The sequence below is a fragment of the Oncorhynchus clarkii genome, chromosome 32 (genome assembly GCF_045791955.1).
Source record: "Oncorhynchus clarkii lewisi isolate Uvic-CL-2024 chromosome 32, UVic_Ocla_1.0, whole genome shotgun sequence".
NCBI lineage: Eukaryota > Metazoa > Chordata > Actinopteri > Salmoniformes > Salmonidae > Oncorhynchus > Oncorhynchus clarkii.
Genome location: NC_092178.1, coordinates 39,035,117 through 39,106,867, shown reverse-complemented (window position 1 = coordinate 39,106,867; position 71,751 = coordinate 39,035,117). Strand labels below are relative to the sequence as shown.

Here is a 71,751-nt window from a genome sequence, read left to right as displayed (position 1 = left end):
GAACAAATCTAAAAGAGTGTAGTACTTAAAGTCCAACAACTATGAATGATAGGCTAACTGGCTAAATATGGCAAAAGGCCTACATGTCAAGCCCAAAGAAGTGGATATATGACTCGATGGATTTGATTTTATTAGGATCTCTTTCAGTCCTCATTTGGGCTAATCCTCCAAGAGGCCTTATACATTCAAATACAATTTATAATACAATCACATTTTCACATACAACACACTGTTACAAATGGAGGAAAGGTTAACAAAGCAAACATTTGCAATGTAATCCAAGATTTTGAGGAAAGACCGAACAGTACTCATTTGATTACTGGTACTAATCTGTGACGTACTCAGTACTTGCCGTTTCCTTTTCCAGTATCTACACCCTGCTCGCATCATTTCACATTCATGAGAGTGGCACGCCCCGGGACTCACTCCCCCTACCATCTGTTGGATAAAAGCAGGTTGAAGATGAGGACAGTACAGCTTGGACAAACTTGAAGGAAAGCAGACTTCTATCTCCCACGCAAAACTTCACAGTAGAGCAGAACAGAGTTTTTTTTTTCTAACAAAAACAACAAACAAAACATGATTTTGGCTGGATTTTTCGCACATTCTTGGTTACTTGCACTACTGACTCTTGATTGTGCCAAACTTGGAGGTATTGTATAATGTTTCTATACATTTAACATTTTGAAAGGGATTACACTCAAATGTATTATTTGTCTGCTATGAAACAGATTGTCTGAATGTATCATGTTTTTTCAAGCTCCCTCTCTTTTTATCCACACATTTTCTTCACACTTTTGCTCTGTCTCTTCTATTCACAGGTACCCAGAATTTTAGCTCTCTGCAGGAGCCTGACGTCCCTTTCCCTCCTGCACGCCCAACCCTACAGAATCTTGCTGCCATATGTCACTATGGACAGAGTCGCCCCCGGTATCCACCTAGCTTCTTTCCTCGCTCTGGTGTCAGTTTTTTCCGGCGCTGTGGAAAAGCCATCAATCGTTTGGAGTCTTGGTACAGTATGTGCTGCAGTGGAGAAGTCGCCCAGCAAAACGTCCAGATCCTGTGCTGTGCTCAGCAAGCTGTGAGTTGTGTGTGTGTGTGTGTGTGTGTATTTATTTATTTTATATGAAAATATTGCATATTGGAATTATTTATTTTAAGTTATTCTGTACTTTTCTCTATGTTTCTGTCCTTGCAGTGGCAGAATGCACTCTCCGTGTTCTGTGTCGAAGAGTTTGCCGTAATGACCAGGGCATACCCGTGCTGCAGGAAGAGCGGAGAGGCCAGGTGGAGCTGCTTTAACGATGAACTCCCAAACCCCTTTTACGAGCCCACTGCAGGCTACATGGCCCCCCAGATGCCTCATGAACCAGGGTTCACCTGGAAGCCAAACACATGTTAGAGGCCACATGACTACAATATTTTGTATCACCTGAGCTTTTGTCTAAAAAAACACCTCATGTTTAATCTAATGATTGATTACTATTTCTGGACCAACTTTATTTGGATGGTATATTAAAAGGTTGGGGTTAGAGATAATAAGTGTGTTGATTAGAGATAATAAGTGTGTTGATTAGAGATAGTAAGTGTGTTGATTAAAGTTGATCTGTACACCTTTTCTTGCCACTGAAAAATACAAATATTATGCAAAACTTTTTGCAACCCTCTTATTGTCATGATAATTAATTGCACATACCTACTACCACTGCCACGTGTCGCTGTTGTTCCAACAAACTGACTGAATTTGATGTATTTTTGGTATAGTTACCTGCGGGCTGGATTGTATGGGTACAAATTCCTGATAGTTCTTAAGGAATTTGTAGTTTACTTTCAGACATGTTATGTAGCACTATATTGTTTTATTTATCCGTTATTTTACCAGGTAAATTGACTGAGAACACGTTCTCATTTGCAGCAACGACCTGGGGAATAGTTACAGGGGAGAGGAGGGGGATTAATGAGCCAATTGTAAACTGGGGATTATTAGGTGACCGTGATGGTTTGAGGGCCAGATTGGGAATTTAGCCAGGACACCGGGGTTAACACCCCTACTCTTCTCTGTTTCTATTGGATCACTTCAATATGGTGTTCTTCCACGCGGCAGGATACATTCCGAGTAAGAATTTCAGATCAGTCCAGTGTACCGAGTAGTGCTGCAGCTGACCGACCACCTTAAATATCTGCAGCTGCACTACTTCCATCTTTTCCTTTTTTCGACTCCTTCCAGGGAGGATTCGCTTTGTAAGAGGGCTATGTTAGAGTGTATAAGCGCAGAAGTATACCCGCAGCTATTCAATAGCTTGGAGCAGCTAGCTAGCCTCTCCATCAGGGTCCTTTGCTGTCACCCCACTCGGTTTGGCTTGTGCCATCTCTTATGGGTTTCGTCCTTGTGACAGTGTACCAACGTGTGTGATACTCGGTTTGGTCTACCACTATTGCGGCACTGAGGGTTTGTCTTAGTTGTGTGTGACATGTCTGTCCACCGGAAGCCTCCCGGTTATAGCCTTTGGGTTCAGGGACCGCACCTACCCCGCAAGATCGGGAGGCTGTGCAACTTTCACTCGGCAGGCCAGCAGTTCTCCCCTAACATGCTGACCACACCATTCACGTTTCGTGCGTGAGCATTGCAAACAAAAGTACACGTGTTATTCAATCATTGCACCCACAATTCTCGCGCGCCTCTGCGTGGCCAGCCGCTAAAATAGAAATAAGTTCTATTTGTGACGCTCAACAAGTCCTTCCCATCTCCTCATTGGTTTTTAGGAGCATATACAGTTGAACTCGGAAGTTTATATACAACTTAGCCAAATACATTTAAACTCAGTTTTCACAATTCCTGACATTTAATCCTAGTAAAAATTCCCTGTCTTTTTTACTTTATCTTTATTTAACTCGGCAAGCCAGTTAAGAACAAACTCTTATTTTCAATGACGGCCTAGGAACAGTGTTTGTTCAGGGGCAGAATGGCAGATTTGTACCTTGTCAGCTCAGGGATTTGATCTTGCAACCTTTCGGTTACTTGTCCAACACTCTAACCACTAGGCTACCTGCCCCCCTATCTTAGGTCAGTTAGGATCACCACTTTATTTTAAGAATGTGAAATGTCAGAATAATAGCAGAGGGAATGATTTCTTTCAGCTTTTATTTCTTTCATCACATTCCCAGTGGGCCAGAAGTTTACATACTCAATAGGTATTTGGTAGCATTGCCTTTTAATTGTTTAACTTGTGTCAAATGTTTTGGGTAGCCTTCCACAAGCTTCCAACAATAAGTTGGATGAATGTTGGCCCATTCCTCCTGACAGAGCTGGTGTAACTGAGTCAGGTTTGTAGGCCTCCTTGCTCGCACACGCTTTTTAAGTTCTGCCCACAAATTTTCTACAGGATTGAGGTCAGGGCTTTGTGATGGCCACTCCAATACAGTCATGTTGTGGGGGTGCAGGATGAGGATAAGAGGGAGCTCTTGCCGTGGGCCCATACCCACTTGGGATTGCTGTATCACCGTGGTCCTGAACAATGCAGTGGACATGCTTTCGAGAGACGGCCTGCCGTGGGGTGGGGGGGGGGGGGTGACTAGAGTCTACACCCTCAGGTGGTGCTACAGCTTTTGGACAGGTTCGGAAAAGCACAGGTGGACCTGTTAGCATTTCAGGAGAACACTCATTGCCCCAGCAGGATATCCATGTTGGTCCCTATGGGTCTGGATGCCCTCGCTCACTGTTGGTGGCCAACGCCGCGTTATGCATTCCCATTATGTCCCCTGATCACAGCTACGCTAGTCAGGGTCATCTTGACTGGTCACCAGCTGCTCTTGATAACTCCATGCTGGTCGAGACGGTTCAGCCTTCTGTTGTCTCTCCTCTCGGGGACCAGCTGCCATTTCTATTCACCTCTTCAATCTCACGCTCTGCTCTGCCCTCCTCCAGATTACCTTGTCTGCCTTGAACGGTGCCATCCAATTGGGCAACCACACTGTGGGTAACCTGAACCAGAAGCCTGAGAGTGATGTACTCATGCAGGACTTTGAAGTGGTGGAGAGCATCTTTTTCCCCAAGTGTGTGTGTTGTTTATAGAGAGGAAGGTATAGAGGGAGTAGGAACGAGTATGGCTTTCTGTTAAGTTATGTCCATATTGCAAGTTTAGGTATTAAGGTTTATAAAGAATATCTTGGTATTTCGAAATACTGATGGTATGACTTTCAATATTGTTAAAAAGTGCTATGCCACTGCTTATAACTTAAAGTTAAGTATAACTATAAGAAATCTAAGATGTGTCAAATGAATTCTATCAAGCTCAGGGCTCCAGCTATGCATTTGGTTGGCTAACTTTCTAGCTAGGTGACTAGATGTCAAGATCAAGCTTCTTGGTTACAGCAGAGACAATCATCCCCTCCTAGATCATGATCCCTGTTGCCTAAATTGTTTTTTGCGCCCCCCCCCCCCCAAAAAACATTTGTATTTTATTTTAGTATTTTTTATAAATAGTCCCCCTTGTGTGCACATTCGGTATTAGTGTATACCCCGATATGGTACAGAAACGATGTGATGGTATGAAAATCTGGATACCGCCCAACATCATGTGACATTACGGAATAGATGAATTAATGTTGTTGATTAATTAGCGACTGTTGTAAAATCGATATTCTTTGAGTTCATTTGGGAAATAGAAACTCAAAGCTAAAACTTTCCCATAGTGCCCCAGGTTAATGACATAATAATTTCCTGATTCATTTAATCACGTAATTATAAACCGCTAATCATTCGACGAGCAGCAGTCGTCACATTAAATCAATTCAACATCACGGCACCCTTATTAATCACACTCCTCTATTTGTCCTCAGTGAGGGCAGTAACCTGACCCAAGATAACCACTACAGTGACTTCAGGTTCAAGACCTATGCCTCCATTGCCTTCCGCTACTTCAGGGAGATGTTTGGTATCCGACCAGACGATTACCTGGTACTACACTCTCTCAACCCACCTTGCTGTCCTGCTTCTGTTACTGGAATCTAAATGAGAGAGCAAAGGAGGGGAGATAATCCTGAAAGTAGGGCAGTTAAACAACCGATTATGTAGGAGATCAACAGGGATATCATAGATGGTAAAGTCAATACAGGAAGTGCAATAGTCTATTTAACTAACAAGTAATGAATCACTGTTTTGGTTGCAGTACTCGCTGTGTAACGAGTACTGCAACCAGTACTGCAGCACAGAGGCCGAGTTCTTACAGAAACGATTGCCTCGCTACTTCATGGTAGGAGTACGTGTGGGCACGTATGTGCATGCAAGAGTGTGTGTGTCCATGTGATGATCCATTGTGTACGTTATGTTTTGTCTTTTGAGTTAAAGTTGACCTAGTAGTTGCTATACAATTCAAGCTTTGTCCTGAATGTTTCTCATTTTATTTTGCGTTGTATTCTATGCTAATAGAATGGTACCAAAGTGGATTTTAATGATACACTTACACCCAAATCGTTTCCCTTACCCTACTCTTTAGAACCTGAGCAAGCGAACCTTGCTGCCAAAGTTCTATGGTCTCTACTGCGTCCGGGAGGGGGGGGCATCCGAATTTCAGTTTCAAAACTATAAGTAACACAAAATGTCCAAAATGTAAGAACTGTGGGATTCTGATAAAAGGTGACAAGAATCAATGTGACTACTACAGAGCCGAAATGCAGCAGGCCAAAAAACCCTGAAATGTACTGTTTTTTTATTTTATAATTTTATTTCGATGTTGGGGAATAAGAGATTCTAAAGTCAAGGATTGAAAAAAAGATCAGCAATTACTTTTCCAAAAGGATTAAAAATGTATCGAATGGTGGCGCTCTAAACGTGCAAATTCCCATAGGAACGCAGACCTTTTTAAAAATGTAATTCCTTAATTTTTTGTCTTACAGGAATTATATACATACACAAAAGTATGAGGCCACCCCTTCAAATTAGTGGATTTGGCTATTTTCACCACACCTGTTGCTGACAAGTGTATAAAATCAAGCACATAGCCATGCAATCTCCATAGACAAACATTGGCAGTAGAATGGCCTTACTGAAGTGCTCAGTAACTTTCAATGTGGTACCATCATAGCATGCCACCTTTCCAACAAGTCAGTTCGTTCAATTTCTGCCCTGCTAGAGCTGCCCCGGTCAACTGTGTTGTTATTGTGAAGTGGAAACCTCTAGGAGGAGGAATGGCTCAGCCGCGAAGTGGTAGGACTCACAAGCTCACAGAACGGGACCACCGAGTGAAAAAATAGTCTGTCCTCAGTTGCAACACTACCCAGTTCCAAACTGCCTCTGAAACCAACGTCAGCACAAGAACTGTTCATCGGGAGCTCCATGATTTCCATGGCCGAGCAGCAGCACACAAGCCTAAGATCACCAAGCGCAATGCCAAACGTAGGCTGGAGTGGTTTAAAGCTTGCCGCCATTGGACTCTAGAGATGAGGAAACGTGTTCGAGAGTGATGAATCACGCTTCACCATATGGCAGTCTGACGGGCGAATCTGGGTTTGGCGGATGCCAGGAGAACGCTACCTGCCCCAATGCATAGTGCCAACTGTAAAGTTTGGTGGAGGAGGAATAATGGTCTGGGGCTGTTTTTCATGGTTCGGGTTAGGTCCCTTAGTTCCAGTGAAATCTTAATGCTACAGCATACAATGACATTCTAGACAATTCTGTGCTTCCAATTTTGTGGCAACATTTTGGGGAAGGCCCTTTCCTTGTTTCAGCATGACAATGCCCCGGTGGACAAAGCGAGGTCCATACAGAAATGGTTTGTCGAGATCGGTGTAGAGGAACTTGACTGGCCTGCACAGAGCCATGACATCAACCCCATTGAACACCTTTGGGATGAATTGGGATGCCGAGTACGAGCCAGGCCTAATCGCCCAACATCAGTGCCCGACCTCACTAATGCTCTTGTGGATGAATGGAAGTCACCACAGCAATGTTCCACCATCTAGTGGAAAGCCTCCCCAGAAGAGTGGAGGCTGTTATAGCAGCAAAGGGGGGGACCAAATCCATATTAATCCCCATGATTTTGGAATGAGATGTTTGACGAGCAGGTGTCCACATACTTTTGGTCATGTAGTGTACGAGTCTCTACCTATTCATTGATAGGTATTGTTGGGAAGGGACCGCAAGTAAATATGTCACTGTTAGTCTACACCTGTTGTTTACGAAGCATGTGACAAATGTAATTTGATGTAAATACACTGTGTACAAAACATGAGTGTTGGAACACTCTTTCCATGACAGACTGACCAGGTTAATTCAGGTGAAAGCCATGATCCCTTATTGATGTAACCTGTTAAATCTACTACAATCAGTGTAGATGAAGGGAAGGAGACAGGTTAAAAACCTCTTCAGGATTGTACCCTTTTTTTCAATTTTTGCCTAAAATGACAAACCCAAATCTAACTGCCTGTAGCTCAGGACCTGAAGCAAGGATATGCATATTCATGATACAATTTGAAAGGAAACACATTGAAGTTTGTGGAAATGTGAAATTAATGTAGGAGAATAACACATTAGATCTGGTAAAAGATAAAACAAAGAAACATAAAAGGCCAATCTAAAATGTGCAGTTTTGTCACACAACACAATGCCACAGATGTCTCAAGTGGTGAGGGAGCATTCAACTACCATAAGCCGCCTCCAACTTTGTTTTAGAGAATTTAGCAGTACGTCCAACCGGCCTCACAACCGCAGACCACATGTAACCACACTAGCCCAGGACCTCCACATCTGGCTTAGACCAGCCACCCGGACAGCTGATGAAACCGAGGAGTATTTCTGTCTGTAATAAAGTCCTTTTGTGGGGAAAAACTATGACTGGGCCTGGCTCCCCAGTGGGTGGGCCCATGCCCAGTCATGTGAAATTCATAGATTAGGGCCTAATGAATTTATTTCAATTGTCTGCTTTCCTTATATGAACTGTAACTCAGTAAAATTGTTGAATGTTGCATTTATATTTTGGTTCAATAGGATTTGAGGTTGATTTCCAAAAAGACGAGGGCTGTAGCTTTCAAATGAGATGTCGCTTTCTATTTTCTGACAGAAATAGGGGGGAACCCACCCCCAACTCGCCAGACAGTGTACAGCATGGCTATCAAACTCATTCCACGGTGGGCAGAGTGTCTGCAAGTTTTTGTTTTTTTCTTTCAATTAAGACCTAGGTAACCAGGTGAGGGGAGTTCCTTACTAATTAGTGACCTTAATTCATCAATCAAGTACAAGGGTGGAGAGAACCCACAGACACTTGGCCCTCCGTAGAATGAGTTTGACACATACTGTACAGGGTCCAAAACAACCACTCAGAGTTTAACAGGATAACTTCTATAGGAAAACAGCCCTAATGTTGTTAACCAATATTGTCTTCATCCAGTCACATTTGATTATTTTCAAAGCTATATCTCACAATATTTGACATACAGCAGGTTTTTAAAGGACCAGACTTGTCGCTTCATGTTTTCATTTTGGCTATGGAAAAAAATATTGCGATACTGGTTTGTGGGATGAAAATGTTGCTGAGATGTGTCATATGTTTGTAATGATTATGTTAACATTTTTCTATCATGTATCATATTGCATCAACATTGTAGCGTGGAACTGACTTCAACTTGGTCACAAACTGTTATATATGCTATATCAAGCTACTGCATTTTTATCAACTTCACTGAGATACTCCATCTACACTTGACTGTTTATCCAGGGGCCATGTGTATCAAGCGTCTCAGAGTAGGAGTGCAGATCTAGAATCAGGTCCCCACCCCGTATTTCTTGTAATCTAAAAGGCTAAACTAATCCTAAATTGGTACTCGCCGTTTGTCTCCTGACTCCGTTATCCCTTCGTCCCGTGTCGTTGCTGCAGAGCTTTTTGAGATCATGCACTACAGCAAACTGTTGGGGATCCACATCTTGGAGCAGGCGGCCCGGGAGCAGGCTGGAGAAGGGGCAGTGGGGGCGGCCGACCAGAGGCCCCCACCATCACAGGGCCAGAAGTCCCTGTACTGCACCGCCATGGAGGCCATCCGAGGAGAAGCGCACAGCAAGGAGGCATTGGACACTGAGAACAAGTTTGTATTATGCATTTTATTTTGTTTCAGGAGTTTAACCCTTGGCCTATAACGGTCGATCTCAATCCACCGGTATCGCCCTTCCACATTGGTCTTCTCACGAAAATGTCTGTAGCGTCCAAAAGGTTTGGGCTACACACTAATATGACCCCTCTGTGGAAAGTTGAGACTATGACAAATACAATGGTGTTCTCCATTTTGAATGGAAGTATTTATGAAAGTGTGCACTCCCTGACATGTATTTAAAAGGAGTATGGTGGAAACTCCTTCCAGCCATGCTTGCACCAATACAATGCTTTTAAATGCATAATGGGGTGTGAACGAGTGCACACTTCTTGAGAAGGGTACAGAATTGGAGCGCAGGGAGGCTAACACCGCCGGCTCCGGACCCTCTCCGTTCCTACAGTGGCAGCTGCCTAGGAGTCCCACACTCCCAAAGCACACAGACCGAGACTGAGGGAGACAGCAGTGATCGATGTTAGGTGGGAGGGTTTAGGAAAGGGAGGGGAAGAGATGTATGTGGATGATGAGAAATGGTGTCTGGTTTGTTATTAAGCATATTGTGGTTGCAGTTGAGAGCACATACCAGTGGTTGACGCCTTGTACAAAACAAATTATTAATGTTCCCCCCTATACTCAGGCATGCAGTCAGGACGCCCTGACCTACTCCCCAAGATCCCCACACACAATGATGTCACCAGTAACTCTGGTGAAACAGCCCTCCAACTCATTGTTGGGAAGCTCGGGGCTCGCTACCACGGCTCCTCCCATCAGGTTTGTGTCTATGAACGAGTGTGTCTTTCGCCAAGCTGTCCTGTTATATCGAGTAATTTCCCATTGTTTCATCAATACATCACATCTGTGTCATGTTAATACAGTTGTATAATGCTTTCATTCTCCGGTCCTCTCACAGGTCAGTGGGAAAGGAGGAGCACAATGCAGCCAGCACAGAGCAGGACACTAGCACCCCCAAGAGGTGAGGAACGGAAATGCATTCTCAGACCTTTCCACTATAAGCTCTTGGTTTCACACAGACACACACAAACAACTTCTCTCTTGTCCTCAGGTGTTGAAGCACTGACATCATTGTCATCAGTCGACGAGTGTTTCTATGGAGATAACGTCATCTCACTTAGTGGCATAGTTCCTCAGACATGCAGCTGTTATGTAAGTATTCGATACCTCAACCTCTCAATACCTCAACCTATTAGTACCTAACAATAAAAGTATTTAACACCTTAACCCAGCGGTGTCAAACTAATTCCATGGAGGGCCTAGTGTCTGCTGGATTTCGTTTTTTCCTTTCAAGTAAGCCCTAGACAACTGGATTCTACTTAATATAATGTTTACATACCCTACATTACTCATCTCATATGTATATGTATATACTGTACTCTATATCATCTACTGCATCTTTATGTAATACATGTATCACTAGCCACTTTAAACTATTCCACTTTGTTTACATACCTTACATTACTCATCTAATATGTATTTATATACTGTACTTGATACCATCTTCTGCATCTTGACAATGTCGTTCTGTACCATCACTCATTCATATATCTTTATGTACATAGTCTTTATCCTTTTACACTTGTGTGTATAAGTAGTAGTTTTGGAATTGTTAGGTTAGACTACTCGTTGGTTATTACTGCATTGTCGGAACTAGAAGCACAAGCATTTCGCTACACTCGCATTAACATCTGCTAACCATGTGTATGTGACAAATAAAATTTGATTTGGATAGTGCTGGGCGGTATACCATATTTTACTATATACAGTGCCTTGCGAAAGTATTTGGCCCCCTTGAACTTTGCGACCTTTTGCCACATTTCAGGCTTCAAACATAAAGATATAAAACTGTATTTTTTTGTGAAGAATCAACAACAAGTGGGACACAATCATGAAGTGGAACGACATTTATTGGATATTTCAAACTTTTTTAACAAATCAAAAACTGAAAAATTGGGCGTGCAAAATTATTCAGCCCCCTTAAGTTAATACTTTGTAGCGCCACCTTTTGCTGCGAATACAGCTGTAAGTCGCTTGGGGTATGTCTCTATCAGTTTTGCACATCGAGAGACTGAAATGTTTTCCCATTCCTCCTTGCAAAACAGCTCGAGCTCAGTGAGGTTGGATGGAGAGCATTTGTGAACAGCAGTTTTCAGTTCTTTCCACAGATTCTCGATTGGATTCAGGTCTGGACTTTGACTTGGCCATTCTAACACCTGGTTATGTTTATTTTTGAACCATTCCATTGTAGATTTTGCTTTATGTTTTGGATCATTGTCTTGTTGGAACACAAATCTCCGTCCTAGTCTCAGGTCTTTTGCAGACTCCATCAGGTTTTCTTACAGAATGGTCCTGTATTTGGCTCCATCCATCTTCCCATCAATTTTAACCATCTTCCCTGTCCCTGCTGAAGAAAAGCAGGCCCAAACCATGATGCTGCCACCACCATGTTTGACAGTGGGGATGGTGTGTTCAGCTGTGTTGCTTTTACGCCAAACATAACGTTTTGCATTGTTGCCAAAAAGTTCAATTTTGGTTTTATCTGACCAGAGCACCTTCTTCCACATGTTTGGTGTGTCTCCCAGGTGGCTTGTGGCAAACTTTAAACAACACTTTTTATGGATATCTTTAAGAAATGTCTTTCTTCTTGCCACTCTTCCATAAAGGCCAGATTTGTGCAATATACAACTGATTGTTGTCCTATGGACAGAGTCTCCCACCTCAGCTGTAGATCTCTGCAGTTCATCCAGAGTGATCATGGGCCTCTTGGCTGCATCTCTGATCAGTCTTCTCCTTGTATGAGCTGAAAGTTTAGAGGGACGGCCAGGTCTTGGTAGATTTGCAGTGGTCTGATACTCCTTCCATTTCAATATTATCGCTTGCACAGTGCTCCTTGGGATGTTTAAAGCTTGGGAAATCTTTTTGTATCCAAATCCGGCTTTAAACTTCTTCACAACAGTATCTCGGACCTGCCTGGTGTGTTCCTTGTTCTTCATGATGCTCTCTGCGCTTTTAACGGACCTCTGAGACTATCACAGTGCAGGTGCATTTATACGGAGACTTGATTACACACAGGTGGATTGTATTTATCATCATTAGTCATTTAGGTCAACATTGGATCATTCAGAGATCCTCTGAATAATTTTGCACGCCCAATTTTTCAGTTTTTGATTTGTTAAAAAAGTTTGAAATATCCTGTCGTTCCACTTCATGATTGTGACTTGTTGTTGATTCTTCACAAAAAATACAGTTTTTTTAATCTTTATGTTTGAAGCCTGAAATGTGGCAAAAGGTTGCAAAGTTCAAGGGGGCCGAATACTTTCGCAAGGCACTGTACCGGTATTGATGCACGGACCGGTTAGGGTTTTCACTTTACCTTCTGTAACAGTATTTCAATGTTTGGTTTGTTAAATGTGATGCGCAACTCAGTTTTAATAGTTTACTCAGTTTGCTACTTGAGTAGTCTTTCTCCCCCTCCTCCTTCTGCATGCCGCTGACCACACCAAGCCTGCCCCATCACTCAAGGAGAGTGCGGATGCTCGACCACGGAGTCACAAGCACTTTATTGCGGTTCACTCTGCATAGTCAGATAGATGCAGAAACATGTTGGTGAGAAAGATGCTGCTTTCTACAAGTGTTCTATAACTACACTATTAGTTTGTCTTACTGTCTGCAAACTACTGTCTGATAGTTTGTCTTTTCTTAGCAAGTTCTAGCTAAAATTAATTGTTAGCCACCAATTCTAAATCACCAGTTAGGTAGCTTTCTAAAATGTACTAAGAGTCAGAGCAAACAAAGCTAGCAAATACAGTACCAGTGCTGGTGTAGGCCTAGATAAGGATGTCTGTGCAGCGGTATCTTCTAAATCGGAGAGGAATAGACAACGCATGAATATGCTAGCTTGCTACATGAGGTAAGAAAACATGTAATGTAACATCTAATTAGGGTCCCCTGAAAACACTGTCCAACACTGTCAATTCCTCCCTGGCATATTCATTTGTCAAACGATATATTCAAGATACTGCCCACAGTAGTGTTGGAATCATGGAAATATAATGCTTCATCTAATTCTGTAGTTGGGATATAGTGATATTCCATCTACAGAATTAGATTAATTATTCTATTTCCATTATGCCAACAGTTCACCAAATAACTTGGCCTAGATTTTTTGCCCATATCATGCAGCTCTGCATGGCACAGTGTGGAAATTATAAAAGTGTAGGAAATTGAAACATTTCTTTAAAATGCAGATTTTTTGTTTGAAGTTGGATTGAACCGTCTAAAACAATCAGAATGGAGAAAGACCCACTGAACTTATCATTTGTGTTGCCACCCTAAAGGTCATGAACTACTCAAACATATTCAGAACTTAAAGATGGCGCGGAAGAACGTGTCTGACGTTGGGACATTCTCCCAACCAATTGTGCAATTTTGGTATTGTTTTTGCATAACTTATTTTTTTACTTATTGTGTACATCATGTTGCTGCTACCGTCCCTTATGACCGAAAATAACTTCTGGACATCAGAAAAGCAATTACTCACCGTGTACTGGATGAAACTTTTTCCTTTAACGAGTCCTACGAGAAGGAGATCCTGCTTTCATTGGAATAGGCTCAGATCCACGCCTTTTGCATGAAGAAAAGACACCAGAAAAGAGGATGCAGATCGGGGATCCTTCTGAGAATCCGGAGGAGAGAGAGAAGACTCCCAATGCCTTCCATTCTCCTTGCTAATGTGCAATCGTCGGAAAATACAATTAATGACCAACTAAACTCAGCAAAAAAATAAACGTCCTCTCACTATCAACTGCGTTTTATTTTCAGCAAGCTTAACATGTGTAAATATGTTTCAAAGATTCAACAACTGAGACAAACTGAACAAGTTCCACAGACATGTGACTAACAGAAATGGAATAATGTGTCCCTGAAAAAAAAGGGGGGGTCAAAATCAAAAGTAACATTCAGTATCTGGTGTGGCCACCAGCTGCATTAAGTACTGCAGATGAGATGTTACCCCACTCTTCCACCAAGGCACCTGCAAGTTCCCAGACATTTCTGGGGGGGAATGGCCCTAGCCCTCAACCTCCGATCCAACAGGTTCCAGACGTGCTCAATGGGATTGAGATCTGGGCTCTTCGCTGACCATGGCAGAACACTGACATTCCTGTCTTGCAGGAGATCACACACAGAACGGCTGGTGGATTGTCATGTTGGAGGGTCAGGATGAGCCTGCAGGAAGGGTACCACATGAGGGAGGAGGATGTCTTCCCTGTAACACACAGCATTGAGATTTCCTGCAATGACAACCAGCTCAGTCCGATGATGCTGTGACACACCGCCCCATACCATGACGGACCCTCCACCTCCAAATCGATCCCGCTCCAGAGTACAGGCCTCGGTGTAACGCTCATTCCTTCGACGATAAACGCAAATCCGACCATCACCCCTAGCGAGACAAAACCGCGACTCGTCAGTGAAGAGCAATTTTTGCCAGTCCTGTCTGGTCCAGCGACGGTGAGATTGTGCCCATAGGCGAAGTTGTTGCCGGTGATGTCTGGTGAGCTGTTAGTCTGGTGAGCTGATGTCTGTAAGCTGTTAGTGTCTTAACGACCGTTCCACAGGTGCATGTTCATTAATTGTTTATGGTTCATTGAACAAGCATGGGAAACAGTGTTTAAACTCTTTACAATTAAAATCTGTGAAGATATTTGGATTTTTACTAATTACCTTTGAAAGACAAGGACATTTGCAAGGGCATTTCTTTTATTGCCGAGTTTATTAAGATTATCCTAACCGGTATTAAGATTATCCTACCGGACATTAAAAAAAACTTTAACATCTTATGTTTCACCGAGACGTGGCTAATAAAAACAGACAATATAGAGCTGGCGGGATTTTCCATGCACTGGCAGAACAGAGGCGCTACCTCTGGTAAGACGAGGGGTGGGGGTGTGTGTCTTTTTGTATTTTTGTCAATAACAGCTGGTCTAATATTAAAGAAGTCTCGAGGTATTGCTCGCCTGATGTAGAGTACCTTATGATAAGCTGTCGACCACACTATCTACCAAGAGAGTTCTCATCTGTATTATTTGTAGCCGTCTATTTACCACCACAAAGTGAAACAGGCACTAAGACCGCTCTCAACCAACTCTATAAGGCCATAAGCAAAGAAGAAAATGCTTACCCAGAAGTGTTGCTTATAGTGGCCGGGGGCTTTAATGCAGGCAAACTTAAATCAGATTTACCACATTTTTAACCGGAATGTCACATGTGCAACCAGGGTAAATTTTTTATTCTAGACCACCTTTACTCCACACACAGAGATGCATACAAAGCTCTCCCTCACCCTCAATTTGGCAAATCTGTCCATAATTCTATCCTCCTGATTCCTGCTTACAAGCAAAAACTAAAGCAGGAAGTACCAGTGACTCACTCAATACGGAAGTGGTCAGATGACGCGGATGCTACACTACAGAACTATTTTGCTAGCACAGCCTGGTATATGCTACGGGATTCATCCAATGGCATTGAGGAATACACCACCTCAGTCACCGGCTTCATCAATAATTGCATCGAAGACGTCGTCCCCACAGTGGCTGTACGTACATATCCCAACCAGAAGCCATGGATTACAGGCAACATCCACATCGTGCTAAAGGCTAGAGCTGCCACTTTCAAGGAGCGGGAGACTAATCCGGACGCTTCTAAGAAATCCCATTATGCCCTCAGGCAAACGATCAAACAAGCAAAGCGTCAATACAGGATTAAGATTGAATCCTACTACACTGGCTCTGATGCTTGTTAGATGTGGCAGGGCTTGCAAACAATTACGGATTACAAAGGGAAACCCAGGCGTGAGCTGCCCAGTGACGCAAGCCTATCAGACGAGCTAAATGCCTTTTATGCTTGCGTCGAGGCAAGCAACACTGAAGCTTGCACGAGAGCATCAGCTGTTCTGGATGACGCGAGCATAAAAGGCTGTGATAACGCTCTCAGTAGCCGATGTGAACAAATCCTTTAAACAGGTCAACATTCACAAAGCAGATGGGCCAGACGGATTACCAGAATGTGTATTTAAAGCATACGCGGACCAACTGTCAAGTGTCTTCACTGACATTTTCAACCTCTCCCTGATCGAGTCTGAAATGCCTGCATGTTTCAAGCAGACCACCATAATCCCTGTGCCCAAGGAAGCGAAGGTAACCCGCCTAGATGATTTTCGCCCTGTGGCACTCACGTCGGTAGCCATGAAGTGCTTTGAAAGGCTGGTCATGGCTCACATCAACAACATCCTCACGGACACCCTAGACCCACTCCAATTCGTATACCGCCCCAACAGTTCCACAGATGACGCAATCTCAATCGCACTCCACACTGCCCTTTCTCACCTGGACAAAAGGAACACCTGTGAGAATGCTGTTCATTGACTACAGCTCAGTGTTCAACACCATAGTGCCCACAAAGCTCATCACTAAGCTAAGGACTCTGGGACTAAACACCTCCCTCTGCAACTGGATCCTGGACTTCCTGACGGGCGCCCCCAGGTGGTAAGAGTAGGCAACAACAAGTCTGCCACGCTGATCCTCAACACTGGGGCCCCTCAGGGGTGTGTACTTAGTCCCCTCCTGTATTCCCTGTTCACCCACGAATGCGTGGCCAAACACAACTCCAAAACCATCATTAAGTTTGCTGATGACACATCAGTGGTAGGCCTGAACACCAACAACGATGAGACGGCCTATAGGGAGGTTGTCAGAGAACTGGCAGAGTGGTGCCAGGACAACAACCTCTCCCTCAATGTGAGCAAGACAAAGGAGCTGATCGTGGACTACAGGAAAAGGTGGGCCGAACAGGCCCCCATTAACATCGACGGGGCTGCAGTGGAGCGGGTCGAGAGTTTCAAGTTCCTTGGTGTCCACATCACCAATGAACTATCACGGTCCAAACATATCAAGACAGTTGTGAAGAGGGCACGACAAAACCTTTTTCCCCTCAGGAGACTGAAAAGATTTGGCATGGGTCCCCAGATCCTCAAAAGGTTCTACAGCTGCACCATGGAGAGCATCCTGACCGGTTGCATCACCGCCTGGTATGGCAACTGCTCGGCACCTGACCGTAAGGCACTACAAAAGGTAGTGCGAACGGCCCAGTACATCACTGGGGCCAAGCTTCCTGCTATCCAGGACCTATTTAATAGGAGGGGTCAGAGGAAAGCCCATAAAATTGTCAGAGGCGCCAGTCACCCAAGTTATAGATTGTTCTCCTCAACAGCCTATACCGCCAAGCCATTAGACTGCTGAACAATTCATAAAAATCGCCACCAGACAATTTACATTGACCCCCCCCCCCCCCCCCTCTTGTACACTGCTGCTAACCGCTGTTTGTTTCCTATGCATAGTCACTTCGCCCCCACCTACAAGTACAGATTACCTCAACTAGCCTGTACCCCTGCACACTGACTCGGTACCGTTGTTCCCTGTATATAGCCTCGTTATTGTTATGCTTATTGTGTTACTTTTTATTATTATTTTAGCCTACTTGGTAAATATTTTCTTCTTCTTGAACTGCATAGTTGGTTTAGGGCTTACAAGTAAGCATTTCACGGTAAAGTCTAAACTTGTTGTATTCGGCGCATGTGGCAAATAATCAAATACCGTAATTTTTTGTAAAAATATTTTAATATGATATTATGGCTATATCGTCCAGCCCTACAACCAGGTAAGGGGAGTTCCTTACTAATTAGTGACATTAATTCATCAATCAAGGACATGGGAAGAGCGAAAACCCACAAACCCTCAGCCCTCCGTGGAATGAGTTAATGTGCCATTTTATTTAACTAGGCAAGTCAGTTAAGAACAAACTCTTATTTACAATGACAGCCTAGGAACAGTTCAGGGGCAGAACGACAGATTTTTACCTTGTCAGCTCGGGGATTCGATCTAGCAATATTTTGGTTCCTGGCCCAACGCTCTAACCACTAGGCTACCTGCCGCACCTAACCTATCAACACCTAACAATGAAAGTATAGTACTCAACACCTCAACCTCTCGTTACAAAACCTATTAACTAGCCTACTAATATTGTTTCACTCGCTAAGTCTAGGGGCCTAGTTAATCGTCTGTAACCTGATTTTAAGATCTATACTGAACAAAAATAGAAACGCAACATGTCAAGTGTTGGTCCCATGTTCCATGAGCTGAAATAAAAAGACCACATAAATTTTCTGCACACATTTGTTTACATCCCTATTAGTGAGCATTTCTCCTTTGCCATGATAATCCAGCCACGGAAGAGGTGTGGCATATCAAGAAGCTGATTAAACAGCATGGTCGTTCCATAGGGGCGCCTTGTGCTGGGGACTCTAAAATGTGCAGTTCTCACAACGTCACAGATGTCTCAGCCTTTTGCAGAAAATGTCATGTTAATTTCTCTACCATAAGTCGCTTCCAACGTCGTTTTAGAAAATGTGGCAGTACGTCCAACTGGCCTCACATCCGGAAGACCTCGTGTAACCATGCCAGTCGTGGACCCTCACATCCGGCTTCTTCACCTGCGGAATCATCTGTGACCAGCCACCCGGACAGCTGATGAAACTGAGGAGTATTTGTCTGTTACAAAGAAAAACAAATTCTGAATGGCTGGGCCTGGCTCCCCAGTGGGTAGGCCTGGCTCCCAAGTGGGTTGGCCTTTGCCCTCCCAAGCTCACCCATGGCTGCATCCCTGACCAGTCATGTGAAATCCATAAATTAGGGCCTAATTTATTTCAATTGACTGATTTCCTTATATGAACTGTATCTCAGTAAAATCTTTGATAATGTTGCATGTTACTTTTATATTTTTGTTCAATATATGTGAGAAATCCGCTTATGAGGAACCAGAATTTTGACGACATGTTTAGTATCACGATACTCTATACCATTATGTTACTTGATGCCAAAATGATAACACGCCAAAAAAAGAAGGCGTATTAGCCACGGTTATAGACTGGCACTTGATCCAGACAGATCTTTTGAGTTCATATGTGCATTAATGAATCAATTATACATTACATTTTACTTTGATAAAAAAAACTAACAACATTAAGGTAATCATTTATTTGAAAGGTAAATCTCTATTGATGAACTGGGTAAACTAAGATGTAGCCTAGGCCTATTTACAATACAGGTGAATGCATATTTCAATAGGAGTTTGTGCATGCATTGAGTTATTGAGCTTGTTTTGGCTGATTTAATGAGGCTACAGATGAAAATCAATCTGTTTTACCTTCCATTTGGGACTATTGTACTTTATTGTACTGATCGAAGGTCACGTATGTAACCACGGTTATGAGAGCTATCACTCCAGTATATTGGTACCACTCCGCGGCGGAGGGATACATCCGAGGTGAGGATTTAAAATCTAATCAAAGTTTGTCACGTGAGGGCCTCCCGGGTGGCGCAGTGGTTAAGGGCGCTGTACTGCAGCGCCAGCTGTGCCATCAGAGTCCTGGGTTCGCGCCCAGGCTCTGTTGTAACCGGCCGCGACCGGGAGGTCCGTGGGGCGACGCACAATTGGCCTAGCGTCGCCCGGGTTAGGGAGGGCTTGTCTCATCGCGCACCAGCGACTCCTGTGGCGGGCTGGGCGCAGTGTACGCTAACCAAGGTGGCCAGGTGCACGGTGTTTCCTCCGGCGCATTGGTGCGGCTGGCTTCCGGGTTGGATGTGCGCTGTGTTAAAGAAGCAGCGGCTTGGTTGGTTGTGTATCGGAGGACGCATGACTTTCAACCTTCGTCTCTCCCGAGCCCGTACGGGAGTTGTAGCGATGAGACAAGATAGTAGCTACTACAACAATTGGATACCACGAAATTGGGGAGAAAAAAAAAAGAAAAAAAAAAGTTTGTCACGTGCGCCGAATACAGTGAAATGCTTACTTACAGGCCCTAACCAATAGTGCAAAAAAGGTATTAGGTGAACAATAGGTAAGTAAAGAAAATAAAACAACAGTAAAAAGAAAGGCTATATACAGTAATGAGGCTATAAAAGTGGTGAGGCTACATACAGACAGGTTATATGTACATGTAGATATGGTTAAAGTGACTATGGATGTATGATGAACAGAGAGTAGCAGTAGCGTAAAAGCGGGGTTGGTGGGTGGCGGGACACAAAGCAGATAGCCCAATGTGCGGGAGCACTGGTTGGTCTGCCCAATTGAGGTCGTATGTACATGAATGTATAGTTAAAGTGACTGCATATGATAAACAGAGAGTAGCATCAGCGTAAAAGAGGGGTTGGGTCGGGGGGAGGCACAGTTGGGTCGGGGGGGACACACAATGCAAATAGACCGGGTTTTGATTAGATTACCTGTTCAGGAGTCTTATGGCTTGGGGGTAAAAACTGTTCAGAGGCCTTTTTGTCCTAGACTTGGCACTCCGGTACCGCTTGCCATGCGGTAGGTAGAGAAAAGTCTAAAACTGGGGTGGCTGGGGTCTTTGACCATTTTCAGTGCCTTACTCTGACACTGCCTGGTGTAGAGGTCCTGGATGGCAGGCAGCTTAGCCCAAGTGAAGTACTGGGCCGTACGCACTACCCTCTGTAGTGCCTTGCGGTCAGAGGCCGAGCAATTGACGTACCAGGCAGTGATGCAACCAGTCAGGATGCTCTCGATGTTGCAGCTGTAGAACCTTTTGAGGATCTCAGGACCCATGCCAAATCCTTTTAGTTTCCTGAGGGTGAATAGGCATTTTCGTGCCCTGTTTACAACTCTCTTGGTGTGTTTGGACCATTCTAGTTTGTTGTTGATGTGGACACCAAGGAACTTGAATCTTTCAACCTGCTCCACCACAGCTTCGTCGATGAGAATGGGGGCATGCTCGTTTCTCCTTTTCCTGTAGTCCACAATCATCTCCTTAGTCTTAGTTACATTGAGGGAGAGGTTGTTGTTCTGGCACCACATGGCCAGGTCTCTGACCTCCTCCTTATAGGCTGTCTCGTCGTTGTCGGTGATCAGGCCTACCACTTTTGTGTCGTCTGCAAACTTAATGATGGTGTTGGAGTCTTGCCTGGCCATGCAGTCATGGGTGAACAGGGAGTACAGGAGGGGACTGAGCACGCACCCCTGCGGAGCTCTAGTGTTGAGGATCAGCATGGCAGATGTATTGCTACCTATCCTCACCACCTGGGGGCGGTCTGTCAGGAAGTACAGGATCCAGTTGCAGAGGGAGGTGTTTAGTCCCAGGATCCTTAGCTTTGTGATGAGCTTTGAGGGTACTATGGTGTTGAATGCTGAGCTGTAGTCAATGAATAGCATTCGCACATAAGTGTTCCTTTTGTCCAGGTGGGAAAGGGCAGTGTGGAGTGAAATAGAGATTGCATCATCTGTGGATCTGTTTGGGCAGTATGCAAATTGGAGTGGGTCTAGGGTTTCTGTGATAATGGTGTTGATGTGAGCCATTACCAGCCTTTCAAAGCACTTCATGGCTACAGACGTGAGTGCTACGGGTCTGTAGTCATTTAGGCAGGTTGCCTTTGTGTTCTTGGGCACAGGGACTATGGTGGTCTGCTTGAAACATGTTGGTATTACAGACATGCCCAGAGCACATGTCCTGGTAAACCGTCTGGCCCTGCAGCCTTGTGAATGTTGACCTGTTTAAAGGTCTTAATCATCTCGCCTTGAAGCGAGCATAGAAGTGATTTAGCTGTCCGGTAGGCTTGTGTCACTGGGCATTTCGCGGCTGTGCTTCCCTTTGTAGTCTATAATAGTTTGCAAGCCCTGCCACATAAGACGAGCGTCTGAGCCGGTGTAGTATGATTCAATCTTAGCCCTGTATTGATGCTTTGCCTGTTTGCTGGTTCGTCGGAGGGCGTAGCAGGATTTCTTATAAGCTTCCGGGTTAGAGTCTCGCTCCTTGAAAGCGGCAGCTCTAGCCTTTAGCTCAGTGCAGATGCTGCCTCGAATCCACGGTTTCTGGTTGGGGTATGTCGGTACGATCACTGTGGAGACGACGTCATCGATGCACTTATTGATAAAGCCAGTGACTGATGTGGTGTACTCCTCAATGCAATCGGAAGAATCCCGGAACATGTTCCAGTCTGTGCGAAACAGTCCTGTAGTTTAGCATATGCTTCATCTGGCCACTTTTTTATAGACCGAGTCACTGGTGCTTCCTGCTTTAATTTTTGCTTGTAAGGAGGAATCAGGAGGACAGAGTTGTGGTCGGATTTACCACATGGAGGGCGAGGGAGAGCATTGTACGCATCTCTGTGTGTGGAGTACAGGTGATCTGGAAAAAAAATCCCTCTGGTTGCACATTTAACATGTTGATGGAAATTTGGTAGAACTGATTCAAGTTTCCCTGCATTATAGTCTACGGCCACTAGGAGTTCCGCCTCTAGGTGAGTAGTTTCCTGTTTGCTTATTTCCTTATACAGCTGACTGAATGCGGTCTTAGTGCCAGCATCCGTCTCTGGTGGTAAATAAACAGCCACGAAAAGTATAGCTGAAAACAAGTAGTGTGACCTGCAATTTATCCCAATAAATCTAGGGACTTCCTTAGATTTCGTGCACCAGCTGTTGTTTACAAATATGCACAGACCGCACCCCCTCGTCTTACCGGAGTGTGCTGTTCTATCTTGCCGTAGCAGCGTATATCTTGCTAGCTGAATATCCATGCTGTCATTCAGCCACGATTCCATGAAACATAGGATATTACAGTTTTTGATGTCCCGTTGGTAGGATATATTCGTGATCGTACCTCGTCTAATTTATTGTCCAATGATTGCACGTTGGCGAGTAGTACTGACGGTAACGGCAGCTTTCCCAGTCACCTTCTCCGGGTCCTGACCAGGCATCCGGCTCGTTGACCTCTGTACCTGCGTCGCTTCCTCTTGCATATAACGGGGATGTTGGCCCTGTGGGGTGTTTGGAGAATGTCCTGTGCGCCCTCCTTGTTGTAGAAAAATATCTTTGTCTAATCCAAGGTGAGTGATCGCTGTCCTGATATCCAGAAGCTCTTTTGTTGCCGTAAGATACGGTTACAGAAACATTATGTACAACATAAGTTACAAATAACGCGAAAAACCCCACAAAATAGCACAATTGGTTGGGCGCCCGTACAACTGCTGCCATTTCTTCCGGCACCATTTTATTCATGTACAGATTTACTCCCGTGTACACCTGTGTCACAGCTGGGGTCCGCCCCTATATATAGACCCCATGGCCTCAACACACGTTCTCTACATCATTGAGGCGCATCTTGCACCTTAGAGGATTGGAGTGATCCAAATAGCTCACATACATAACCTTCTTTATGTTTCACTATACTGGATCACTGCAATATTTTGGTATACCCCTACCAGATTAGTCGGTGCTAGAGGGACCTGGCCAACCAGTGGCGAAGACGCAGGGGCCGTCAATGTGGAAAGGGGGGTACCGGCACAGTCCCCGGAAGGGGAGGCGATGCCCAGGACCGCTGAACCAACCGCACAGGGAGGTGCCACATTTACCCAATGGTACCTAGCAAAGGTGCAAGAGGAAGCCCAGCTGGCCGCAGCACAGATATCAGCGAAGGGCACTCCTCTCAGTAGAGCCCAGGACACAGCCACACCTTGTGTTGAATGTGACACTACAGATCCCAGCACTGGCCTGCCAGCCAAGTGGTATGCTGTCATAAACGCTTCCATGATCCAGTGAGAGAGTCTCTGCTGTAGAGGCTGTCAAGCCCTCATCCAAGCGAGCCTGCAGGTATTGGAGGACATACTACACCCCGCATGACTCGGGCACAACCTCAATACCAGTGCACCAAGAGCAGAACAACCCTTGCGTTCTGCATGGTGTTCATTACACCCTCCTGTAGTACTAACATGGACCGTTGGTGCCATTCAGTGGCCAAGTCCACAGACGGAGGTGGTGCGGCCTTGGATGCCACAGAGTTCCCCCGGCCTGAGACAGCAGGTCCGGTCTCAGGGAAAGTTGCCAAGTTGTCCCAGACAACAGCGACAGCAGAAGGCTGAACCAGGGTTGTCAGGGCCAGTATGGGGCCACCAGAAGCAGACGATGCTCTGCCAACCTGGTCTTGTCCAGCACATCCTGGATCAGGGGAAAAGCATAATGCTCCAGCCCTGGCCAATTGTGAGCCAGGGCATCCAAGCCCAGAGGGCCTGGTGGCTCCAACATGGAATACCACAGAGGGCAGTGCGCATTGTCCAGGGAGGCAAACAGGTCCACGAGCACTCTCCCGAACTTGTCCCACAGGTGCTGCACCACCTGGGGATGTAGGCTCCAGTCCAAAGGTGGCGGGCCCTCCCTCGAGAGCATATCCGCTGCCACATTCAGGATGCCAGGTACGTGTGCTATGCGTAGAGACGCTAGACGTCCCTGAGCCCAGAGAAGGAGCTCCCGTGCCATAAGATGGAGGCGATGTGACCTCAGTCCACCATGCTGGTTGATGTAAGCCACCACTGTGGTGTTGTCCATTCTCACCAGGACATGTCTTCCCTTCAGATGTGGAAGGAAAGACTGCAGGGTCAGCAGTACAGCTCTAGTGTATTGATGTGCCTGTCGCACCAAGAAGGTAGCCAACAGCTGCTGGCCGACTTGCCCTTGGTCACACCAGCCGAACTGGGGGGCATCTGTGCTGACCAGCTCCCGGCGGCACATCCTCAGCATCTCCACCCCATCTGAGAGAAAGGAGTGACAGGCTGGGGACTGGGGACAGCATGTGGAACCTCAGTACCTTTAAGTACCCATTGAGGTTGTAGAGGTCCAGAATTGGTCGAAACCCTCCGTCTCTTTTTGGGACCACAAAATAAGGAGCAGAACCCACATAGATGTTCTGAACTCTCGATCCTGCGGATGGCACCCTTGTCCAGGAGTGAAAGAGAGCCGCAGGGGGTCGGCCACCGTGGTGTGGCCAACATGGTGGGGCCACCGTGGGGGTCGGCCACCGTGGGGACACAAAGGAGTCGGTACCCCTCGAGCATTGTGGACAACACCCATGGGGATTCAACACACTCCTCCCACTTTGCCCTTTGAGACCAGGAGAAGCGGCCGAGGCCGGGGAAGGGCGTGTTAGGGGTCCTGCCGGGGCCCACCTTTCCTCTGGCGCCCCAAGCACCTGGGTACCCCAGGCACATCCCTAAGGTGGTGACGGTTGACAGGTTGTTGTTCCACTGCACAGCTAGCATAAACAATTTTACCCCAAGAAGTATACAATTGAGTCTGCGTTTCCTACCCTTCATTGTAACGTATAAAGAAATCCTTTATGAAACAGATATAAAGCAAACAAGATGTGTGTTATTCTTACCACACCATAGTACTTTCGAGTCCCATTTTTAAAACTTTCTGGTCGCTCTCCACCGCCGGCTTCTGATGGCCTGTCAACCTGGTAGCCCCTTCATGGTAGTGAACAGTGCCAGCATCGTCCCCCAGGAACATCCTATCACTGGCCAACAGGGAACAGCTGTCGTCTCCATCGAAGCTATCAACCTCCTGACACAGGTCATGCGTCCTCCGTTCAAGGTGGTCCCTAACCCTAACCCTGCCCCCATCCAGGACTAGCAAGCAGATGGGCTCTGCCTGTGGTGGCTCCGGGCAAGCTTCCTGGGAGGGGTACTGTACCCAGTAGAGGTCCTAACAGATTGCTGGCGCACCACTCCTGAAGGAGGGAGCTCATCCCCAGCCTGAGCCCGAGCCTGGCTGACCCACTCGCGCATGGCCTCCAATCACGCCAGGCGCAGGCGTTCTGAGAACACCACAAAACAGGCATCCAGTAGGGCGCTCTACCGCCCTCTCCGCGTGGCTGAAACCCAGGCAGTGCATACACGAGGTATGCAGGGGGTGTGCCACAATCACACCTGTCAAAAAGGGAAGCCATAAGCTCAGCCAAGCGAGCACGGCCATGGAGCAGGGTTCTGACACCCTGGGAGAGTTCATGAGGGATAAATTACCCAGTATCTCTGCAAAAACAGGGAAGACCTGTGTGGGAAAAACAGGCAGACAAAAAACAGCAACCAGGTAATGGATTTGATTTGTGGTTCTCTTTTTTTACACCAACTGCAATATTACCTAGCTGGATTAATATCAAGCAGTAAAAACAGCACCATATGATGGAGTAATACTTACATTCTGCAGGGGACATTCTGCAGGGGATTCTGCAGGGGATTCTGCAGGGGAAAGAACAACAAAAAAAACACACCATGTGAAGCAATTCACAACACACACAGAACAAGCCAGTTGGAAAGTTGTGTACCACAGTTTGTGGCAGCAAGAGGCACCAATATATTAAAGGATGCACATGGAGTCTAGTGTAACGCTAACAAAACACAAGCACGACAACCACGGGCGGCAGATACAGATCAACCACGTGCAGCAAGTGGAGCACTCAAGAGGAGGGGCTGGCCATGTGGCCAGATGCAAACAGCCAGTGAGTATAAGTCCACTCAAGATATTACACTTCCCAGTGACTTACCAAGCGAACCATACGGACGTCCACCGAGAAAATGAAAGATAATGTGTGTCGCGGCCATGGGGTCTATATATAGGGGCAGGGCGGACCCCAGCCGTGACACAGGTGACCACGGGAGTAAATCTGTAAATTCTCACCTCGGATGTATCCATCCGCCACGGAGTGATACCAATATAGGGAAACATTACAGCATTTGCCTAGAAGAAGCAATCTCTTTTATAAAAGTGTGTGCTGTCTCTAAGACCCATGACATCATTCACACAGTCAATTCAAAGCTTGAGCAAAGATGATACTGACTGGGAGAGAAGTGAGGTGGGGGAGACTAAGTGACTGGTTTTTGGTGACAATCAGCAATATTTTTGCGTTATGGTTTGTAAGTGTAACAGTGTAATTACATGTTAAATTCCTGCATAAAATGGGTATTATGCCACCTCCTGGTAGATTAGTGTGTTTACATTGTCTAATACACCCAGTGATAAAATTATGGGATTCTGGGTAATCCACCGCAGATGTATGTCCCGGGAGAGAAATTTGTAAAATCCACCTTTTACATTGTACATTAGAAATGTATGTTATTAGTAACTACTGTTGTTGGTTTGGCTTCAAATAAACCACTCTGTTATTTGCCGAATCTCAGTTTTCCTTGTGGGTTTTATGCTAGCTAAAGTTCCCTCTTTGAAATTGGTAGCTAACTCGAAAATGCATCTTCTTTAGGAGTGCTATTTATATCCCATCAACTAATGATCATTCATCCATACTATGTGTGTCCCATCATTGCAGGTAATTTATGAGAAAAATGTACAGTGCCTTGCGAAAGTATTCGGCCCCCTTGAACTTTGCGACCTTTTGCCACATTTCAGGCTTCAAACATAAAGATATAAAACTGTATTTTTTTGTGAAGAATCAACAACAAGTGGGACACAATCATGAAGTGGAATGACATTTATTGGATATTTCAAACTTTTTTAACAAATCAAAAACTGAAAAATTGGGCGTGCAAAATTATTCAGCCCCCTTAAGTTAATACTTTGTAGCGCCACCTTTTGCTGCGATTACAGCTGTAAGTCACTTGGGGTATGTCTCTATCAGTTTTGCACATCGAGAGACTGAAATTTTTTCCCATTCCTCCTTGCAAAACAGCTCGAGCTCAGTGAGGTTGGATGGAGAGCATTTGTGAACAGCAGTTTTCAGTTCTTTCCACAGATTCTCGATTGGATTCAGGTCTGGACTTTGACTTGGCCATTCTAACACCTGGATATGTTTATTTTTGAACCATTCCATTGTAGATTTTGCTTTATGTTTTGGATCATTGTCTTGTTGGAAGACAAATCTCCGTCCCAGTCTCAGGTCTTTTGCAGACTCCATCAGGTTTTCTTCCAGAATGGTCCTGTATTTGGCTCCATCCATCTTCCCATCAATTTTAACCATCTTCCCTGTCCCTGCTGAAGAAAAGCAGGCCCAAACCATGATGCTGCCACCACCATGTTTGACAGTGGGGATGGTGTGTTCAAGGTGATGAGCTGTTTTGCTTTTACGCCAAACATAACATTTTGCATTGTTGCCAAAAAGTTCAATTTTGGTTTCATCTGACCAGAGCACCTTCTTCCACATGTTTGGTGTGTCTCCCAGGTGGCTTGTGGCAAACTTTAAACTACACTTTTTATGGATATCTTTAAGAAATGGCTTTCTTCTTGCCACTCTTCCATAAAGGCCAGATTTGTGCAATATACGACTGATTGTTGTCCAATGGACAGAGTCTCCCACCTCAGCTGTAGATCTCTGCAGTTCATCCAGAGTGATCATGGGCCTCTTGGCTGCATCTCTGATCAGTCTTCTCCTTGTATGAGCTGAAAGTTTAGAGGGACGGCCAGGTCTTGGTAGATTTGCAGTGGTCTGATACTCCTTCCATTTCAATATTATCGCTTGCACAGTGCTCCTTGGGATGTTTAAAGCTTGGGAAATCTTTTTCTATCCAAATCTGGCTTTAAACTTCTTCACAACAGTATCTCGGACCTGCCTGGTGTGTTCCTTGTTCTTGATGATATTCTCTGCGCTTTTAACGGACCTCTGAGACTATTACAGTGCAGGTGCATTTATACGGAGACTTGATTACACACAGGTGGATTGTATTTATCATCATTAGTCATTTAGGTCAACATTGGATCATTCAGAGATCCTCACTGAACTTCTGGAGAGAGTTTGCTGCACTGAAAGTAAAGGGGCTGAATAATTTTGCACACCCAATTTTTCAGTTTTTGATTTGTTAAAAAAGTTTGAAATATCCAATAAATGTCGTTCCACTTCATGATTGTGTCCCACTTGTTGTTGATTCTTCACAAAAAAAATACAGTTTTATATCTTTATGTTTGAAGCCTGAAATGTGGCAAAAGGTCGCAAAGTTCAAGGGGGCCGAATATTTTCGCAAGGCACTGTATATGTTTTATAAACTCATAAGCACCAGCCAGTGCATTTGCCTGGTTTTGTTAGTTGAGGCAAATATTTATCACATTCTCGGGTGTAATATATTTATTTGTAATACAAACAATGTATTTATTTTTATTATAGGAATTATTAGAAATGGTTAAATCCACTATATGATCACAATGACCTTGATAGACATTTTGATAGTTTTTTTGTTAGTATATTATACAGCAGATTTATGGAGAATTGCTGTGGGAGTGCTATTTATATCCCGTTGACTAATGATCATTCATCCATACTGTGTGTGTCCCAGCATTGCAGCTTTGGAAATAAATTAACTATCCATCCATTGCTCCATCCTTTGTTGACTCACTGACTTGAGGGATGGGACCAGGAAGGTTACATAAGCTAAATATATTTTGATTTGTTTAACACTTTTTTGGTTACTACATGATTCCATGTGTCATTTCATAGTTTGATGTATTCAATATTATTCTACAATGTAGAAAGAACAACCCTTGAATTAGTAGGTGTGTTCAAACTTTTGACTGGTACTGTATATTGGAATCACAGAAATGCCTTTTCATATGCTGTCAATTGCAAATTTGTATTTCTGTTCTTGGAGAACTGGCATGTTTTCATACTGTATTGCTCCCTGAATTCCCTGAAGTCTTGAAAGATGATGTAGGGAAAATATTTTTGCATAATTTACATGATGTGCTGTTTATATTATTTAACATTTTATTATGAATATGCTTGGAGGAATGATTACACATTTGGGTATCAGAGAAAAAAAAGCAAGGGTCTTTGATATGAGGTGCTATAGTTACCTAACAAAACCGATGTGTGCGCAACTATGGGACAAAACAGACTTGGTTTAGATTGTTGACAACATGTAAACTATATTACAGTTGTTGGTTATGTAGCTAGTTCATTTTAGCCATATGAGCATTGACATGAAATCAGTCAAAACAAGACATGGTATCAAGAACAAGAATGAAACTAACTGAAACGAATCACTTACTCATGCATGGCAGTTTCTTGTCATTGTTGCTAACGTTAGCTATTTGGCCATCCAGAATCAAAAGAACTCACTGACTTCTGCACATTTTAGCTGCACATTGTCAGCGAAAACATCTATTAGCCAATCACATGTCTTGTTTCTTCTCTCCAATAGACAGTGACGTTCTTACATTGTCAGAGAGCGACCAGAAAGTTTTCAAAATGGGACTCGAAAGTACTATGGTGTGGTAAGAATAACACACATCTGTTTCATAAAGGATTTCTTTATACGTTACAATGAAGTGAAGGAAACGCCGACGTAATTGTATACTTCTTGGGGTAAAATTGTTTATGCTAGCTAAACCAGTGGAATAGGGGGATTACTGACTGACTTGAGTCATTAGCTGGCTAGCTAACGTTATCTATCGGTGTTAGGGAACATCAAGGGGCAAAATTCGTTAACGCTTTTCATTATCATATACGTTATTTGTCACTTTGAACAAATGGATAACAAACCAATGGCACCCGTTTGCCTACTAGCATATGATGTTATTAACTAGCTTTACCTGCCATTTAGCTAAACGTTAGCTTAGCTTGTATGCTAATCACAAGAGATTGTCTAACGTTAATTGCTAGCTAGCTGGCTAGACAGACATGAACTGTAGCTAACAGTTTGTCTTTGATAGCAATTTATTCAGCCTAGTTCTTCATATTTCCGGGTGTATATCAATTGGCTTCTTTACATATGTAATATTTCTGGGTGATCTAGCAACTTGGCTAGAGTCCCCTGGCCCTGAGAATATTTATTAATGAGGCCAGCCTTCTAAAGGGGGGGCTGGCGTTGCCCATTCCTATCCTACATGTTCCCATGACCAGTTTATCTTGAATGTTTCAACTGTCATCCAAACTATTCTAGTCTCCAGAGTCCAGAAAGGCATACGAATGGCATTTGTTGATTTTTATCTAGCTGTTTACATTCTTTCATTAGCTACCCTTTTACATTTTGCAGTGTCACCATTCTGAAAGCAGGTGTTTATAGAGCTGTGCAATATGGACAAAAATCCATATCGCTATACATTGCCTGAATTGATGTGATGATAAATGGAACGATAAGTCTAAAACATTAATGTGCATTTTTTTTAAATTACCATTTAAACTGCTACAACCGGTAGTTTGATTGTAGTCGCCATCAATTGGCCCATTAACGATCACCCATATTAGCACACTTGTTTAATTTCAAATTTCACATTTCTCTAGTATAGGCTACTTATCAGAATGAACGTTGTCAGCAAAAGGCCTGCGATAAATGATTTGTATGATCGGTGTCAATAATTTTCAGTTTATCGTCCCAGCTCTGCATAGCAGCATTAACCATTCTGATAATCCTATTGTTCTTCAATCCGGCTCATTTATGTCCCTCTCTCATCCCCAGTGTGGACAATAGTGAGTATATGCGCAATGGAGACTTCCTGCCCACTAGACTACAAGCCCAGCAAGATGCCGTCAACATCGTCTGTCACTCCAAAACTCGGGCAAACCCCGAGAACAATGTCGGCCTAATCTCGATGGCTAAGTAAGCTTGTGTTTTTTTGTGTGTTCAAAATACGAGTTGTCTGACTGAAAACTAGGAGAACAAACAACTATTCTGAAACTAGTGTTTCATATGAACATGTGAGTCTGAGACTAATTGAACTGTGTGGCCTGTAAAATAAAATGGAGGCCTCTGATATCAAATAGTGGTGTTTAGGTGGAAAACCGATGCCTTGACTGACAGACATTCCCAGTTTTAATGCTGTTTGGTTGGATTTTTTATGTTTGACTGCAGTAACTGTGAGGTCTTGACCACACTGACCCCAGACAGTGGCCGCATCCTGTCCAAACTGCACGCTATCCAGCCCAAAGGCAAGATCTGCTTCTGCACTGGCATCCGGGTGGCCCATGTGAGTGTCATTGCTTCTGCAGAAAATTTCTTTGAAAATGTCATATAAGCCAGATAATTATTTTACACTGAGTTACAAAGGTTACAATTGAGCAGGCTAGTGTTGTGTGTGTGTTCATGCATAATGTGTTTTTCTCCGTGTCTATATAGCTGGCCCTAAAGCACAGACAGGGGAAGAACCACAAGATGAGGATAATTGCCTTTGTTGGCAGCCCTGTGGAAGACAGTGACAAGGATGTGAGTTTGCCACCTACCAGTGTCTTATCTAAACATATATTTCTCTTACTTTGATGATATAGCAACTAGCCTAACAGAGTATTATGTAATTTTTCTCACAATGGTACTATTTTCTGGCACATACAATTTTTGTATAAAATGAATGAACATTATAGCTGGTCCCACAGAAGGTGTGTTTTCAACAATAGACATGCAGCTTGTCACCATGGTTACTGGTCTTTCTCTCCCCCTCTGCTTCCGTTCCTCCCAATCTATGGCCCCACAGCTTGTTAAAATGGCCAAGCGCTTAAAGAAAGAGAAGGTCAATGTGGATATTATAAATTTTGGGGAAGAGGTAAGAATTCTTTCCTTGTGCCAGTATTTTTAATTAGCCCTATTATTTTTATGTTTTCAGTTGAAGTCGGAAGTTTACATACACTTAGGTTGGAGTCATTAAAACTCGATTTTCAACCTCTCCACAAATTTCTTGTTAACAAACTATAGTTTTGGCAAGTCGGTTAGGACATCTACTTTGTGCATGACACAAGTAATTTTTCCAACAATTGTTTACAGATTATTTCACTTATAATTCACTGTATTACAATTCCGGTGGGTCAGAAGTTTACATACGCTAAGTTGACTGCCTTTAAATTGCTTGGAAACTTCCAGAAAAAGATGTCATGGATTTAGAAGCTTCTGGTAGGCCAATTGACATAATTTGAATCACTTGGAGGTGTACATGTGGATTTATATCAAAGCCTACCTTCAAACTCAGTGCCTCTTTGCTTGACATCATGAGAAAATCAAAAGAAATCAGCCAAGACCTCAGAACAAAATTGTAGACCTCCACAAGTCTGGTTCATCCCTGTGAGCAATTTCCAAGCGCCTGAAGGTACCACGTTCATCTGTACAAACAATATTACACAAGTATAAACACCATGGGACAACGCAGCCATCATACCGCTCAGGAAGGAGACGCATTCTGTCTCCAAGAGATGAACGTACTTTGGTGCAAAAAGTGCAAATCAATCCCTGAACAGCAGCAAAGGACCTTGTGAAGATGCTGGAGGAAACAGGTACAAAAGTATCTATATCCACAGTAAAACAAGTCCTATGTTGACATAATCTGAAAGGCCGCTCAGCAAGGAAGAAGCCACTGCTCCAAAACCACCATAAAAAAGCCAGACTACGGTTTGCAACTGCACATGGGGACAAAGATCGTACTTTAAAGATCGTACTTTTTGAAGAAATGTCCTCTGGTCTGATGAAACAAAAATATAACTGTTTGGCCATAATGACCATTGTTATGTTTGGAGGAAAAAGGGGGAGGCTTGCAAGCCAAAGAACACCATCCCAACCGTGAAGCACGGGGGTGGGAGCATCATGTTGTGGGGGTGTTTTGCTACAGGAGGGACTGGTGCACTTCACAAAATAGATGGCATCATGAGGCAGGAAAATTGTGGATATATTGAAGCAACATCTCAAGACATCAGTCAGGAAGTTAAAGCTTGGTTGCAAATGGGTCTTCCAAATGGATAATGACCCCAGGCATACTTCCAAAGTTGTGACAAATGGCTTAAGGACAACAGTCAAGATATTGGAGTGGCCACCACAGAGCTCTGACCTCACTCCCATATAGGATTTGTGGGCAGAACTGAAAATACGTGTGCGAGCAAGGAGGCCTACAAACCTGACTCCATTGCACCAGCTCTGTCAGGAGGAATGGGCCAACATTCACCCACCTTATTGTGGGAAGCTTGTGGAAGGCTACCCGACACGTTTGGCCCATGTGAAACAATTTAAAGGCAATGCTACCAAATACTAATTGAGTGTATGTAAACTTCTGACCCACTGGGAATGTGATGAAAGAAATAAAAGCTGAAATAAATCATTCTCTCTACTATTATTCAGACATTTCACATTTTTAAAATAAAGTGGTGATCCTAACTGACCTAAAACAAGGATTTTTTACTAGGATTAAACATCAGGAATTGTGAAAAACTGAGTTTAAATGTATTTGACTACGGTGTATGTAAACTTCCGACTTCAACTGTACATACATGCATACATACATACAGTGAGCACCATAATTCATTGGACAGTGACCTTTTTTTGTTATTTTGGTTCTGTACTCTAGCACTTTGAGTTTGAAAGGATACAATGACAATGAGGGTGAAGTGCAGACTGTTAGCTTTATTTTGAGGGTATTTTCATACATATCGGATGAACCGTTTAGAAATGACAGCACCTTTTGTACACTGTCCCCCCATTTTAAGTTACTACAAGTATTTGTTGAATTGGCTTCACAGATGTGTGTCGTTAGGCAGGTGTATTCATTTGTGTCGTTAGTGAATGCAGGAGAGCTGTTGATGAATGTATTGATTCTAGACTGCTATTGCCTTTGGAGGTTGTTGTTGGGGTGTGACAACACGAGGAAGACGGCAGTGTCGATGCAAATGAAGCTGGCCATCATAAGGCTCAGAAATGAAAATCAATCAATCAGGAACATTGCAAAAACCCTGGGCATGCCCAAGTCAGCAGTTTGGTTCATCATTAACAAGAAAAAAACAACCGGTGAACTCAATAATGTCAAAAGACCTGGTAGACTGAGGAAGACCACTGTAGTGGATGGCCGGAGAATGCTCTCTATGGTGAAGAACCCCCCTGACAACAGCCCAGCAGATCAAAAACACTACCCTGGATGCAGGTGTAAATGTGTCAAAGTCTACCATACGTTACGTGGAAGACTACACCAGCAGGACTACAGATGGTACGCTACAAGATGCAAACCACTGATAAGCCTGAAGAACAGAAAGGCGAGATTACAGTTTGCTAAAAAAAGCACCTACAAGAGCCACAAGAGTTCTGGGGAAAAAAGTATTGTGGACAGATGAGACAAAGTTTAACATGTACCAGAGTGATGGAAAGAGAAAAGTGTGGAGGAAAAAAAGACATGCCCATGATCCAAAGCATACCACCTCATCCATGAAACATGGTGGAGGGGTGTTATGGCTTGTGCCTGTATGGCTGCCAGTGGAACAGGCTCACTTGTCTTCAAGTGTGAGTGCAGACAGAAGTAGAACAATGAATTCTGAAGTCTACAGAAATATTTTATCTGCTCAGATAAAACCAAATGCCTCCAAACTCATTGGTAGGCACTTCATCATGCAACAAGACAATGACCCTAAACATACTGCTAGAGCAACGAAGGGGTTTTTGATGACCAAAAAGTGGAAAATCGTTGACCGGATCTGGATCCAATTGAACATGCATTTTACATGCTGAAGAGGAGACTGAAGTTAATACAGTGCCTTGCGAAAGTATTCGGCCCCCTTGAACTTTGTGACCTTTTGCCACATTTCAGGCTTCAAACATAAAGATATAAAACTGTATTTTTTTGTGAAGAATCAACAACAAGTGGGACACAATCATGAAGTGGAACGACATTTATTGGATATTTCAAACTTTTTTAACAAATCAAAAACTGAAAAATTGGGCGTGTAAAATTATTCAGCCCCCTTAAGTTAATACTTTGCAGCGCCACCTTTTGCTGCGATTACAGCTGTAAGTTGCTTGGGGTATGTCTCTATCAGTTTTGCACATCGAGAGACTGAAATGTTTTCCCATTCCTCCTTGCAAAACAGCTCGAGCTCAGTGAGGTTGGATGGAGAGCATTTGTGAACAGCAGTTTTCAGTTCTTTCCACAGATTCTCGATTGGATTCAGGTCTGGACTTTGACTTGGCCATTCTAACACCTGGATATGTTTATTTTTGAACCATTCCATTGTAGATTTTGCTTTATGTTTTGGATCATTGTCTTGTTGGAAGACATCTCTGTCCCAGTCTCAGGTCTTTTGCAGACTCCATCAGGTTTTCTTCCAGAATGGTCCTGTATTTGGCTCCATCCATCTTCCCATCAATTTTAACCATCTTCCCTGTCCCTGCTGAAGAAAAGCAGGCCCAAACCATGATGCTGCCACCACCATGTTTGACAGTGGGGATGGTGTGTTCAGGGTGATGAGCTGTGTTGCATTTACGCCAAACATAACGTTTTGCATTGTTGCCAAAAAGTTTTGGTTTCATCTGACCAGAGCACCTTCTTCCACATGTTTGGTGTGTCTCCCAGGTGGCTTGTGGCAAACTTTAAACAACACTTTTTATGGATATCTTTAAGAAATGGCTTTCTTCTTGCCACTCTTCCATAAAGGCCAGATTTGTGCAATATACGACTGATTGTTGTCCTATGGACAGAGTCTCCCACCTCAGCTGTAGATCTCTGCAGTTCATCCAGAGTGATCATGGGCCTCTTGGCTGCATCTCTGATCAGTCTTCTCCTTGTATGAGCTGAAAGTTTAGAGGGACGGCCAGGTCTTGGTAGATTTGCAGTGGTCTGATACTCCTTCCATTTCAATATTATCGCTTGCACAGTGCTCTTTGGGATGTTTAAAGCTTGGGAATCTTTTTGTATCCAAATCCGGCTTTAAACTTCTTCACAACAGTATCTCGGACCTGCCTGGTGTCTTCCTTGTTCGTCATGATGCTCTCTGCGCTTTTAACGGACCTCTGAGACTATCACAGTGCAGGTGCATTTATACGGAGACTTGATTTATCATCATTAGTCATTTAGGTCAACATTGGATCATTCAGAGATCCTCACTGAACTTCTGGAGAGAGTTTGCTGCACTGAAAGTAAAGGGGCTGAATAATTTTGCACGCCCAATTGTTCAGTTTTTGATTTGTTAAAAAGTTTGAAATATCCAATAAATGTCGTTCCACTTCATGATTGTGTCCCACTTGTTGTTGATTCTTCACAAAAAAATACAGTTTTATATCTTTATGTTTGAAGCCTGAAATGTGTCAAAAGGTCGCAAAGTTCAAGGGGGCCGAATACTTTCACAAGGCACTGTAAGTCCCCAAAACAAGCAGGAACTGAAGATGCTTGCAGTATAGGCCTGGCAGAGCATCACTAGGGAAGATACCCAGCTTCTGGTGATGTCGATGCATCGCAGACTTCAAGCAGTCATTGCATGCAATGGATATTCAACCAAATATTAACAATGATTACTTTATTCTACATTATGTTAAACTGTCCAATGTTTTTTGATGCCCGGAAATGGGGGGACAATGTACAAAAGCTTCTATAATTTCTAAACGGTTCATCCGATATGTATGAAAATACCCTCAAATTAAAGCTGACAGTCTGCACGTTACCCTCATTGTCATTGTATCCTTTCAAACTCAAAGTGCTAGAGTACAGAACCAAAATAACAAAAAAAATGTCACTTTCCAATGAATTATGGTGCTCACTACATGCATGTATACATACACCAGTCAAAAGTTTGGACACACCTAGGGTTTTTCTTTATTTTTACTATTTTCTACATTGTAGAATAATAGAGAAGACAGCAAATGAAATATCACATGGAATCATGTGGTAACCAAAAAAGTTTTCTAGTTTATATATCTATTTTATATTGAGATTCTTCAAAGTATCCACCCTTTGCCTTGACGACAGCTTTGTACACTCTTGGCATTCTCTCAACCAGCTTCATGAGGTAGCCACCTGGAATGCATTTCAGTTAACAGGTGTGCCTTGTAGAATTGATTTCCTTATTGCGTTTGAGCCAATCATTTGTGTTGACAAGCTAGGGGTGGTATACAGAACATAGCCCTCTTTGGTAAAATACCAAGTCCATATTATTGACTGTAGTACTCGCGCTGCTAAAACACTTGACCACTGCTACTCTCCAACTTCCGGGATGCCTATAAGGCCCCCCCTAGTCAAATCTGATCACGACTCCATTTTGCTTCTGCCTTCCTATAGGCAGAAACTCAAACAGGAAGTACCCGTGCTAAGGACTATTCAATGCTGGTCTGACCAATCGGAATCCACGCTTCAAGATTGTTTTCATTACGCAGACTGGGATATGTTCCAGGTAGCCTCTGAGAATAACATTGACTGTTACGGTGACCTAGTTTATCAGGAAGTGGATAGGAGATGTTGTATCCACGGACTATTAAAACCTACCCTAACCAGAAACCGTAGATGGCAGCAGTCGCGCAAAACAAAGTGTGAACCACTGCATTTAAGATGACTGGTAATATGGCCGAATACAAAGTGTAGTTATTCCCTCCATAAGGCAATCAAACAGGCAAACGTCAGTATAAAGACAAAGTGGAGTCGCAATTCAACGGCTCAGACACGAGACGTATGTGGCAGGGTCTAAAGACAATCACGGACTACGAAGGGAAAACCAGCCACATCGCGGACACTGTTTTGCATCCGGACAAGCTAAACACCTTCACCCATTTTGAGGATAACACAGTGCGCCACCGACGCAGCCCGCTACCAAGGACTGTGGGTTCAAATTCTCAGTGGCCGACGTGAGTAAGTAATTTAAGCGTATTAACCCTCACAAGGCTGCTGGCCCAGACTGCATCCCTAGCCACGTCCCCTGAGCATGCGCAGACCAGCTGGCTGGAGTGTCCACCATTGTTCCTGTACCCAAGAAGGCAAAGATAACTGAACTAAATTCCTATCGCCCCGTAGCACTCACTTCTGTCATCATGAAGTGCTTTTGAGAGACTAGTCAAGGATCATATCACCTCTACCTTACCTGACACCCTAGACCCACTTCAATGTGCTTACCTCCCCAAAAGATCTACAGACGATGCTGTCTCTGCACACCGACCTGTCCCATCTGGACAAGAGGGAATACCTATGTAAAAATGCTGTTCATTGACTTTAGCCCAGCATTCAACACCATAGTACCGTCCAAACGTATCATGAAGCTTGAGGGCCCTGGCTCTGAACCCCGCCCTGTGCAACTTCCTGACAGGCCGCCCCCAGGTGGTAAAGGTAGAAAATAACACCTCCGCTTTGCTGATCCTCAACACGGGGGCCCCACAAGGCTGTGTGTGCAGCCCTCTTTTGTACTCCCTGTTCACCCATGACTGCGTGGCCACGCACGCCTCAAACTCAGCCATCAAGTTTGCAGACGACAACAGTAGTAGGCTTGATTTCCAACAATGACGAGACAGCCTACAGGAAGGAAGTGAGGGCCCTGGGAGTGTGGTGCCTCTCACTCAACGTCAACAACACACACGAGCTGATCTTGGACTTCAGGAAACATCAGAGGGAGCACCCCCATATCCACATCGATGGGACCGCAGTGGATAAGGTGGAAGCTTCAAGTTCTTCGGCATATCCATCACCGACAAACTGAAATGGTCCACCCACACAGACAGTGTGGTGAAGAAGGTGCAACAGTGTCTCAGGAGGCTGAATAAATTTGGCTTGGCACCTAAAACCCTCAAACTTTTACAGATGCACAATTGAGAGCATCCTGTCGGGCTGTATCACCTTCTGCCCACAACCGCAGAGCTCTCTAGAGGGTGGTGCAATCTGCCCAACTCATCACCCGGGGCAAACTACCTGCCCTCCAGGACACCTACAGCACTCGATGTCACAGGAAGGCCAAAAAGATCATCAAAGACAACAACCACCCGTGCCACTGCTTGGTCACCCCGCTGTCATCCAGAAGGCAAAGTCAGTACAGGTGCATCAAAGCTGGGACTGAGAGACTGAAAAACAGCTTCTATCTCAAGGCCATCAGACTGTTAAATAGCCATCACTAGCACATTAGAGGCTGCTGCCCCATATACATAGACTTGAAATCACTGGCCGCTTTAATAGTAGAACACTAGTCACTTTAATAATGTTTACATATTGCTCATCTCATATGTATATACTGTATTCTATTCTGCTGTATGTTAGTCTATGCCGCTCTGACTTTGCTCGTCCAAGTATTTTATACATTCTTAATTCCATTCCTTTGCTTTAGATTTGTGTGTATTGTTAGATATTACTTGTTAGATATTACTGCACTGTTGGAGCTAGAAACACAAGCATTTCACTACACCCGCAGTAACATCTGCTGGACACGTATGTTGACAATAAAATTTGATTTGATTTGCAGAGGATAAGTTCATTAGAATTAACAGCCTCAGAAATTGCAGCCCAAAAAAATGCTTCACAGAGTTCAAGTAACCGACACATCTAAACATCAACTGTTCAAAGGGGACTGCATGAATCATGCCTTCATGGTCGAATTGCTGCAAAGAAACCACTACTAAAGAACACCAATACGAAGAGACTTGCTTGGTTCAAGAAACCGGAACAATGGACATTAGACCGATGGACCAGAAGGACAGATTTCCAATGAGTCCAAATTTGAGATTTTTGGTTCCAACCGCCGTCTCTTTGTGAGACACAGAGTAGGTGAACAGATGATGCGTGTGTGGTTCTCATTGTGAAGCATGGAGGAGGAGGTGTGATGGTGTGGGGGTGCTTTTCTGGTGACCCTGTCGTTCACTTATTTAGAATTCAAGGCACCCTTAACCAGCATGGCTACCACAGCATTCTGCAGCGATACGCCATCCCATTTGGTTTGCGTTTAGTGGGACTATCATTTGTTTTTCAGCAGGACAATGACCCACACACCTCCAGGCTGTGTAAGAGCTATTTGACCAATAAGGAGAGTGATGAAGTGATGCATCAGATTACCTGGCCTCCACAATCACCCAACCTCAACCCAATTGCAATGGTTTGGGATGAGTTGGACCGCAGAGTGATGGAAAAGCAGCCAATAAGTGCTCAGCATATGTGGGAACTCCTTTGACTGTTGGAAAAGCATTCCAGGTGAAGCTGGTTGAGAGAATGCCATGCGTGTGCAAAGCTGTCAATGCAAAGCATGCTACTTTTGAAGAATATAAAATATATTTTGATTTGTTTAACACTTTGGTTACTACATGATTCCATATGTGTTATTTCATAGTTTTGATGTCTCAACTATTATTCTACAGTGTAGAAAATAGTCAACATAAAGAAAAACCCTGGAATTAATAAGTGTCCAAACTTTTGACTGGTACTGTTTATATATACAGAAAGTATTCAGACCCCTTGACTTTTTCACATTTTGTTAGGTTATTATTTTAAAAAGTATTTATTTTTTTCACTCAAACTACACACAATACCCCAAAATGATAAAGCAAAAACAGGTTTTTAGATGTTTTTGCTCTTTTTTTTTACTCTACTTTGTTGAAGCACTTTTGGCAGCGATTACAGCCTTGAATCTTCTTGGGTGTGACGCTACAAGCTTGGCACACCAGATCCTCTCAAGCTCTGTCAGGTTGGATGGGGAGCATTGCTGCACAGCTATTTTCAGGTCTATCCACAGATGTTCGATCGGGGTCTAGGCTCTTGCTGGGCCACTCAAGGACATTCAGAGACTTGCCCCGAAGTTGTCTTGGCTGTGTGCTTAGTGTCGTTGTCCTGTTGGAAGGTGAATCTTCGCCCCAGTCTGAGGTCCTGAGTGCTCTGAAGCAGGTTTTCATGAAGGGTTTCTCTGTACTTTGCTCTGTTCATCTTTGCCTCGATCCTGACTGGTCTCCCAGTCTCTGCTGCTGAAAAACATCCCCACAGCACGATGCTGCCACCACAATGTTTCACTGTAGGGATTTTGCCCGGTTTCTTCAGATGTGACACTTGGCATTCAGGCCAAAGAGTTCAATGTTGGTTTCATCAGATCAGAGAATTTTTCTCATGGTCTGAGTGTCCTTTTCGGTGCCTTTTGTGAAACTCCAAGAAGGATGTCTTGCCTTTTTACTGAGGAGTGGCGTTTGTCCGGCCATTCTACCGTGAAGGCCTGATTGGTGGAGGGCTGTAGAGATGGTTGTCCTTCTGGAAGGTTCTCCCATCTCCACAGAGGAAGTCTGGAGCTCTGTCAGATTGACCATTGGGTTCTTGGTAACCTCCCTGCCCAAGACCCTTCTCCCCCGATTGCTCAGTTTGGCCGGGCGGCCAGCTCTAGGAAGAGTCTTGGTGGTTCCAAACTTCTTCCATTTAAGAATGATGGAGGCAACTCTGTTCTTGGGAACCTTCGATGTTGCAGACATTTTTTGGTACCCTTCCTCAGATCTGTGCCTTGACACAATCCTTTTTCGGAGCTCTATGGACAATTCCCTTGACCTCATTGCTTGGTTTTTGCTCTGACATGCCTTGGGACCTTATATAGACAGGTGTCTGCCTTTCCAAATCATTTCCAATCAATTGAATTTACCACAGGTGGACTCCCATGTTGTGGAAACATCTCAAGGATGATCAATGGAAACAGGATGCACCTGAGCTCAATTTCAAGTCTCCTAGCAAAATGTCTGAATAGTTATGTAACTAAGGTATGTTTTTAGATTATTATTTTTTTAATATTAGCAAAAATGTGTTTTTGATTTGTCATTATGGTGGTGGGTGTGTGTGTGTGTGGATTGAGGGTGCGGGGCGTGGATTGGGGGTGCGGGGCAATTTAATACATTTTAGAGTAAGGCAGTAACTTAACAATGTGGGAAAAGTCAAGGGATCTGAATACTTTCCAAAGGCTCTGTGTGTGTGTGATTAACACAATTACTTGGTTTTAACTCCTGCTTGTTTCCATTCCAAGCTAAATACATTTATTTTATACATTTTCATAGATAACACAGTATTAACTCTTGAATGGTTCATTATCACTCTCCCCTTCTCCCATATTCTCTATTATCTATCTATCTCTTCCTCCATCGTCCTCCAGGAGTTTAATACGGAGAAGCTGACTGCCTTCATCAACACTCTGAATGGGAAGGAGGGTACGGGTTCCCACCTGGTGACTGTACCCCCAGGGCCTAGCCTGGCTGACGCCCTGCTCTCCTCCCCCATCCTGGCTGGGGAAGGAGGCTCCATGATGGGCCTGGGCGCCAGCGACTTTGAGTTTGGCGTGGACCCCAGCGCCGACCCCGAGCTTGCTCTGGTAAAAATGCAATAGGGTTCCTTTTAAAGTGACATTTTTGCATTTATATTTTGGTCATTTAGCAGATGCTCTTATCCAGAGTGACCTTAATCAGTGAACCAGAGTTACCAGCATACAGTTTTTCTGGCCTTTAACTAACTGTGTCCCTCTCTACTCAGGCTCTGCGTGTGTCCATGGAGGAGCAGAGACAAAGGCAGGAGGAGGAGGCTCGCCAGGTGGCTGTTGCTTCTGCAGCCGATGTCACCACAGCAGACAGTAAAGAAAGTGAGGGTAGGTATAGATATGTGTGTATATGTAGTGAGTAAGTTTTGTGTATCCCTTTTGTCTGCTGTATTATTTATGCATAACCATTCTAATATCTCACGTATGTTAGGTATAAAGGAGAATACAGATGTTTGTACTGTAATGGTTTAATTGACTCGCTCTCAGAATCCGAGGAGGCCCTGCTAAAGATGTCGGTGTCTCAGCCTGAGACGGGTGGTGCTGCAGTGCTGCCTGACTTCAGCAATATGACAGAGGAGGAGCAGATTGCATACGCCATGCGGATGTCTCTGGCCGGAGAGGGTGCGTTATAATCACCATCCACTCATGCTTTCAGAATAGCACCTACTGACACACACACACACTTTGCGGTGTGGATGATTAAAAAAAAAATAAAAATAAAACATTTACATTTCGTTTTAAAGCTTGGTACTTACCAATGATCTGGACTGTCATAGTTACACCGCAAACAAAGGGACATTTCCAGATACATGGAGTTTCCATATGATATACATTTTATTTGATTTTGACTCTCTCCCTCCATTCCCTACCAACCCATCCCTGTGATTAGAGTATGGCGATGCTATGGACACTGAAACTGCCACGGTAGGTAACTCGCATGATCAATGAAATCAGAAACCTTATCATTTGTTTTTCAATACAGTCGTGTGACGTCGGTCCGCTAAAATTTCCCAGTTGCAGTTTATGGAACACGCCCTTTCTCGATTTAGTCACTGGTGTTTTGTCTCATTCGTGTGTAAGTTCTCCATCTCCCTTCCAATCAGGATCACCTCTATTTGCAAGTACATGTACCAGGAATTTGACCTGCTGAAATGGTGCTGACAACAAACAGAATACATAATCAGTGCCTTTATTAATGATGTGCCTTCCTCAGGAGGAGGATGACTATGATGTGATGCAGGACCCAGAGTTTCTCCAAAGCGTCCTGCAGAACCTGCCAGGTGTCGACCCTAACAATGAGGCCATCCGAAACGCCATGGGCTCCCTGGCCTCCCAGACAGGCCCACCCAAGCCTAACCGCAAGAAAGACGAGGATAAGAAGAAATGAGGCATGGGGACAGACAAATTGACGACACACATGGGTTGTGTCCGAAATGGCACCCTAAATAGTGCACGACTTTTGACATGGCTCTGGTAGGGTAGTTGACACCAACAGAATTATGCAAGGCTACAGACAGGAAGACAGTTGGACGGACACTAACGTATGATATGACGGACAGTCAACAACATTCACAAGAAACCCAGAAGCACACACAAACAGACCAGACAATAAGGCCAAACTGGAGAATGCCACATTGGCATACAATCTAAAAATGGAATATCCATCTTTTCCAGTTTTTCACTGATTTACCCCATCTTAACTGACTGACTCGCAAGACTGACTGGCATTATATGTTGTATTTAATGACAGGTCCCCAAGCTTGTAAACTAAACAATATCCTCCTTTTATTTTGTTATTTTTCTATTGCAATAAATAAGATGGATGACGCTTGTTGGTGTGTCTGTCTGATCTGTCTGATTGATTGAGTCCCCACTCCCCTCCACCCCATATAGCCAGAACAGCAAAGCTTTAGAGAGAGGTGTGTGAACTATTGTGGCAATAATTAACATATCCGTTTTTATTATGTTATCTTTTGTGTTCACATTGAATATTAACAAATGACATTTGTCCGTATGTGGCACCATTTCCACGACAATTTATTTTTGTAGCTTCGGCAATACAAAAATTGCATTAATACAATGATCTGATAGGACCTCTTCATTGTGTGGCAGGAAGTAAAGGCACGTCATCTGGAGCGAGCGACAATAGTTGAATCACAGATCCAGGTAAACTATTAAAAAAAATATGTGCAATTGAGAATCAAAATACCGGTCCCATCAATTGTCCACAGTGACAATGATTTATGGTTATTTCCCAGTAACTCGTTATGAATGCATGGGATGGCCACTAAAGGACCCCTCGCTCTGCTTGGGCACAGCGCGGCCGGGCCATCTAGCCTAGCGGGGGAAGCCAAAATAAACTTAACAGCTGCGAGACATTTGTGCTTTTAAATGATTGATTAGTTGTGAAGCCATTGCAGGTTAATCCATATGTCAAGTATATAACATTTAACGTCCACACTCGGTGAATTCATCTATTGAACCGATAAACAATTGGATGTATTTCTTAGCTAGTTAGCTAAATATGTTGTCGCTAGTCTGTCGTAGGTTTTAGCTAGCTAGCGATAGCTATTTGTTGACAATCGTAGCGAGACGGGCTATGTGTCAAACTGCATTGTGTTCATGCTAGTTGGCTAGGTAATAGCAGCATCCCTCTCGAAATGTTTACTGTATGCAATGTTTTGCTAAGCTGGCTAACAGTCGCTACAAATGCTCGGGTCAAATACAATCCTGTTCGACTTGGATCTGTGTTAATAACTTGCTTAGCTACTAACTAGCTAGCTACCTTTACTGAACTGCAACACATAAGGACAGCCAGCTGGCTAGCAATTTCAATTAGAAATTAGAGAAACAGGATGTTTTAAACTTGGAATCATATCACTCATTTTCTGTCCTCTTGGTGTATCCTCTCTTGCAGGATTTGGTCCCGGCATGGGGGACATGAAGACCCCAGATTTCGATGACCTATTGGCAGCATTTGACATTCCTGACATCGATGCTAAAGAGGCCATCCAGTCTGCTGATGAGGCTGACGGGCCAGGCGGTGCACCTCTGGGAAAGCCAGACGGTGGGGTTGGTGTAGGGCCATCTCTGAGACCAGCTAGCCCCACGGACCCACAGGCTGACACCCCTATTGTCAGCGTTATCGTAAAGAACTGTGTACGGCCTGACATTGATGGAGGGGATGAGGACACAGACCAGAACACTATGGACAGCATTGCCGGGGTCGCTATGGGTCCACGGCTCGGTGTCTGTGCCCCAGACATAGCGGAATCTGAACCACTCAATCACAATGGGTTTGGGGCTGCTGGTATAACTACGCCCCTAACCCAGGCTCAGGCCCAATCAAATGGGGAGCCGTGGTCAGTGTCTACCCCCAAAACGGAGGGTGGAGGAGGTGGTGCTGGATCAACTAAATCGGTCAAGCAGGTTGGCAATATATTCAACAGACTGAAGCCTCTCATGGCGCAAGGGTCGGGAGACCCTGTAGGGAGGGCGAGGAAGATGCAGCTCCTACAGCAGCAGCACACACGGCAAGAGGCAGGCAAAGACGCTTCGTTATCCTCCTCTTCATCTGTTGTGTCTGCATCTCTTGTCTCAGGAGTGTCAGTAGGACTGTCCTCTCCTTTCTTCCCGCCTTCCAAGCCTCTGCTCCCGTCTCCGCCATCCGCCCTCTCCTCACACCCGTTGCACTCATCTCAGCCGTTTAACGGGGCACCTAAAGCCGGCCCGACATTGTGTCCCAGAGAATCAGAGGGGGTTGATTCCGATCTGGACCTAGGGCCCCCGCTGCTGATCCAGGAACCCCCTGGCTCCCCCTCCCGCACCCCTCCCAAACTGACCCGTCGTTTTAGGTCCTCTGCTGGCAGCTCTGACTCCACCCATCCCATGGCCTCATCGGCAGCTCACCCCAAACCAGGGGACACTCCCTCGGGCTGTAGAGTGACCTCAACCGCCCAGTCAGGCTCCACCAAGAGTCTACCACAGGAAGACAAACACCCAGAGCATGTTATAGAAGAGCGAGACTCACCTGAAAGTCCTGAGCCAGAAATACCCATATCGGCTGCACCAGTAACCGCCAAGAGGTGCTCCAGCCCTGCAGTAGCCTCCACACCACCCCCCTCAGACCTTCAGGAGCCTAAGGAGGAGGAGGAGGAGATGGAGGTGGGAAATGGAATAGAGAAGGTTATGGATGGAAAGGCAGATTTTGGAGAGGAAGAGGGTGCAAGAACAGGAGAGGAGAAAATGGAAGTGGATGATGGCAAGTCTACACCTCCAACCACTGAAAGTTGCACCTCAACTCCAGGAGGGCCTGCTGCTCCTGCCCGGCCCCTCAAAGTGCGGATAAAGACCATCAAAACCTCCACTGGTGGAATCACCAGAACTGTTACCAGAGTCGCACCCAAAGCAGGTGCTGCTGGAGCCAAGGGTTTGGAGCCTAGCAAAGCTCCACCAGGGGTGCGGAAGACCCCAGTCAACAGGGCCTGGAAACCTGACACTCCCTCTGGTCGTATGGCACCCTCCCAGTCACAGAAAGCAAAGAGTCTCAACACACTACCCGTGTCTACACTAGCAGCCAGTAGTGCTATGCTAGCCGCTGCAACCAAGGCTCAGAACAAGATGGCTGCCTCCTCGGACTCGGACAAGGCCAAGGTATCTGCCACTGCTGTTAGCATCACTAAATCTGCCGCCCTGCCTGCCACTCCCTCGGTTGCTTCCTCTCCGAAGTTCTCAGTAGCCATGGGTGGGATGAGTGTACGTCCTGTTGGTGCTAAAACGTCTAACGGGGGCAGCGCCAGCGTCCTAGCCGGTACTCACCAGCCAAACAAGCCTGCCTCCATTGTGAACAGCACGGGCGCCGTCATTTCCCGCAGCCAGTCTAGCCTGGTGGAGGCCTTCAACAAGATCCTCAACAGCAAGAACCTGCTGCCCAGTTATAAGCCTGACCTCTCGGCGGCTCCGCCCCCAGAGTGGGGGCTCCCTCTGCCTGCCATGGGCTACCGCTGTCTAGAATGTGGCGATGCCTTCGCCTTGGAGCGCAGCCTGGCTCGCCACTATGACAGGCGCTCGCTGCGCATCGAGGTGACCTGCAACCACTGTGCCAAGCGGCTGGCCTTTTTCAACAAGTGCAGCCTGCTGCTCCACGCCAGGGAGCATAAGGAACGAGGGCTGGTAATGCAGTGCTCTCACCTCGTCATGAGGCCCGTCACCGTGGAGCAGATGATTGGCCAGCAGGACACCACACCCATCAGTAAGGCGGCACTTTCGGGAGAGTTTAGTGAAAATGGCTTCGTCCCATAGGACGCAGCAAATAAGTTTAAGCAATTTAGGACGCATAAAATGTGGCTATATAAACAAAGCTTTATTTCTGTCAGGATGTGGTCCATGTTATTATATGAAATACAAGAGAGAGATACCATCATGCAATTGACTTCCAACTTCTTTGTATTCTTGCTTCGCTTTCTTGCTTTGTTGACCAGGCTTGTGTTCCCCTTCTTCAATCTCCTCTCCTCCTCCAGTCTCCTCCCCCTCCACCACATCTGGAGCCCCCGCAGTGTCATCCAGTTCCAGCCCACTGAAGGACGCACAGTCTCCCTCTGCAGCCCAGCTGAGACCGGTCCGCCGTGCGCCCCAGATCCCCCAGGTGCTGATGCCCCTCCCCAGCAAGAAGGGAGAGGTGCTGCAGTACCACAACTTTAAGTGTCCCGAGTGCCAGGCCCAGTTCTCTGACAAGGCCGAGCTGGTCGCCCACTTCCAGCAGATCAGAGCTACCCCCAACTCGGTGAGTCCTTTGATACAGAGCCTGAAGTATGGGTGTGCATTATTCACAGGCTAATGACGAACTACTAGTGTCAAGCTTAATCATACATAAGGACTGAATAAGGCAGTTTCCCAGACACATATTGTGGACTGCTTTACTTTATGTATTAGTCAATACTATTACGCAATATTAGTGTTTTACTATGAAAACAAGGCATTTGTAAGGCCTCAATTAACTTTAAAACATGTTCTCTCTCTTCCTTGGCCAGACCTGTGGGTGTGCATTGATGACTGGCTTATTACACAGTACTAGTATTAGAAATAGTAGTGTATTCATAGTGTTATGCCTTAGTCAACTTTTAAACATTTTCTCCCTCTCTCTCCTCCCTACCCAAACCTGTATGCTGTACTCCCCTCCCATGATGCTGCTAATGTTTACTATGAAAATGAGTTCTGATTAATTCCTCAATGTGTGTGCTGTATGTCAATCGTTAAACCTCTCATCTTCCTGCCCAGACCTGTATGCTGTGCTCCCCTCCCATGATGCTGCCTAACTGGTGCAGTGTGTCGGCTCACCAGAGAATTCATAAGCACCGGGCACCCCACGTCTGTCCAGAGTGTGGGGGCATCGCCCGGCAGGCCAGCTTCCAGACCCACCTGGAGGAGGCCTGTCTGCACTTCGCCCGCCGCATTGGATACAGGTGAAGAGATAGTGTCTGAAACAAATGTAATAAGTCCGCACACAAAAGGAAGTCGCAGAAGTATTTTCACTAGCTTATCACTAGCTTAAACAGATGTTTCGGTTTAGAAGCCTTATTCAGTGTGTCGGTCATCTGCACTGATAGACAATTGTGCTACAAATACATGCACGTGTACATACCACAAACTACTGCGTAGATGCAGCGCTATGTATTATTATGACACTCCATTGTCAGGTGGATGTATGAGGGATACATACAGTAATCAAATGCAAATACACTCCCTCTATCTCAAAGATATGTGAAAAGATGTGGTTGAAGATTCCTTTCCTTAGTTGCATCACAATCAAGCCACCCAATATTAGCATCAGTGACTAAACCTGTGTGTTTAACATTTTGTTGTTGTTCATATCTGTTCCCCAGGTGCTCCAGTTGCCAGGTGGTCTTCGGGGGTCTGAACTCCATCAAGTCCCACATCCAGACGGCCCACTGCGAGGTGTTCCACAAGTGCCCCAGCTGCCCTATGGCCTTTAAGTCTGCCCCTAGTGCACAGGGACACATCAGCACCCAGCACCCTACCCTCACCGGGGGACAGGCCAAGTAAATACCCCACAGTCACTGAACCATGTTATGTCTCTAGGTTTAGAGCAGTGTTTTGCAATCCTGGTCCAGAGGACCCAGAGGTGTGTACGTTTTTGTCCTAGTGCTCTAGCACTAACACACTTAATTCAACTGTGTTCATGTGTGAATTCCCAGAATTGGGAAACACTGGTTTTTAGTTGATTGTAAAGCATGTCTCTTGTCTGTTTTTGTCACAATTTGAGCCCTGAAAAAAAGTTTAATTCACTCCTAAATACCCTCTTTCTCTGTATTTGCAGATTGATCTACAAGTGTGTGATGTGTGATACAGTTTTTACCCAGAAACCCTTACTGTACATGCATTTCGACACCCACCTGGCCAAGCAGAAAGTGCATGTGTTCAAGTGTCCTGACTGCACTAAACTCTACGCACAGAAAGGTTCCATGATGGAACACATAAAGGTTTGTTTAGTGAAATTCCAACTCATAGGTAAACATACGATTGTAGTAAAGGAAAGTGACATGTTAGTTGATCAATCCCCTGGATGGTAAATAGTAATTTATAGGAGCTAATTTGTCAATATTGTCTTCCCTTTTCTCTTGTCTGATTGGTTATCCCTTTCTTACTTCCTCTTATCCAGACTGCTCACAGAAGGCAGTCAGTCAAACAGGAGGGCCAATCCAATGCCTCTGCCCCTGCCCCCACCAACCCCTCAGCCCCCTCCCTCCCAAAATCCAAGCACTCTGCAAAAAAGGACAACTCAGATGGGGAGGACTGGGGCCGAGACCAAGAGGAGGAGGAAGGAGAGGAAGAGGGGGGTGAGGACTATGAGGAACCTGAGAATCAGTCTAGTTCTATGGAGGTAGGCAGCCATCGTGGGACCATCTCAGAATGGAGCTGCCAGCAATGTCAGAAGACCTTCACACAGAGCGACGACTACATCTCTCACATGAAGACAGAGCACGGAAAGGTAATTATCTGTATAACCTATGACCCACTTCACATAAAAAAAATAAAGATGTGAATCGATTATTTTTAAATTGTAGTATTTGGGATTCGGTTAGATCGCGGTGAATTGAATCAAATAATAATTTGTGAATTGCAAAACATAAAAATTTGTAGCCTTCCGTTGGGATTATGTTGCTGTGAAACTTGTTTTGGGCATTGCAACACAATAGATGCCAGTCAACTTGCAGAGAAACCTTCTAAGGAAAAATAAATCTGACTAACCTAGAAAATACAGTGCATTTGGAAAGTATTGAGACCAAATGACTTTTTGCACATTTTGTTACGTTAGACTTATTCTAAAATTGATTAAATATATATTTTCTCATCACACTACCCCAGAATGACAAAGCCAAAACAGATTTTTGGACATTTTTGCAACTATTAAATATAAAAAAACACCTTATTTACATAAGTATTTAGACCCGTTGCTATGAGATTCAAAATTAGGCTCTGGTGGATCCTGTTTACATTGAAATATGGCAGAACCATGCCTCTGGAAAAATGTACTAATTTGGCTGGGACATGCTTGCTGTAGCTAGATTTCCATACAATTTGCGTCTGATTTTCATGTGAATATTCGAAAATCTGAATAAATGCAAATTTTCCCACGAAATATGTTGCCATCAAACTGACTTATTGCGGATAAAAGTCTGTGCGTGCTGATGGAAATAGGATATGCCGGTTATAAATGCAGACAAAAATATGTAAAATTAATTATGCGAGAAATTTATATAATAACCATAACGAAGTAAACTTGGAGTTGCGCGATATGTTGTGTGGTCCTCCCACAACGACTTGGGAAACCATGCAGTTTATTAGGCTACAGATTAAATAAATGATGAACTTCACAGGGTGGTGAAAGTGCACATGATGAGCTTAATGCCTCTGTTCCAATAAATATCCAGGGTCTTATTTTTGTGACGCAATGATCGATGCTTGGCTGCCTTTTGACAAATAAAAATACCGTTCTTATCCATAATAATTCTCTTAATGTAGGTTGCTTACATCATCGGCAAGCTGTTGGCTAGAGCACATGTGCCAAGACCAGACTAGGCACATTTTCTATATAACGCAACTGTTTTTGTGACAAACCCATCAGTAGAGTTCAATGCAATGGAAACCCATTTTACTTGTATTTTTCCATTCGGTACATGGGAATTTAACCAACTTTTTTATGTGCACGACGTGGTGTTGTACCAAGGTTGTTTAGTATTTGTATGACCTTAGTGTAATGTGTGTGTGTGGGGGTGTGTGCACAGAGGACTCACCCTCTTTTCTCCTCGAAACTTCCCCTGTAGACTATGAAGAAGTTCCCGTGTTGTGTGTGTGAGAGCTCCTTCTCCACCTCTTCCAGCCTGCGGCGTCATGTACGCGTCATCCACGAGGGCAACAAAAGAGTCTTCAACTGCCAGTGAGGGAACCCCATACTCATCTAAACATCCACAAAAGCACCATATTTTGTCCCCTGTAGCTCAATTGATAGAGCACGGATAGTGGGCTTTGATTCCCAGGGCCACTCGTACATAAAAACAGGCTGTATGCATGACTAACTCACTTTGGGGAAAAAAGCGTCTGCTAAGTAGGATATATATATTATACTTGAAAATGTCTGTAGAGTTGATATGACAAGACAATTGGCAGGGATATTTAGAATGTTAAGTTCAGTCGAATATCAGCCCACCTAGGGAAAGTGTGCAGCATCCTCAGAGCCTATGTGTATACTTGTGTGTTTGCAGATATTGCACAGAGGGCAAGCGGACCTTCAGCAGTCGGCTCATACTGGAGAAGCATATCCAGGTCCATCATCACAGGGTCAGAGCCACTGACGGACAGGTCAGTTCGAATCCATTCTTCTTTCCATCACTTGGTAGGGGTACATTTCAGTAATGTTACCCATGGTGTGGTGACATGGATCTGAGTATGTTAAACCAAAAATCAATACTGCTTTTTGACGTTCTCTCTTTTTTACCCCCCCCCCCCCCCCATCACCCCTCTGTCCCCATGCATGGATCTCCACAGACCAGGAAGCGTTCAGTCCCGGGTAAGGGCCCAGGCAGCTCATCTGAACTTGACGGGGAGGGGGGGCCACCAGGGGACGAGGAAGGGGGCGGCACGGACAGCAGAGAGGCCACAGAGGGGGGCGAGGAGGGCAGCATTCCTGTGAAGAAAACGCGAGCGTCGGCGCTTCCCGAGCCCGAGGAGGACGACAACGTGTTCCGCTGCGTGCCGTGCGGCTTCGCCACGGAGGACGGTGCCGAATTCCAGCGCCACATCCCGCAGCATCGCGCTGATGTCGCCTCCTTCCAGTGCCTGCAGTGTGGCGTGTGCTTCGCCTCGGCTGGCTCCCTGGGACGCCACCGTTTCATCGCCCACCGCGTGAGAGATCCCCAGGGGGAGTCACACCACAGGCCACCCCGCACCCCCTCCTCCCCGGACGGCTTACCCTCGTCCCCACAGGACGGAGAGGACGGTAAGGGGAAAATGAGCTGCAGAGTGTGCAGCCGGCGCTTCGACAAGGCCTCCGACCTTAACACCCACTTGAGGACCCACGGCATGGCCTTCATTACCGCCCACAAGACGGACAAGCCCCAGTAGGGTGAAGTTGCCCCTCGATGCTGATCCTGGGTCAGTTTTGCATTTCCCTCACTAATGGTTAGGATTGGGGGAGAAGAAGCAGATCCTAGATCTGTAACTCGGGGAAACTTCACTCCAGAGCCGGACAAGCCCCAGTATGGAAAGGAGGGGTGAGGCCTCGGAGTAACCGACAGGCCTGGGAGATGAGGGGTTTTGACTAAGAATAATTTTAGGGGAACTGAATGTGGATAGATGAGAGCTGACCCAGATGTACTTCTGTGCCGTTTTGAGCCACTTGACCTTCTTTGTCACACTTGCATGCTGAGCAGTGGACTGGACACGCATGAGGATGGGAGTTCTGAGGGTCAAGACCACCTGATCATAGCATCGATATCAGACATACGTGTCCAACTTTTCCATGATTGTGTACGTTTTTCTGCCATTAATATGGTTTGTCTATCTTTAATGTGAACCATGCTATCATTTCTACATGCATTTCCTTCCTTTTCCGAGCTATGTGTCTCGAAAGGTATTCTGTCTCGCGTTGCATCCATACCGACCCACTGTACAAAGAAAGCACTCTTGTTGGTCATAGATCAGTTTCTATGGGTCCACCTCTTTAGTGAGGGTTCGATAACTGTTCTCAAATCAGTATCTGAAGCAAAAAATTGTATTGAGAGTAACACTGATTTGAAGTACTAATGACATTGTTCTATTTATTTATATGAAACACATTGTTGTCGTTGTTTGTGAGACATTGCAGCCAATCTTATGGTAAAGGGAACTTGAAATGTATGACACAGACAGGTGAGATTTATTTCTCTGTTTTGATACGCTGAACAAAAATATGAACGCAATATATAAAGTGTTGGTCCCATGTTTCATGAACTGAAATAAAATATCCCAGAAATGTTCCAGACGCACAAATAGCTTCTTTGAAATTTTGTGCACAAATGTGCTTTTAGTGAGCATTGCTCCTTTGCCACAAGATATGACACACCTGTTTGGTGGATTATCAAGAAGCTAATTATACAGGTGCAATTCAGTCACACACAATGCCAGATATTTTGAGGGAGTGTGCAATTGGCATGCTGACTGCAGGAATGTCCAGCAGAGTTGTTGCCAGAGAATTGAATGTTAATTTCTCTACCATAAACTGCCTCCGTCGTTTTTGAGAATTTGGCAAGTACGGCCTCACAACCACGCCAGCCCAGGACCTCAACACAAACTGTCAGAAACCATTTCAGGGAAGCTAATCTGCACTGGTCGTCTTCACCTGACTGCAGTTTGGTGTCAACCATGTCAGTTGGCAAATGCTCACCTCCGATGGCCACTGGAGGTGGAGACGTTCTCTTCACGGATGAATCCCAGTTTAAACTATACGAGGCAGATGGTGTGTGGATGAGCGATTTTCTGATGTCAACATGGGGAACAGAGTGCCCCGTGGTGGTGGAGTTATGGTATGGGCAGGCATAAGCTACGGACAACGAACACATTTAATCAATGGCAGTTTGAGCGCACAAAGACATTGTGTCGAGATCCTGAGGCCCACCGTCCCGCCATTCATCCGCCGCCATCACCTCATGTTTCAGCATGATAAAGCAACGCCCCATGTCGCAAGGATCTGTACACAATTCCTGGAAGCTCAATGTCCCAGTTCTTTCATGGCCTGCATACTCCAGTTGCCCGTTGAGCATGTTTGGGATTGACATGTACGAAAACGTGCTCCAGTTGCCGCCAATATCCAGCAACATCGCACAGCCATTGCAGAGTGGGACAACATTCCACAGGCAACAGCCTGATGAACTCTATGGGAAGCTGTGTCACACCAGATACTGGCTGGTTTTCAGATCCACGCCCCTACCTTTTTTATTAAGGTATGTATCCAACACACACATATTGGTATTCCCAGTCGTGAAATCCATAGATTGGGGCCAAATTAATTTATTTATATTGACAGGTTGCCTTATATGAACTGGAAAATCTTTGAAATTGTTGCGTTTATATATAAGTTCAGTGTAGATTATTGTAACCCGTCTTGTTTCGAGTGGTACATTGTCATCAATCTTCTAGCCAAGATAAGTGAGTTCCAAGGTTTTACCAGTGGTGGACATGGGTATATGTTGCACGGAACATGTCATACACTAAAAGAAAGTGTTCGGGTTTTGTTACTTGTTATGAAAATGTGAATTTAAGTATAGTATTTGTACTCAAATGTTTTGTTCTTCAACCAGTTTGAAACAAAAATGAACAGGATTTTTATGGGAGGTAGGCTAGCTATAGATTGTCACTCAACTAAGCAGAGGGAGAGTGCGAGGGGTTGTAATTTGTGTTTTAATGTGTATGGACATTTCTCTGAGTTGTTTTCTAACTGCAGAATCAGTGCTTGAACTATTTGTTTTTTTGTTTTCGTCACCTTCTATGAAGTACTGCTGGCTGTGCTTTCACTCTAGTTGTAGCATGAGACAGAGTCTACAACCCACACAAGTGGCTCAGGTAGTGCAGCTCATCCAGGATGGCACATCAATGTGAGCTGTGGCAAGAAGGTTTGCTGTGTCTGTCAGCGTAGAGTGGCTGGAGTGTGTCAGCAGTTCCTGCAAGAGGAAGGCATTGATGCTATGGACTGGCCCGCCCGTTCCCCAGACCTGAATCCAATTGAGCACATCTGGGACATCATGTCTCGCTCCATCCACCAACGCCACGTTGCACCACAGACTTTCCAGGAGTTGGCGGATGCTTTAGTCCAGGTCTGGGAGGAGATCTCTCAGGAGACCATCTGCCACCTCATCAGGAGCATGCCCAAGCGTTATAGGGAGGTCATACAGGCACGTGGAGGCCACACACACTACTGAGCCTCATTTTGACTTGTTTTAAGGACATTACATCAAAGTTGGATCAGCCTGTAGTGTGGTTTTCCACTTTAATTTTGAGTTTGACTCCAAATCCAGACCTCCATGGGTTGATACACAAATGATCAATGGAAATCAAATGTGATTTTGTTGTCAGCACATTCAACTATGTAAAGAAAAAAGTATTTAATAAGAATATTTAATTCATTCAGATCTAGGATGTGTTATTTTAGTGTTCCCTTTATTTTTTTGAGCAGTGTATATACCGTGCATTCGGAAAGTATTCAGACCCTTTCCACATTTTATCCTTATTTTAAAATGGATTAAATAAAACATTTTCCTCAATCTACACACAATGTTCCATAATGACAAAGCGAAAACAGGTTTTTCACCTGTAGTAAATTCAATTGATTTGACATGATTAGGAAAGGCACACCTGTCTATATAAAGTCCCACAGTTATATAGAGCACAAACCAATGAGGTCGAATAAATTGTCCGTAGAGGTTCGAGACAGGATTGTGTCGAGGCACAAATTTGGGGAGGGGTACCAAAACATTTCTGCAGCATGGAAGGTCCCCACGAACACAGTGGCCTCCATTATTCTTAACCACCAAGTCTCTTCCTAGAGCTGGCCGTCCGGCCAAACTGAGCAATCACAGGAGAAGGGCTTTGGTCAGGGAGGTGACCAAGAACCTGATGGTCACTGACAAAAGATCCAGAGTTCCTCTGTGTAGATGGAAGGACAACCATCTCTGCAGCACTCAACCAATCAGGCCTTTATGGTAGAGCGACCAGACGGAAGCCACTCCTCAGTGAAAGGCACATAACAGCCCGCTTGGAGTTTGCCTAAAGGCTCCTAACTGGTCTGATGAAACCAAGATTGAACTCTTTGGCCTGAATGCCAAGCGTCAGGTCTGGAGGAAACCTGGCACCATCCCTATGGTGAAGCATGGTGGTGGCAGCATCATGCTGTGGGGTTGTTTTACAGTGGCACGGACTGGGAGACTAGTCAGGATCGAGGGAAAGATGAACATAGCAAAGTACAGAAAGGTCCTTGATGAAAACCTGCTCCAGAACGCTCAGGACCTCAGACTGGGATGAAGGTTCCCCTTCCAACAGGACAATGACCCTAAGCACACAGCCGAGACAACACAGGAGTTGCTTTGGGACAAGTATCAATGTCTAGGGTGGCCCTGTCAGAGTCCAGACTTGAACCCGATCGAACATCTCTGGAGAAACTTGAAAATGTGTGCAGCGAGGCTCCCCATCCAACCTGACAGCTCTTGAGATGATCTGCAGAGAAGAATGCGAGAAACTCCTCATACAGGTGTGCCAAGCTTGTAGCATCATACCCAAGAAGACGCGAGGCTGTAATCACTGCCAAAGGTGCTTCAACAAAGTACTGAGTAAAGAGTCTGAATACTTATGTAAATGTCATTATGGGGTATTGTGTGTAGATTTGAAGGGGAAGAAACTATTCAATTTTAGAATAAGGATGTAACGTAACAAATTCAAGGGGTCTGAATACTTTCCGAATGCACTGTATATACAGTACCAGTCAAGTTTGGACACACCTACTCATTCCAGGGTTTTTCTTTTACTATTTTCTACATTGTAGAATAATAGTGAAGACAAACTATGAAATAACACATATGGAATAATGTAGTAAACCAAAAAGTGTTAAACAAATTACAATATATTTGATTCTTCAAAGTAGCCACCCTTCGCCTTGATGACAGCTTTGCACCCTGTTGGTATTCTCTCAACCAGCTTCACCTGAAATGCTTTTCCAACAGGCTGAGCACTTGTTGGCTGCTTTTCCTTCACTCTGCGGTTCAACTCATCCCAAACCTTCTTAATTGGGTTGAGTTTGGGTGATTGTGGAAGCCAGTTCAACTGATACACCACTCCCATCACTCTCCTTCTTGGTCAAATAGCCCTTACACAGCCTGGGAGTTGTGTTAGGTCATTGTCCTGTTGAAAAACAAATTATAGTCCCATGAAGAGCAAACCAGATTGGATGGCGTTTCGCTGCAAAATGCTGTGGTAGCCATGCTTGTTAAGTGTGCCTTGAATTCTAAATAAATCACTAACAGTGTCACCAGCAAAGCACCCCCACACCATCACAACTCCTCCTCCAAGCTTCACGGTGAGAACCACACAAATGCAGAGATCATCCATTCACCTACTCTGTGTCCCAAAGACGCTGTGTTGGATCCAAAAATCTTACATTTGGACTCAACCGACCAAAGGACAGATTTCCACCGGTTTAATGTCCATTTCTCGTATTTCTTGACCCAAGCAAGTCTCTTCTTCTTATTGGTGTGGTTTCTTTGCAGCAAATCGACCATGAAGGTCTGGTTCACCGAGTCTCCTCTGAACAGTTGATGTTGAGATGTGTCTGTTACTCTAATGAACTTATCTTCAAATCAAATTTGATCTGTAACATACATGTCTAGCAGATGTTATTGCGGGTGTTTTGAAATCCTTGTTTCTAGCTCCAACAGTGTAGTAATACCTAACTGAAGCATTTATTTGGGCTGCAATTTCTGAGGCTGGTAACTCTAATGCACGTATCCTCTGCAGCAGGGGTAACTCTGGGTCTTCCTTTCCTGTGCCCGTACTCATGAGCCAGTTTCATCATAGCGCTTGATGGTTTTTACGACTGCACTTGAAGAAACTTTCAAATAAATGTTCCACATTAAAGTAATGATGGACTGTCATTTCTCTTTGTTTATTTGAGCTGTTCTTGCCAATATGGACTTATCCCTATTTGGTAAAAGACCATCTTCTGTATACCACCCCTACCTTGTCAGAAATGCATTGAGGAAAGAAATTCCACAAATTAACTTTTAGCACCTCCAGGTGACTACCTCATGAAGCTGGTTGAGAGAATGCCAAGAGTGTGCAAAGCTGTTATCAAGGCAGAGTGTGGCTACTTTGAAGAATCGCAAATATATTTTGATGTTTGACACTTTTTGGGTTACTACATGATTCCATATGGGTTATTTCATACAGTAGTTTTGATATCTAAACTATTATTCTACAATGTAGAAAATTGGTGTCAACTTTTGACTGGTACTGTATTTTGTTACGTTCTAGCCGTATTCTAAAATGTATTAAATAGTTTTTTTCTTTATCAATCTACACACAATAACCCATAATGACAAATTAAAAACAGTTTTTTTTTAATGTAAGCAAATGTATAAAAGTCGAGGCAGTGATGATAGCCTCGAGTATTCTTAGCACACCTGTATTTAGCCCGGGTAGGCCGTCATTGTAAAATAAGAATTTGTTAGTAACTGACTTACCTAGTCAAATATAGGTTAAATAAAAATATATATATATTTTCCCCATTTTTCTCTGCAGATCCTCAAGGTCTGTCGGGTTGGATGGGGATCGTCGCTGCACAGCTATTTTCAGGTCTCTCCAGATTGGAGATTGCATTGTCTTGGCTGTGTGCTTAGGGTCGTTATCTTGTTGGAAGGTGAACCTGGGATGAAGGTTCCCCTTCCAACAGGACAATGACCCTAAGCACACAGCCGAGACAACACAGGAGTTGCTTCGGGACAAGTATCAATGTCTAGGGTGGCCCTGTCAGAGTCCAGACTTGAACCCGATCGAACATCTCTGGAGAAACTTGAAAATGTGTGCAGCGAGGCTCCCCATCCAACCTGACAGCTCTTGAGATGATCTGCAGAGAAGAATGCGAGAAACTCCTCATACAGGTGTGCCAAGCTTGTAGCATATCATACCCAAGAAGACACGAGGCTGTAATCACTGCCAAAGGTGCTTCAACAAAGTACTGAGTAAAGAGTCTGAATACTTATGTAAATGTCATTATGGGGTATTGTGTGTAGATTTGAAGGGGAAGAAACTATTCAATTTTAGAATAAGGATGTAACGTCACAAATTCAAAGGGGTCTGAATACTTTCCGAATGCACTGTATATACAGTACCAGTCAAGTTTGGACACACCTACTCATTCCAGGGTTTTTCTTTTACTATTTTCTACATTGTAGAATAATAGTGAAGACAAACTATGAAATAACACATATGGAATAATGTAGTAAACCAAAAAGTGTTAAACAAATCACAATATATTTGATTCTTCAAAGTAGCCAACCTTCGCCCCAGTCTGAGGTCCTGAGTGCTCTGAAGAAGCAAGCAGGTTTTCATCAACGTTCTCTGTACTTTGCTCTGTTCATCTTTCCCTTGATCCTGACTAGTCTCCCAGTCCATGCCGCTAAAAACCGCCACCACCGTGCTTCGCCGTAGGGATGGTGGCAGGTTTCCTTCAGATGTGACGCTTGGCATTCAGACCGCAGAGTTCAATCTTGGTTTCATAACGCCACAGCATTTTGTTTCTCATGGTCAGTCCTTTAGGTTCCTTTTGGCAAACTCCAAGCAGGCTGTCATGTGCCTTTTACTGAAGAGTGGCTTCCATCTGGCTACTACCATAAAGCCCTGATTGGTGGGGTGCTGCAGAGATGGTTGTCCTTCTGGAAGGTTCTCCCATTTCCACAGAGGAACTCTGGAGCTCTGTCAGTGACCACCGGGTTCTTGGTCACCTCCCTGACCAAGGCTCTACGGAAAATCCATTCGGCCTAATGGCTTGGTTTTTGCTCTGACATGCACTGTCAACTGTGGGACCTTTATATAGACGTGTGTTCCTTTCCAAATCACGTCCAATCAATTTAATTGACCACAGATGGACTCCAAGTTGTAGAAACATTCAAGGATGATCATTGGAAACAGGATGCACCTGAGCTCAATTTCGAGTCTCACAGCAAAGGGTCTGAATACTTATGTAACTAAGGTATGTTCATTTTTTAAATATTAGCAAAAATGTGTGTAGATTGAGGAAAAGTTTTTATTTAATCCATTTTAGAATAAGGCTGTAACATAAAATGTGGAAAAAGGGAAGAGGTCTGAATACTTTCCGAAGGCACTATAGATAAATAATGATTCCGCTTTTATTTTCCATCTGTATTGTGGTCTGTGTGCTGAATTGCCATACATTTTATGTGCCGTTTCAAAATAAATGTGTACGGGAGAACTTTGCTTTATCAAGCCTTTACTTCTGTCCAGTCATTGAAGAAGCTTTATATAACTGTTTAGGGATAGTATTGTATTTTTAATTTAGGCACAATTACAACTACAGTATTTTATACAGATAGATAATCATTCCTCTGTTTATAATTGTGACACATACACTAGTGTCTTGCAAAGAGTGTAGTCCTATAACCCTAGGATATAACCGTTTAAAACCCCACTATTAGATTCTCCCATTTCACATGATGGTTCCATCAAGTCCATCCTTAGGGTCTTTTTTTTCTGGATGTAGCTCCACTGCCTGCCTGCTCTCAGTGGCCTGTCCTTGGGCTGAGGACTCCGAGATGAGCTCCTTCTCTGGATGGTGGACCTCAATGAGGAGCTCGTAGATCAGTGTGCCTACCAGAGCGCCGGCACAAGTGGCCACTAAAGGCACCCACCACCAACCACGTCCCGCCCTGAGAGGGAATGAAAGAAACAGTAACATCTCTTACCTGCTATCTGTATCAGCGTATACACAATGTCAAAGTACAATACTTTGCGTTCAGCTTAAGATTCTCATGTGAATTTCAAGATCCCTATAAAAATGCCTAACATATTAAAGTACTTGTTTGGTTTACTTAAACAAGGGCATTAAGAGTGTCAAAATATGTAGCAGAACTGACTTACTTAAACACCTCATCCCCCCAGCCAGCAATGTATGTGAACAGTCTAGGCCCAATGTCTCTGGCTGGGTTCAGGGCGTAGCCGCTGTTGGAGCCCATGGAGACTCCGATCACCAACACCACAGCCCCCACCAGCACCGGCTGCAGACCTGCAGGCGCCGGGCTGTTCCTGCTGTCCCCCAGAGCCAGGATACACACCATGAGAGCAGCCGTGCCAACCACCTGGAGGTGGTGAGCCGGTTAACCACTACAGAGCAGTGACACCATGATGGCTGAGGCGCCATTCAACCTCTCCCAAATGATTGATAACAAATCAGCCCTTAGTAAAATACCTGATTGAGTCTTCCAGGTACAAATACATTTCCAATGTGTTTATGTTAGTTATCCTATATTCATGTAAACCAAGAAGGGGGTTCCGACCTGGTCCATGATGCCCCCCCACAGGCTCAGGTAGTCAGCAGGGTATGTGGAGAAGATGCCTGCTGTGGCTTTGGGACCACTCACGGTCAGGTGACCACCGCTGTACAACTGTATAGCATCTGTGAATGGAAACACGCACAATCATGCTCCAGCCATAACTTTAGATTTTCTAGTATTCAAGGTTGATATTCTACATTTTCCCCTTACCATAGTACTGCAAGGCTACGGTGGCAGCAGCCATAAAGGCCCCCAGAATCTGGAACAAGACGTAGAAAGGCAGGCGTGTCCAAGGATGCCTGCCCAGAAAGCAGAGGCTGAGAGACACTGCAGGGTTCAGGTGAGCACCTTTGAGAGAACAAAACAACCATTATTTGATAATGTATCAACTATTTTATCAAGATATGGCCTCTTTCCTCTCCCTCATCCACATGTATAGATTTACACTCATAGACTTTACCTGACACCCCACGGGAAACATAGACTCCAAAGGTGGTTCCCAGAGCAAAACCCAGATTGATTGACAGGTAGTGACCGTTACTGTTTTCAGATGTTGTTACCTGGGCAACGGAGCCACATCCAAACAGCTGCAGTCACAACAAAACAAGGCCTGTATCAGAGGAGTTACATCCCTAATGCATCGTATCCCCATTTTTTTAAACTACTGCTTGAATTGAGATGTCAAATAATCTCAGAATTTACTGTCATGGGTAATAAATCAGGTAACCAGGAAGGCCTATATCAAATATCAATTGAAAGTGGTTCCCCATTGTCGTTTACTCAAGTAGTGGGGTAACCTCAGAGTACCAACCAAGATTAGGCACGTTTGGCTGACAAGCCAGTCTTTACAGTCCACTGTTCTTAGGAAGTGTATCGCTTTATGATTTTGTTGTGCGCTATAATTTTTTATTGACCCTGGCAAGCGCAACAAGGCATTAATCTCAAGGCTTGGGGCATGTTCAATAGGGCAGAACGTTTATAATATTGCAAACCGAAATGTACAAACATTCTCTTTTCCAAATTACTCAAACTCTACTGATTTAGGAATTCCCTCCCACACCTCTCCTTCCACTCATGCTCTCTTTCGCTCTCTCTCAGAGGTCAAAGTCCTTGGTTAGCCATTGTAACGATCCACCAATAGCACAAATGGGGTTTTGCAAGCACTTACAATTCAAAACAAGATCAGAGCGAGATAGCGTGTGGAAGGACTGGAGATTCAAATTAGAATAATAGAAACATTAAATGCCAAAGTTATCCTTAGTTGGATTGCACCTGCGCTGTCCCTTCCACCATTCACTGTACTTTGACAGACTGACCAATGGACAGATGTCTTAAGGAATAAGGCTCAACCTGAAGGATACACACCAACACACATATACAATCCTTGAAATACTACAATCCTCTCCCTCTGCCTAACCTCAACCCTTACAACTGAGGTACTAGAAGGACAAGTCTCTCCAACCATTCCTACAGAGCAGCATGTACTATTCTGCCCAGTATCAGAAAGGCACTCACAATCATGATGTAGACCCCCAGGCACTCAGCCAAACACTCTCTGGCAAGGCTACTCTTGATTCGAAATTTATTTAGCAGTCGGTCCATCCCTGTAGCGTGTTTTGGACACCAAAAAGGAAGCTAATATAATGTCTTCATCAGTAGTACTACGTAACTTGGACAGTGAACTTTTCCTCTCCGGCTGACTATTAACACGTTCACGACTGAGAAGGCTTGCACTCATACCCGCAGTCCTCTACGTCACTTGTTTTATGGCATGACTGAGGCTTGTGTATGTATGTAGAAGGGTTATCAATCTGTGGGTCATTCCACGAATAGAGTAGTTTCTGTGTTCTTTTTAAGTGGGAATTGTGCACCAATATTACATTTGTTTGTTATATTAAATGAAGAGCCCTTTAAAACAACCCCAATATTTATTTTTTATTTTTTTTGGGTGGGGTCAGCTTTAATATTGTAACTAGATAGAAACCACAATCAATGTAATTGTCTGCATCATTTCCAATCCCCCATATTTTTTGTATAACTATATATTATTTGAAATATATATATTTTTCCTTAACCCTACCACTTTCCCCTAACATTCTATTGGTTGCAATAATTTTGTATCAAAATTTAAGTAGAAAAATGCTACGTTTTAAATCCAGCGTTGTTTTGTGTATCAGTTCTTAAACCATGTGCCTTGGAATTGGTGCATCGAAAATATTTTGCAATCTGTATGGCACAGCTGTAAATTTGCTGATCTAGCTCCAACAGTGCAGTAATATCTAACAATTACCAACAATACACACAACCTAAAAGTAAAATAATGGAACTAAGGAATATATAAATATTAGGATGAGCAATGTCAGTGGCATAGACTAAAATGCAGTATATACAGTGCCTTGCGAAAGTATTCGGCCCCCTTGAACTTTGCGACCTTTTGCCACATTTCAGGCTTCAAACATAAAGATATAAAACTGTATTTTTTTTGTGAAGAATCAACAACAAGTGGGACACAATCATGAAGTGGAACGACATTTATTGGATATTTCAAACTTTTTTAACAAATCAAAAACTGAAAAATTGGGCGTGCAAAATTATTCAGCCCCCTTAAGTTAATACTTTGTAGCGCCACCTTTTGCTGCGATTACAGCTGTAAGTCGCTTGGGGTATGTCTCCATCAGTTTTGCACATCGAGAGACTGACTTTTTTCCCATTCCTCCTTGCAAAACAGCTCGAGCTCAGTAAGGTTGGATGGAGAGCATTTGTGAACAGCAGTTTTCAGTTCTTTCCACAGATTCTCGATTGGATTCAGGTCTGGACTTGGCCATTCTAACACCTGGATATGTTTATTTTTGAACCATTCCATTGTAGATTTTGCTTTATGTTTTGGATCATTGTCTTGTTGGAAGACAAATCTCCGTCCCAGTCTCAGGTCTTTTGCAGACTCCATCAGGTTTTCTTCCAGAATGGTCCTGTATTTGGCTCCATCCATCTTCCCATCAATTTTAACCATCTTCCCTGTCCCTGCTGAAGAAAAGCAGGCCCAAACCATGATGCTGCCACCACCATGTTTGACAGTGGGGATGGTGTGTACAGCTGTGTTGCTTTTACGCCAAACATAACGTTTTGCATTGTTGCCAAAAAGTTCAATTTTGGTTTCATCTGACCAGAGCACCTTCTTCCACATGTTTGGTGTGTCTCCCAGGTGGCTTGTGGCAAACTTTAAACAACACTTTTTATGGATATCTTTAAGAAATGGCTTTCTTCTTGCCACTCTTCCATAAAGGCCAGATTTGTGCAATATACGACTGATTGTTGTCCTATGGACAGAGTCTCCCACCTCAGCTGTAGATCTTTGCAGTTCATCCAGAGTGATCATGGGCCTCTTGGCTGCATCTCTGATCAGTCTTCTCCTTGTATGAGCTGAAAGTTTAGAGGGACGGCCAGGTCTTGGTAGATTTGCAGTGGTCTGATACTCCTTCCATTTCAATATTATCGCTTACACAGTGCTCCTTGGGATGTTTAAAGCTTGGGAAATCTTTTTGTATCCAAATCCGGCTTTAAACTTCTTCACAACAGTATCTCGGACCTGCCTGGTGTGTTCCTTGTTCTTCATGATGCTCTCTGCGCTTTTAACGGACCTCTGAGACTATCACAGTGCAGGTGTATTTATACGGAGACTTGATTACACACAGGTGGATTGTATTTATCATCATTAGTCATTTAGGTCAACATTGGATCATTCAGAGATCCTCACTGAACTTCTGGAGAGAGTTTGCTGCACTGAAAGTAAAGGGGCTGAATAATTTTGCACGCCCAATTTTTCAGTTTTTGATCTGTTAAAAAAGTTTGAAATATCCAATAAATGTCGTTCCACTTCATGATTGTGTCCCACTTGTTGTTGATTCTTCACAAAAAAATACAGTTTTATATCTTTATGTTTGAAGCCTGAAATGTGGCAAAAGGTCGCAAAGTTCAAGGGGGCCGAATACTTTCGCAAGGCACTGTACATATGAGATGAGTAAAGCAAAAATATATAAACATTGTTAGAATGACTCGTGTTCCATTATTGCATTTCAAGTCTATGTATATGGGGCAGCAGCCTCTAAGGTGCAGGGTTACGTAACTGGGTCAAAGCCGCCTAGTGATGGTTATTTAACAGTCTGATGGCCTTGAGATAGAAGCTATTTTTCAGTCTCCCGGTCCCAGCTTTGATGCACCTGTACTGACCTCGCCTTCTGGATGATAGTGGTGTGAAGAGGCAGTGGCTCGGGTGGTTGTTGTCCTTGATGCTCTTTTTGGCCTTCCTGTGACATCGGATGCTGTAGGTGTTCTGGAGGGCAGGGAGTTTGCCCCGGGTGATGCGTTGGGCAGTGTGATAGATAAATGATATATTTACTTGATTTGTATGACATGAATAATTAACGATTATATACACTTAACTAATAGTGAGACATTTCTCTCCTTCATTCTGAGTGAACTGAGGGGAGTCTTTTGAAGCTTGGCCTAGCAACTGATTAATGATGGCCAGGTAAAGACCTACAGCTGGCATTCCCTAGATAAGATGAGGTGGGTGTAACCGAGATAAATAGAGCGTGGGGGAGTAGAACATAATACTTACTGTGTCTAATTATCCTGGCATCTGGGAGACAACACCAGAGGCAGATGAAAACAGGATGAACCCAAAGTGGCTCATGGTGCCCCCCTATCTATATGGGAAGGGTGGAACCAAACATACTTGGTATCAGCTATATAAAAAAAAACTGTGCATTGTCTGTAAAGGCTGCTCAGCCCAACAGTCAAGACTGTTGAGTTGACCGGTTTCATTATTGCAATAATGAATTGATTTTAAATAAAGATGATTGTTTGAAGAAATTACAGTCTCAGTACTGAATTTCCACGAGAGCAGACTGACTCTGTAGTGCCCTGCGGTTGCGGGTGGTGCAGTTGCCATACCAGGCGGTGATACAGCCCGACAGGATGCTCTCAATTGTGCATCTGTAAAAGTTTGTGAGGGGTTTAGGTGCCAAGCCAAATTTCTTAAGTCTCCTGAGGTTTAAGAGGGGCCTTTGTGCTTTCACCACACTGTCTGTGTGGGTGGACCATTTCAGATTGTCAGTGATGTGTTTACCGGAGGCGTGTGTGGAGGCGTGTGTGGCCACGCAGTAATAGATGAACAGGGAGTACAGCAGGGGGCTGAGCTTAATGATGAGCTTGGAGGGTACTATGGTGTTGAATGCTGAGCTATAGTCAATGAACAGTATTTTTACATAGGTATTCCTTTTGTCCAGATGGGATAGGGCAGTGTGCAGTGCGATTGCATCGTCTGTAGATCTTTTGAGAGGGTAAGCAAATTGAAGTGGGTCTAGGGTGTCAGGTAAGATAGAGGTATTATGATCATTAATTAGCCTATCAAAGCACTTCATGATGACAGAAGTGAGTGCTTCGGGGCAATAGTCATTTAGTTTCAGTTACCTTTGCTTTCTTGGGTACAAGAACAATGGTGGCCCTCTTGAAGCATGTGGAAACAGCAGACTGGGATAGGGAGAGATTGAATATGTCCATAAACACTCCAGCCAGCTGGTCTGCCCATGCTCTGACGACGCGGCTAGGGATGCTGTCTGGGCCGGCAGGGAGAGCCCACAGTTCTTGGTAGCGGGCCAGGTCCGTGACACTGTGTTATCCTCAAAGCCGGTGGAGGGGTTTAGCTTGTTCGGAAGCAAGACGACAGTGTCCGCGACATGGCTGGTTTTCCCTTTGTAGTTTGTGATTGTCTATTGACCCTGCCACATACGTCTCGTGTCGGAGCCATTGAATTGTGACTCCACTTTGTCTCTATACTGACGTTTTGCCTGTTTGCTTGCCTCACGGAAGGAATAACTACACTTTGTATTCAGCCATATTCCCAGTCACCTTGCGGTGGTTCGCACTTTCAGTTTTGCGTGAATGCTGCCATCTATACACGGTTTCTGGTTAGGCTAGGTTTTAATAGTCAGAGTGGGTACAACATCTCCTATACACTTCCTGATAAACTCAGTCACCGTAACAGTGTATTCGTCAATGTTATTCTGAGGCTACCCAGAACATATCCCAGTCCGCGTGATCAAAACAATATTGAAGCGTGCATTCCGATTGGTCAGACCAGCATTAAATAGTCCTTACCACGGGTCATTTCTGTTTGATTTTCTGCCAATAGGAAGAGAGGAGCAAAATGTAGTCGATCTGATATGCTGAAGGGAAGGCGGGGGAGGGTCTTGTAGGCATCCTGGAAGTTGGAGTTGCAGTGGTTGAGTGTTTTAGCAGCGAGAGTACTACAGTCACAATGTGTTGATAAAACTTCGGTAACGTTTTCCTCAAATTTGCTATGTTAAAATCCCTACAATAATCCCTACAATAAATAATAATAATAATCCCTACAATAAATGCGGCCTCAGGATATGTGGTTTCCAGTTTGCAAAAGGTCCAGTGAAGACCTTTGAGGGCAGTCGTGGTATCGGCTTGAGGGGGAATATACACCGCTGTGACTATAACCGAAGAGAATTCTCTTGGGAGGTATTTGATTGTGAGGTATTCTAGGTCGGGTGAACAAAAGAACTTGTGTTTCTGTATGTTATCACAATCACGAAACATAAACCCCCACCTTTTTTCTTCCCGGAGAGTTCTTTTTTCCTGTCTGTGCGATATACTGAGAACCCGGCTGGCTGTATGGACAGGGACAGTATATCCAGAGAGTGCCATGTTTCTGAGAAACAGTATGTTACAATCCCTGATGTCTCTCTGGAAGGAGATTCTCAACCACTTTATTATCTTTATTATCCAGAGACTGAACATAAGCGAGTAATATACTCAGAAGTATACCCACCATACCCACCCTCGGTGGGTGGTGTGACACCTCCTGAGTCGGACTAGAAGACCACTCCGAATACCTCTTCTCCGCTGCCGATGTTTTGGATAAGCCTCTGGAATCAGTTCAATTGCCCTGGGGGTTAGGAACAACGGAAACTCTGGAAAGTTGTATTGCTGGTGAGTTACCGCCGCTCCGATATCCAAAAGTTATTTCCGGGTTTATGTAATAACACAAAACATTTCCTGGGCTAATAAAAAACGAAATGCTGTGAAGTTGCTTAAGAGCTGCCGTATCTGTCGGCGCCAAGTTTGCATTTGAGTTTCACCATAATATTTGCTGTAATATAAAGTTCTGTCTTTTCTGGTGGATTAAACAGAAATTGCAACCAAATTTCTATGGGTTGTTTTAAAAATAGCGATACTTTATTTCATTTTCAAATAACCAAAAGTCGGAGGTTGTAACCTGAATAGAGGGAAAATGGCCATTCTTTACTAATCTGCTAGAGAACCAGTTTGGATTTACAGTGCCTTGCGAAAGTATTCGGCCCCCTTGAACTTTGCGACCTTTTGCCACATTTCAGGCTTCAAGCATAAAGATATAAAACTGTATTTTTTTGTGAAGAATCAACAACAAGTGGGACACAATCATGAAGTGGAACGACATTTATTGGATATTTCAAACTTTTTTAACAAATCAAAAACTGAAAAATTGGGCGTGCAAAATTATTCAGCCCCTTTACTTTCAGTGCAGCAAACTCTCTCCAGAAGTTCAGTGAGGATCACTGAATGATCCAATGTTGACCTAAATGACTAATGATGATAAATACAATCCACCGGTGTGTAATCAAGTCTCCGTATAAATGCACCTGCACTGTGATAGTCTCAGAGGTCCGTTAAAAGCGCAGAGAGCATCGTGAAGAACAAGGAACACACCAGGCAGGTCCGAGATACTGTTGTGAAGAAGTTTAAAGCCGGATTTGGATACAAAAAATTTTCCCAAGCTTTAAACATCCCAAGGAGCACTGTGCAAGCGATAATATTGAAATGGAAGGAGTATCAGACCACTGCAAATCTACCAAGACCTGGCCGTCCCTCTAAACTTTCAGCTCATACAAAGAGAAGACTGATCAGAGATGCAGCCAAGAGGCCCATGATCACTCTGGATGAACTGCAGAGATCTACAGCTGAGGTGGGAGACTCTGTCCATAGGACAACAATCAGTCGTATATTGCACAAATCTGGCCTTTATGGAAGAGTGGCAAGAAGAAAGCCATTTCTTAAAGATATCCATAAAAAGTGTTGTTTAAAGTTTGCCACAAGCCACCTGGGAGACACACCAAACAGAAGAAGGAGAAGAAGGTGCTCTGGTCAGATGAAACCAAAATTGAACTTTTTGGCAACAATGCAAAACGTTATGCTTGGCGTAAAAGCAACACAGCTGAACACACCATCCCCACTGTCAAACATGGTGGTGGCAGCATCATGGTTTGGGCCTGCTTTTCTTCAGCAGGGACAGGGAAGATGGTTAAAATTGATGGGAAGATGGATGGAGCCAAATACAGGACCATTCTGGAAGAAAACCTGATGGAGTCTGCAAAAGACCTGAGACTGGGACAGAGATTTGTCTTCCAACAAGACAATGATCCAAAACATAAAGCAAAATCTACAATGGAATGGTTCAAAAAGAAACATATCCAGGTGTTAGAATGGCCAAGTCAAAGTCCAGACCTGAATCCAATCGAGAATCTGTGGAAAGAACTGAAAACTGCTGTTCACAAATGCTCTCCATCCAACCTCACTGAGCTCGAGCTGTTTTGCAAGGAGGAATGGGAAAAAATGTCAGTCTCTCGATGTGCAAAACTGATAGAGACATACCCCAAGCGACTTACAGCTGTAATCGCAGCAAAAGGTGGCGCTACAAAGTATTAACTTAAGGGGGCTGAATAATTTTGCACGCCAAATTTTTCAGTTTTTGATTTGTTAAAAAAGTTTGAAATATCCAATAAATGTCGTTCCACTTCATGATTGTGTCCCACTTGTTGTTGATTCTTCACAAAAAAAATACAGTTTTATATCTTTATGTTTGAAGCCTGAAATGTGGCAAAAGGTCGTAAAGTTCAAGGGGGCCGAATACTTTCGCAAGGCACTGTAAGTAAAGCTTTTGTATGACTGAAGCCTTTAGTATTTAATCATTTCTACCCCCCGAATTCAAATGCATTATATAAATAGGCCCGTTTAATTTTGTAGGGCTTGCCATTCCAAATAGAATTGAATCATTTTAGCTCATATAATTTTATAAACAAGTCATTAGCTTAGTGATTTTTTCACAAATAGACAGGCATTTTTGTTTCCATTGGATTACCTCTTGTCCTCTTGAAAATGCGTAGCAGCCTTGACAAAGGTATTGGGTTA

General features: G+C 44.2%; 3 protein-coding genes across 7 annotated transcripts; 2 read left to right on the top strand and 1 right to left on the bottom strand.

Moving 5' to 3' along the window:
* Positions 1-30,131: 30,131 nt before the first annotated feature.
* LOC139391721 (26S proteasome non-ATPase regulatory subunit 4-like) lies at positions 30,132-44,720 on the top strand. 4 transcript variants are annotated; one of them, XM_071139213.1, is made up of 10 exons: positions 30,132-30,201; positions 31,386-31,526; positions 31,779-31,893; positions 32,043-32,129; positions 32,395-32,463; positions 42,731-42,946; positions 43,105-43,216; positions 43,376-43,510; positions 43,779-43,813; positions 44,103-44,720. In XM_071139213.1, the coding sequence occupies exons 1-10, from the start codon at positions 30,176-30,178 to the stop codon at positions 44,274-44,276; spliced, it is 1,110 nt and encodes a 369-aa protein (XP_070995314.1). In that variant the 5' UTR covers positions 30,132-30,175; the 3' UTR covers positions 44,277-44,720. The 4 variants fall into 4 exon arrangements, with proteins under 4 accessions (XP_070995314.1, XP_070995312.1, XP_070995315.1 ...); XM_071139211.1 differs by having other exon boundaries at positions 31,386-31,528; positions 31,769-31,893; XM_071139214.1 differs by lacking the exon at positions 32,395-32,463 and having other exon boundaries at positions 31,386-31,528; positions 31,769-31,893.
* A 278-nt stretch (positions 44,721-44,998) lies between these two features.
* LOC139392186 (zinc finger protein 687b-like) lies at positions 44,999-54,436 on the top strand. Of its 2 annotated transcripts, none has more exons than XM_071139971.1 (10): positions 44,999-45,055; positions 45,807-48,140; positions 48,409-48,671; positions 49,166-49,350; positions 49,771-49,947; positions 50,226-50,388; positions 50,568-50,897; positions 52,234-52,346; positions 52,672-52,768; positions 52,955-54,436. In XM_071139971.1, exons 2-10 carry the CDS (start codon positions 45,821-45,823, stop codon positions 53,528-53,530), a joined length of 4,224 nt encoding a protein of 1,407 aa, XP_070996072.1. In that variant the 5' UTR covers positions 44,999-45,055; positions 45,807-45,820; the 3' UTR covers positions 53,531-54,436. The 2 variants fall into 2 exon arrangements, with proteins under 2 accessions (XP_070996072.1, XP_070996071.1); XM_071139970.1 differs by having other exon boundaries at positions 48,370-48,671.
* Positions 54,437-61,475: 7,039 nt separating this feature from the next.
* LOC139391716 (aquaporin 10b) lies at positions 61,476-64,206 on the bottom strand. The gene is made up of 6 exons (XM_071139206.1): positions 64,012-64,206; positions 62,957-63,083; positions 62,707-62,844; positions 62,500-62,618; positions 62,084-62,301; positions 61,476-61,872 (listed from the first exon to the last, which is right to left on the bottom strand). The coding sequence occupies exons 1-6, from the start codon at positions 64,096-64,098 to the stop codon at positions 61,653-61,655; spliced, it is 909 nt and encodes a 302-aa protein (XP_070995307.1). The 5' UTR covers positions 64,099-64,206; the 3' UTR covers positions 61,476-61,652.
* Between the last annotated feature and the right edge of the window lie 7,545 nt (positions 64,207-71,751).

Coding starts and splice junctions, on each gene's coding strand:
- LOC139392186 (XM_071139970.1), top strand. CDS start 45,821: ATGGGGGACATGAAGACCCCAGATTTCGATGACCTATTGGCAGCATTT. Junction 49,948..50,225: donor CTCACCGGGGGACAGGCCAA/GTAAATACCCCA, acceptor CTGTATTTGCAG/ATTGATCTACAAGTGTGTGA. Junction 52,769..52,954: donor TCAGAGCCACTGACGGACAG/GTCAGTTCGAAT, acceptor GGATCTCCACAG/ACCAGGAAGCGTTCAGTCCC.
- LOC139391716 (XM_071139206.1), bottom strand. CDS start 64,098: ATGGACCGACTGCTAAATAAATTTCGAATCAAGAGTAGCCTTGCCAGA. Junction 62,619..62,706: donor CGTAGCCTTGCAGTACTATG/GTAAGGGGAAAA, acceptor TTCCATTCACAG/ATGCTATACAGTTGTACAGC. Junction 61,873..62,083: donor TGGGGGGATGAGGTGTTTAA/GTAAGTCAGTTC, acceptor ATTCCCTCTCAG/GGCGGGACGTGGTTGGTGGT.
- LOC139391721 (XM_071139211.1), top strand. CDS start 30,176: ATGGGACTCGAAAGTACTATGGTGTG. Junction 31,894..32,042: donor CTGGCATCCGGGTGGCCCAT/GTGAGTGTCATT, acceptor GTGTCTATATAG/CTGGCCCTAAAGCACAGACA. Junction 32,130..32,394: donor TGGAAGACAGTGACAAGGAT/GTGAGTTTGCCA, acceptor ATGGCCCCACAG/CTTGTTAAAATGGCCAAGCG.